This window comes from Colletes gigas, unplaced genomic scaffold (assembly GCF_013123115.1).
Source record: "Colletes gigas isolate AHSC1104 unplaced genomic scaffold, ASM1312311v1 Colletes_gigas_Sc00002, whole genome shotgun sequence".
NCBI classification, from domain to species: Eukaryota; Metazoa; Arthropoda; class Insecta; order Hymenoptera; family Colletidae; genus Colletes; species Colletes gigas.
In genome coordinates, this window is record NW_025106631.1 from 6,108,037 (window position 1) to 6,180,125 (window position 72,089).

General features: G+C 39.0%; 1 protein-coding gene across 2 annotated transcripts; it reads left to right on the forward strand.

Moving 5' to 3' along the window:
* Nucleotides 1-4,050: 4,050 nt before the first annotated feature.
* LOC122404422 lies at nucleotides 4,051-57,557 on the forward strand. 2 transcript variants are annotated; one of them, XM_043408362.1, is made up of 6 exons: nucleotides 4,051-4,481; nucleotides 20,805-20,846; nucleotides 44,329-44,567; nucleotides 52,719-52,859; nucleotides 53,246-53,383; nucleotides 54,146-57,557. In XM_043408362.1, the coding sequence occupies exons 3-6, from the start codon at nucleotides 44,385-44,387 to the stop codon at nucleotides 54,359-54,361; spliced, it is 678 nt and encodes a 225-aa protein (XP_043264297.1). In that variant the 5' UTR covers nucleotides 4,051-4,481; nucleotides 20,805-20,846; nucleotides 44,329-44,384; the 3' UTR covers nucleotides 54,362-57,557. The 2 variants fall into 2 exon arrangements, with proteins under 2 accessions (XP_043264297.1, XP_043264296.1); XM_043408361.1 differs by lacking the exons at nucleotides 4,051-4,481; nucleotides 20,805-20,846 and adding an exon at nucleotides 36,293-36,635.
* The last annotated feature ends 14,532 nt before the right edge of the window (nucleotides 57,558-72,089 follow it).

Consider the following 72,089-nt stretch of genomic DNA (forward strand, 5'->3'; position numbering starts at 1 on the left):
AATATAAAGACGAAAATAATAGACTAAAATCTATAAATACTTTAAAAATGAATGTTAAGAAAAAATGCAATAGTTTTCAAGACACGTCAAGTGTATTTTATAATTTAGTGTAACACTTGATTTACACTAATTGCACATTGATTGCAGATATTTTCGTTGAAACTCGTCGTGTAAACAATTGCATTAAAATACGATTTTTCTTTTAATTAAGATACATCACCAAATTCAATATAAACTGCTAATAAATAAAATTTGTTCAGTTTTTCAACTAGGGTTTCGTAACAGTTCAGTTCCATTCGAATAGCATTTTGCGCGCCAAAAGTATCGGACAATGCGAATGGACGATCGATTTCACCGTAAGAATTTCTTCTGTTCTCGATTCGTGCTATTTTAACTGAAAAAATATGCAATAAACAGTTCGATATTGGCTTAATGGGGCCTTCTACCTCTCGCACCCCGAATCCATTCTATTCTCTCTGCTCTTTGTTACCCACCAGACGGTCCGCCATCTTGCTGAGATGTTATAATAATGGCTACCTGGTGTACATTTCCCGTAACCTCGCCACTGGAAAAGTATGGACTGCGCTTCGAAGGTTGCTCTTCGTATTCTCGTTCAGAAGTCGCGTTAACTATCATTGGCTTAGGTCGAGTCGAGCGTGTAACGGATCACTATAAGCAATCGACAGGCAAACGAACGGTTCTTCGTTTACGAAAGCGTCCTCGTGGATGTTCCTCGAGTTCGTTGATATTAATCGAGCTATTATAACGCGAACAGGGGCTTAGATATTTTAGAAAGGAGGATAGTATAGAGTCCCCGGTGGTTAGGACAATTTCAAATCCGCCTTACCAGCATCCTGGTCCAGGTACTGATCTCTTGGAGGCTAATGGGGCGTGGCGCAAGGAGATGCAAGTTCTGCCATTGGCTCGTACCTGTTAAACCATCTACTGACACGGGTATTCTCTCTACTGCACCGATGCAGTGATTTTATCGGTCGCCTTACGACCGGATTCAAACACCGAATGAAGCTGCTCGCGGAATTGACAGACAGTGGCTCTCAAAACTCCTGCAATAATTGCCAACGCGAATTAAAAATTAGACAAACACCGTTGGAAATTACCAAAGTCATCGAATCGAAGGCTCATTCAACGTCTAAGTAGATTATCACCAATATTACAGGCACAGTTCTTTTTGTTAAAAATGGTCCTATAATTTTGTCAGAAAATATTTGTTTAATTTCTTTAACACAACGTTAATTATTATTTTCGTGCAACAATATTCGAAACAAAACTTATTGTCAATTGATGCATAAGAACTCATTATGTTAATTCTCGTTTCAATTATAAATTTTTAAATAATATAGGTGTAGTTAGAAACGCTATAAAATGACAAACATGTCACTCGACTATTTAATATTTCTGCCTTTTACACTAATATTTGAACAAATAACGAATTCATCCCTATGGAAAACAGTAGGGAACATTTCATTCGCGACGAATAACAATTTTAGATTCATTCATAAATTTCTATTTACGTTTCGTTTGTAAAAATATCCGTAATTTAGAATTCACGCGAGAAAGAGCGAAGTTTAGAATGAATGTAAAATGTTTATTCGTGAATAAAATTTGCCCAACCCTGGAAAACAGACAGACAACGTGTTAAAAGGGACTCGTTCCGAGTAGCCAGCGCGATAATTAAATCGTGGAAGAGCGAAGCCCGGTTCCGCGTAAGTTGCCGTCGATTCCTGTAGATCATGAAAATTCATAGGGGTCGCCTTCATGGAAAAACTTACAACCGAAGAACACGAATTATAATGATTAAATATTGGTAATGGATGATAAATAAACATATATCTTTTTAGGAACAAAGTTTTGTGACGTAGATTACGCATATTTCCGTAGATGCGCAAGCACAAAATAATTAAATGAAAACTTGTAAATTTAGCATTGCAATTTAAATTTATAAATAGAAATTTGCGCAAGGCAATTATGCATATTAGTATTCAAATTAGAGATCACGGTTTTTAACGTATATTTAAGACACACATTTTCTTCGTGTGATTATTTATATACAATATTATATTCGATTAAGAAACGATTTTTATGGAAAGAATTTTAGAAGAAAGAGATGTGATTCTAAGACGAAAAGAACAAAATAAGGAAAAAGTACTAAAAATGGAAAAGACATATTGACTTTTCATTCATGTTAAATTCTGCTATTTCGTCCGATCTATTGATAGATAGTGACTAGTCAGTCGTTTAATTTTAGATATAGGAAGCAAATTCCAGAGTATTCAAACTTAGATTAGGGTCGATCGTGGGTATTGGCGTGCTTATTTTATTTTCTAACTATCCTGTTTCATGAGTAATCTTACACTATAAACTTTATAGTATAAAATCTATCGAAGATTGTTGAATGAGTTATTATAGTGAATAAATTTAGATTACTGTAAAGATGTATTTCATATTCTGTATCTATTATTTATACATATTTTTCTATGAAATATAAAAATAAAACAGTGATTGAAACTAATATGTATATAGGTATACAGTTTAATGTTTCTTTATTCAATGATTAAAAATCATATGATTATATTTTTATAACATATCAAAGGAACAGTAAACTACATGCTTCTATGTGATTTTCGATAGTTCAGCACGATTTTCAGGATAAAGAAAAAATTCGACCAAATCGTTAAGTATAGAAATGACAGCCCCATAAATTTTCTTCGTTCGAATAGAATGTAATTCCACAGTGTTTTGGACGCTGAATAATTGGATTGTACAAGAAAATAATCGTTTACATCACTCGATGGTTTTTCCTTAGTAAATGTTTTGTGTATAGTTAGTAAATACAAGTGACTCGATGCTCGTTACGTAAGTTCCGCCTATATTCCAAGTTGCAATTAATACAGAGATAACGACAAGTCCCCTACCTGCGGTGCGTGTGACGTAGTTCATAGTGAGTATAACACATGCATATTGCATTGTCGCAAGAATTATATGTTATATGCAACAGACACAACTTAATATACATATTATGAAAACAAACAAATTACGTCGTCTAAGAACTTTACTGTTTCTGAATGGAAATATTTAATAAAATACTTGGTAAAATAATTCCATTCATTGATAAAATTTATGCAATATATTTCGGCATAGTTTATGCAAAATCGAAACCGTGAGCTTGAGTAGAAATGTTTGAGTACAACAAGAATGAACGCAGATAAATACAGACATACTGATGACCTAGTAATTTGTCTGTGTAATTGTTTTTCATTAAAAAACAAGTCGAAAATGTGGAACAAAATTATTTCGTAACATCTACCATTATCGAGAAAAATAATTTTGAAAATCTGTAGGATATGGCGCATGCGACCCATCATGAGTCTCCAAGCAGAGCTCTGTATATTGTAACGTGATAATATTTTAGGCAATTAGTTTAATAAAATTAATCTTAGAAAGTGTCGTGCTCGATTTAAGGAACCATTCTAATCAATTGCAGCTTATATTAAAATTCGTTAGAAATATTAAATATAAGACAGTAATCTTATAAAATTAATTCTATAAAAAAATTGATCAAAATGGTATTTTTGGTATTTTTCTCGATAACGAGAGATCGTAAAAGAATGTTTATTCTGCCAAATTGAAAGCTTCCAGACGCTCGTATACGTCACAGGCGTGAGCGTTAAGGGGGCTAGCTCGGGTAACTGTAATTCGTAAGGGTCGTAGTGCGAGCGAAAAAAGGAAATGTTAGATAATGGAGGGGGAAAGAGACGGTTAGAAGAAATTGTGTTGCTTTTCGACGAGAAAGGCGCACGCCTTGGTTACATATAGGAGCGATATACATACGCCCGCGCACTAATTTCAATGCAAATAAAGGTCGCCCACGAGAGAGCGCAGACGCCCCACTCTCACACGGTTCTGAACACGGTCGTAACCATATATCTACATACCAGCGCGGAGGAGGCACTTATGTATACGTTGGTACCAATACCGACGTCAAGCTAGACCGATACACGCGACGACCGCCTTGTTCTCCGCGATCTCTCACGACGGCAGTTCGTCCCTAGCATCGTCCACAACTTGGCCACGCGTCGATCTTTCCAAAATTTCCCGGGAAACGTGACCAGTGACGTCGCGGTTACGTCACGCGGGCCAGAACAGTCGGCGCGTTCATCGGAATCGTTCGCGAGTCGTTCGCGAGGTGCGTGAAAAGCAAAGTCGCCGACCATTTAACCGGCTAGTGTGTCGTTCGCGCTTCTGGCACCGTTATACCGTCCTTGAAAAGATACCAGCCTCGCAAGAAGCATCGTGACGCCGCCCGAGAAGCCGCAGTACGCGCGCAATCGTTGAGATTCCACCGAGTTCGATCGGATCGATTCGAAATTTTCGAGGAACGTCGTCGATCGCACGCCGATACGTCGTTCACGAAGCCCGTCGAACCTAGCTGGACGAAATATAGCCGACTCTAAAGGGATTAGGTATGTTGTCATTCAAGTTAAACTATACACAAGAGACTTCCTTTCCTTGCTCATCTTCTAGTGCGCAGTAAATACTCGGTAGCTTGACTACGAAACGCATGTAAACACGATTTGGTGTTCGTCTTATCGTTTCGATCCATTAAAGATTATTTTGTTACCGTCATGGTCCGTGATAGTATAATTTTGATCGTTGATCAATTTAGTCGATTAGGTACACTGCCTCTTGACAATAAATTGAAAGTAATCGTCGGTGAAATAAATTTATTGCGTATTTTGTTTGCAGACAACTCGTATCGAAAGAATTCTGTGTTTTGTCGAATTTTAGATTCGTAACAGTCTTTCAATGAATCGGAAATTTTGTAGGATTATTGGATTAATATCTTTATCTTTTCGTCGTTTATTTTGGAATATATATGTAGGATTATGTTCTCAATGGATTAGATACAAAATATTTTAAGCAATGCCCAAGATTTGGAAGTTATTCGAGAGAGGTGGTCGTTTTGATAAGGCAATTATGGAGTTTTTTTACTGCTCAACTACTTAAAAAAAGGCGATAGTTTACAATGTCAAACTCACGTTAAGTTGATGATATATTTGTCCAGTTGTATTTGACAAACCATACGTTTCATTCAACGTTGCAGTTTATGTTTTATTATCACCAATAATATAACTTGCAGCTAAATGAATTGAATGATTATAGACAATGAAGTACAATTTCTAATCGTTATTGGAACTAAAAAAATTTTAGTCGAGAAAATAATTATTACCTTACGATATTTCTTAATTGTAATTATAACAGATAGTATCGTTTATGAGGAACAGTTTACTTTGGAGCCAAAGCTTCGCAGGCGTTATTCTCGTACGAGTTTAGAAACTCTTTTACCGAAACTAATCGAACACGCAACAGATATTAATAGTTCGGTTCGTGGCCATTAAAATTTCTGAACTTGAAAAATAATCGTTGCAGCTGCGTAATCATTATTCGTACGCTGGACAACGCAGCCACATCGGTATGAAGATATTATGTAAGGGAAAGTCCTTGACAGCCGACCGCAAATAACCTCTACTTCCCTCTTCGATCGTTTCGTTATAGTATATGTATATCGCGAAATCGAAGCTATCAGAACCAGCATCGGTATAGTACGGTTTACCTTGGCTAACCATCTCACTTACCAGGAAACGAGTTATCGATCCGAGGATAATAATTGTGCCATAATTTTGTGCAGACAGGTATCACGAACGATTTCCGTAATAGCGCGTAGGAAGAAAGTTCGTGGAATTCGGAACGTTTAAAATATGTAGGTGTATAACGGAAATTTTATCGTTGCGTATCCCAACGACATCGTGAACTTACTACGAGAACTTTGACCGTGTTTATTGTTTAGAATTTCAGAATTATACGAGCTGAAGCATCTTAAATATTTCACTTATTTTCAACGATAGAAGAAAACATTGTTTGGCTAGAGGGGACACATATTACGATTAACAATTTTTCTAAAGGTCATGTTTCTCGAAATTTTAAGGTCATCGGTGTTTTCTTTTAAATGCAGCAATATATTTATTATTAGATAAAATTTAGCTAGATTAAAACTAGCGCATACGTGTATTTATTTTATTTCAGAATATGTTGAAAACAATTAATTTTTATAAATTCGTTTACTATGTTTAAAAATTTATAGACACAAACACCATTTATTTTGGGTATTTTCCAAAATATAGTAGGTATACATTTACATTGAACGCATGTAAATTAAAACGTGGGTGTTGTAGTTCAAGGTCACTCGAACGTCAGCGTATTATGTAAGTTTGATTTTGTCTTCTTATCAGCTGCAATAGTAATAAAAATTCGTCATTTGTTAATTGTTTATTATAATATTTGCCTCCTCTTTTCAGCTTCATTTTAAATTCGACAAAATACAGAATTCTTCAGAAGTGAGATATAAAAAAGAAATTTTGTCTGCTGGTATATTTTTATAATAAGGAGATTATAATAATATATATTTTAATAATTTTAATAATAGGCGTAGAGCAATGTTTCCCAACGTGGTGCAATTTTAAAAGATTATATTGCATTCATTTTTTTTCATTTGAAATGTCTATTCATACCATACGTTTTCAAAACTCGATACACTATGTAGAGGGGAGAAGGTATAATGAGAAAAAACATTAGAGAACACTGGCGGTTCAAGAAAGTCGATTAGAAACTGCAAGCTAGGAATTTATAGTGCCAGTTTTTATATTAGACGTGCTATAGTCATGATCCTCGTGATGATGTCAAGTAAATATTGGTATCATGAACGAACCATTTGCTATGGTAATAAAAATGACCTGAATTCCAACAGTAAACGAGATACTACAATTAAGGCTAGAATTTAATACTCGGTCTCTACATCGCTCCGTTCACGCATCACGATTTTATGTACTTCTAACTCAATTCTAAAATTATATAATAATATTAATTACTGCATCTTCAATCATTATGTACATATCCAGACGTACGAGTATTCTTTTCCATATTCCGTTTGAAATATTTTAACGTTCTTGTTGATATATTGCAAAAACACTGTAGATTCTCGTTCTTTGGACAATCTCATGTTTATTTGCATTTAGAAAATTAAAATTTTTGGCAAAACTATCGAGTACGACTTCAAATATATTTATACGCTTGTTTAATAATCAAATTACTTAATTAATAATAAATTCGTAAACTTTTTGCTAATTGGTATTTGCAGACCTATGAATTTCCATTGAAAAAAGTCAAGTCGAGCTATGTGGAATAATATCAAGATTCAAAGTTGATGTATCATTGAAAATCAATCTAGCGATAAGTAAGAAAGTAACTGAAGATAATAACATTTTTAACGAGACTATTAAAAATGATCCACGTCACATTACACGAGTGGCCATAAAAATGGATACGAGCCACTTGACGATACTATGTGGTAATAATACTTGGCAAAAGTTGGCAGGCTAGACGACTTAGATAAATGTGTTTTCGAGAATGGAAATAATTTCACAGCTCCAAAGTAAAATCTATTTTTCAAATAAATCGTCTTGCGGGGAATTCTTTCGTTCTTTCGTTTCAAATATTTCAAAGTTTAATTCATCTTACGCATCTCATACGCAATAATTCCTCTTTACGATATTCTTGTAAGAAAACTAGAATGTTTAGATTTTAAAAATAGAATTCGACGTCGAACCAAACACATTTTACAGTTTTGATTATACGTTGTACATTGTTCGATACTAAAAAAATTTCCCCGTTTGATATTAGAGGAAGTTTATTAGTCTGGTTTTTTTTCCTCTCCCGGTCGCTATTCTAAGTTATCAAATGCCACGCATCGGTAATGCATGATTTAGAACTTGTTAATCACGTCTACGGAAATGAAGAATCATTCTGCTTCCATTGACTCATTTAAAAACAGTGAAAGCTATTAAAATTCCACGCCTATCATTTGTGAAGTTTTTATAATTCAGTTTTAATATGCCAAAGTTTGAATTGCTAAATCAAGCTTATTTCCAAAATATTTGGAAATTACCAAATAGATAGAAAAATATTATTATCAGCAATATAAAGTTTCTGAACGATCTAAATATCCATAACAAAACATTTCATTTTAATAATTCGAAACATGAAATAAAATACTTTCTCTTTATTTGTAAATACACGTTTGAAATAGCTATTTTATTTTCAAAAGTACATGTGCGATCTAAAATAAAGTATTTATTTGCTATTTACTGATTAAAATATTATTTTATTCAACTCTTTAAATAACCAACTTTTGTTCTTGGATAGAAGTTTGTTTCATTTTAATTATTCTACTTGAAAAAAGATTTTTATGACGAGGAAAACGACATTTTAAGATCATAACGTATACACTAGAAACATCGTTTCACGAAAAATGATGTTATTTACATGTTACGATCGTCATCGGGCCTTACATAATCAAACTCGCGTTCGTAAGAGAATTTATATCCAGACGAAAAGATGATAAAAATCAGGTATTCCCCGAATAATTACAGTCGTACCAACGTGCATAGTTTCTTGAAACTGGTAACTTCGATACGTTATTTTCCAATGCATTTAATCTGTCCATTAGAAATAAAGCTTTTAATTTATAATCATTATATATTAAATAAAGATATATTAATATTCCAAATTACCTTCATTCAAAATGCATAATAACAATGTTTTTCAAGCAGAAATCTAAGAAGCATTGCTGTGTACGATTTTAAGTGATACTGGCTGTATAAAAGCGTACCAACGTGTGTTTACGTAAAAGCTTACTGCACATGGTATACCCAGAGATGATAAATGAATTAACACCGAGTCGACGGAAACAGAAAACAATTTCCGCGGATCAATATAAAGTAGTGTGTGCACGTAATAGGAAAAGTTCAGAAATATTGGAAGTAGGTTTTCCGCGTATCATATTACTCTTGCATGCCAAATCCCTTTGAATACTAACTTTGGCACAACCTATTCAATAGTTTTACACAACACTCTTTCGTGCAAATTTTGGGTTACGATGTTTCAAGGCATTTTGCACTTAAGAATTTCGTTACATTGTTATCACAAACTTTTACTCTATATTTTAATAATATCGTTCCACGGAACCACTAATTAGATACATCACTAACCAATTAATTTTTAAATACAATGGTCAACACGTGGAAGTTTTGAGTTCGTCATAAATTGTAATCAATTATGAAACACAAAGATTCGCGTGAAAGATGTTTAATAATTTTATGACTGTATTGGTAAGCGACATTCTTTACACTGCAAGCTGCATGTGCATCGACCCGATAACAGGACACTCATACATCAAAGAGTTATTTATTCAAGAGCGTTACATAACTTAACAGTCGCAACAAAGATACTAAAATAATAGTAAAATAGTATTAATTTTACGTATCACAAAACCGTGTACGTAATACTCATATTACGTTCTTTTTTATATCTTTATCAGAAAATTTGCATAATAAGCACCCTAAAATTTTTGAAAGCCACGAAAGAGTTCTAAAAAATATAATTAATTGAAGAAATCGATACGACTTTTAACTTCGACGAGAAAAAAGAAAAATATATGAACATGCGGAATGTACTTATACGTAGCATAAGTCGAGATATGCGCGCGGACAGATAATGTGGAATTTTTTCCACGGTCGATAGAGAAGAATCAGTCAATCGGTAAAGAAGTTCACTATAGCACAAATCACATACTCTATCACATATGCTAATGTGCGTACCTTCTGGCATAGTATTTAACTCACTATTTCTACGTAGGCGTACGAACGAGTTAATCGTGTCTTCTACAGATGTCTCCATGCATGCGATTAATTATTATATTTTCTATCGTGTCGTGTATAGTAGAATTTGTTTATATTAGAATTGTTATTTTTTTATATATATTTTAAAACCATAATCTAAAATTTTATATTTATGTAATTAAAATTTTGATTTAATTTACGTGGTTCAATATTTTTTAATTTAAACTTTTTATACATTCATTGACGAAATACACAAAATAAAATGATCGGTCTCGCATGGATTTGTTTGATATTTATTTCATGCTATTTGATAATAAATTAATTATTTTTATTAAATATTATTCAGAAATCCTCATTACGGAAAATTCATTTTAATTGTCCATAATCGTTGGAAAATATTTTCTTTCGAATTTATTCGAATAATTCAATTTGACGTTGTACGGTGTAGTTTATTTCATCATTACCAATATTACAATTCTTTCTTTAAATTATTGATAATCAAATAAAATTACGGATAATAAAATAGAAAAGTGGAGTAAAGATTAGTTTAGTGCACCTGTTATGAATGACTGATATAAATTTCCTTCGTTTAAATAGGAAAATTTGTTTAATTTGATTGTAAAAATTAGAGTCCCTGGCATAAACTCAAAGTTGATAAATTTGATAAAATCGATTACTTTCGTAACTCTGTAAGCGTGAGTAAGAAAAATGCATCGATGGTCAAGGCAAATTAAATTATTTCAAATGTCTATTCGTCCTTTGTTTCGCCACAGTCGCACAATGAAACTCGCGTACCGCAGGATACCGAGGTAACAGGATAACAGTATACCGAAAGATACTGAGAGTTTCACGACGAAATTCAAGAATTCGTATTTTGTTCACGGAGATGTAATGTGAGAAATAAAAGAGGACATTAAAGAAACTAACCGTCGCCTAAACTTGCGCGACAAGTTTCGTTCACACGACACTGACAACCTCTGGTAAAGTTCAATCTGAAATTAAACACGCTTAATTTAAAACGTTTGAAATTTTTGTCGAGATTCTTAACACTTCATTGACTCAGTTTCTAATAAAGCCAGTCGTATGTTTCGATAGCGCTGTAGTTTGTAGTCTTTGGAATCATAGAACTATTATGGCAGATTGTGATGCGTGGAAAAATGTAAATACTGTTTGAAGTAAACTGTTCATCGGAGAAGGAAATGATCTCTGTAATGCACAGTTAATCGTTGTTGCCATTACTTAATCAAATTGGCGATGACTTCAACCAAACATTTCTAGACTGTCGGAGAAGATTTTCCACTTTATTTGTTTCCGGATATGCTTCAGTCTTGCTTAAACACGATGGCTAACATGTTTCTTTAAATATATGTTAACTTTCAGTGAATTTTATGTATCCATTATTATCATATTTATTTCTTCCATTTTAATGATTTTATTATTGTTTACTAGTATTCAATCATAACTCTTACACAATATCGGTAATTAAATGTTTCTGATTAGTAAGTAACCATTATGAAGGATTAAACTTCTTCTTTGGTTACAGTAATCATTATCCATGACCGGAATTTTATTTTAGGTATTCATAATCATTATCGACGTTGAGTTATCCAAATATTGATTGAGCTACCTGAAATTTTCAGGTGTATCGAGTATCCGTCCGAATTTTTCCGAGTCAATTACAGTAGTTTGGGAACTAAGAAAAACATAGTACAATGATATGTGTAATTCGATTAAAAAAAAAATAGATATGTTTAGAATAGTTTTTCGCTATATTTGGTGTGACGTTTGATGCAGTATGTAGAAGTATGATACCGTTCGATGTAACACACACATGTCCATATTATTCTGATGAACCAAGAGAAAGATAAAATAACAATATGTGTAATACAATTTCGAAAAAAATACCCAACGACGGTACGCATAATGACATTGTTTTTCGGTTGGTTTGCGGCGACGTTTGACCCAGTATGCAGAAGCATGATGCCGTTTGCATGGAGAGATTCGACCGCAAAGGGTTAAAACCAGCATCCACGGTTGACAGACCGCAACGCAACAATCGATACGCTGCCGCGAAGGAGGCAGGCGGGCATTATTCACTCGCGACACGAGTGCGGAGGCACAGTCTCGCACACGTGAGCGCGAACGCTCGTGTGTACTCGCGCAACTTGTGGTCAGTGACACACGAAGGAATCGTGCGTGCGAAAAGTTTAAGGCCACGGATCGAGCGTCTGTGTGTAGGCGTGTGTGGGCCGAGTACCGTGTGCCCCACCGTTCACACAGTCGGCGAGCGATCGCGTGTGTGTATACGCGACGCGTGGCCTGCGTTCGTGTGCCTTTCGGCTCCGTCTCTCTCTTGCCAATTGACAGCGGCGGAAACCGCTGACCTTGGCCTGCTGACCATGAGTGCCGGCTGCTTGATTCGTTATGTTAACGCGAGGAAGCTACGGTATTCATGCTTACTTTCCACCGTATCGCATCGATGCTCGTTGCAGGATCGACAAACGGTCTTCGACGAGGCATCGCCGACTCTCCCAGTCCTATTTCAAGTTGAGTCATACCGGTAAATGTCGATTGCACTTTCACAACCCTTATAGAAAATGAAATATCGAAATACTGGCGTGTGAAAGTACCGGTACTTTACCTACATTTAACAATCGGTTTTTCGGATTTATTTTTGCTTGAACACCTTGACTGCCATGACAGTTTTCCATATCTACAATAAGAGTGTCCGCAACGTTTGTTGAAATTTTAGCGTGGAAAGCAGAAGTATTTTGTAGTTCAAATAGCGTCTGCAATGACACTAATATTATGTTTGAAGCGCCGGTCATCAGTGACCACCATGGCAGTCAACGTGCTAAGTCGAGGCTGAATACCAGTACTATTTTCTTATTAAGTTGAAATTGCTGTTACAAACAAAACGCCTTTTAACAAACGAAGATTGACTGCTTTTATTTACTTTTTTGCTATGTTCATTCGTGCAACAATAATGGCGCTCGCTTAAAATATTTTTCCGATGAGGATAAAGTAGTTGCACCATTCGCGAAGGCCAATGTTACCAATGAGTTGTAGATACCGAGTATCATGACGTTTAGAAACGAGACTTTGACATCATCAAAATTTCCACTAGAGCCGCTGAGAGCATAGAATAAATAGATTCGATCATGAATTCTACGAGCCGCGTCTCACGTTGATCAGAATCGAGTTACCGTAATTTCCTATAGATCTTCCATTCATAAATACTCCACTTCTAGAATGAAATTCTTTCCACGTTACGTATACGCGGCAAACTAATTGAAACAACTTACAATTACGAGTCGTCAATTACGGATCCATTTTGACCTGAAACTGAATTTCACTATTTCGCATTCGAATACAAGGTTTCTAATTTAACTTTTGTACCATTGGAAAGCTACATGATTTTCTTTTAATGAATCATCGATAGACAATTTTTAAGAAATAATTACGACGAATTTAATAAACTAGATAATTTTGTCTCGTGCAATTCTTACTTTCTATTTTGACTAAAAGATTACACATTTTATGTTGAATAAATTAGCCACAGATAATTTAAAATAAATGATTATAAGCTTCATAAACCAGGTAATTTTAGTGCAAGTCATTCGCTATGCTGGAAAAAAGTCTGTCAGAACCTGTGAATTTGGAAATCAATGATTCATATTGACCTTACTACGTTGCACTTTCACTCATTCGCAACTGTCTTCACTTTCTCGCTGAAAGGCGTGTTACAATGATTCCTTACAAGCTTATGAGAAGGATTTCATTTGACGTCACGATCACTTTTTTCTGCGAACGGTGAAATTCTGTACTAGGAACGAATCAGAAATCTGGTAAATCTGTGAACACTGAACATCCTAGTTTCCGTCGGATGATCCAGATACAAATACTGGTCATTCATGTTACGTTTGGCAGAAATAAACGGAATCAAAAAAAATCTTTTTGTAAATTATGATAATATATTTGTAATAGACATATATTAAATCTCGAGGCAGATTGTATGCAACTTTCCTCTTGAAAATTCAAGTTGTACAAAATAAAAGACGCGTAGACATTATGTAGTTATACATTACTTGACGAGGCAGAGTTTTTGGAACTTTTTGATTTTTCTCTCGAGTATCCAAGTTGTAAAAAATAGAAACTATGTAAAAATTCTGAAAAATTTTATTTTTTTACGAAGCAATCTCGAATCAATGATTGTATTTTTGCAGAAGCTGTACATCAGTGTTGATACAATCCTCAATTTTGTACTGCCTCACTGAATCGCGAATTTTACCCTCTGTAGCTTAATGGTACTAATTTATGGAATGACCAAAATCGTTATAGAGTTACCGAACATGAGCAACGCCAGTTTTTAAACGTTCTGAATTTTGTTTTAGCTGTGTCATGATTAGCTGCGATGCGTCACTCGCGCTCGACGCGCGCCTATCCTGAATACCGAATAAATCACGTCGCGTTTCGTGTGATCTTTCGCGGTGTTCGAAGGAGGATCTAGAAATCGATCAACTGGGCGAACGTTTGGAATTACCGGCGCGCTTCGTTGTGCAATCCATTTGACGTCACTGGGTCGTTACACTTGCTCGCGACTGATTCATACACCTTGCGCGCTATTCTAGTCTCTATGCTATCTTCCTTCGTTGCAGCCACACCTGGACGAAATGTTTTTTCCAATAATAATTTTCAAATAACCATTTCGAATAATGGTAATTGGCACTTTGAAAATAACTTATCTCAAACGTCAATTTCAATTGGTAAATTGAAACGTTGCTTATTTGAGAAAATTACATTTATTTTTTTCTTCTCAAAAGAAATTTCTTTTCTAAATATTATAATAATTTCAAATTATGGTACATAAAAAATAGCGTATTTCAATTGGTCTTAGGTTCATCGTTTTAATTTATAAAGGCTTGAATGAACATACATCATTCATTAAATATGAAATTCATAGTTATGTACGAGTATGATATGAAAACAATGTAATCGAAGGTAATTCATATAATAATTTTTCATGCAATCATAGCAAAACAAATTTGTAATATTGCAAGGAAGATTAAACAAATGAAAGGACAGCATTAATTCAAACAATTTAAAAAAAGTAAAGAAACGCTAGAAGACGAGTCATTTTCAAAGCATCTATTCGTCATCAGGGATGAAAAATTATGCGAATAAACACCTAACGTGTGGAAAGTTTTACCATATCTTCCCTGTAGTTCGAATCTCTCTTTCTACGACTATCACTTGCTTTTGTCTGCGATAAATTTTATAACAAATAAGCATTTAAGAAACAATTAATTTTTTGTAAAAAATAACTCAAGACTTTAACATTACTGAAACATACAAATTCATAGAACGTCGTAAAAACATTGCAGCATTAAATGACGATTCTTTAAAATTATGATTGTTTAAAATTTGTAGTATAAATGAAAATTTTCCTGCACCTAATAATAACAAATACGACGACAATGGCAATCGAACAACGTTTTAAGTCGTGACGGTACTCGAATACGTCATACGCTTTGCACGTAAGTTTCCTTTATCACGGATACGTAATTTTCCGGTATGTTGTTGTGTTTAATATCGTACAAAGTGCAGGTGCCAAGAATCTTCCGTCGATCTCAAGCGTAACTAAGCGTTTGCTATGGTAAATCCCCGATCTCGAGCTTGGCTCACACGCGCGCAGAGGCACGAGTGTTGAATAATATGTTGAATAAATTATTACGTTCGCGGCTTCCGTGACGTAGCGCACGTTATCTTCCATCACTGACCTCCTTTCCGATGTGACGAGGAGGAACCGCTACGTCCTATACTACAGTAAAAACTCCATTTATTGGAACGCAATATTCCTCAATGGCCGATTTAACGAGCCTCTGGGCTCCTAGGTTGTGTAATAAGTCCGTTTCGTAGCTACGTTATTATAAACTTTTACTGCATAACCAGACGATCAACACATCGACTGCCGAGTTCATAAAATTTCCGCGTTGTATTTTAATTTTAGACGATCGAGAAACACTTCGTTTAACATACGTTGCAGTATTTACTTTTGTATCGTCGTTGAAATTCATGAATTCTATCTAGATTTATTTTCTTTAATATCTAAACTTGGGAATTTATTTATTTAGTTCTTCAGTGATGAGTCTTATAACTCATATCTAGAAAAGAAGTTGTTTTAAGAAGAAAAAAAATAAATGTAATTTTCTCAAATAAGCAACATTTCAATTTACCAATTGAAATTGACCAAACGATGAACCTAAGTGGAATTAAAATACGCTATATTAAAATATCCATTTACCAATATCTATTAAAATCTATCACATCGTTAAGTACACTAAAATGCATTTAGGATAAATTTTAATATCATCACATTAATCAAATTGGTATAGCACTGAAAATATTAATCTGCATTCATCTAACCTTTTAAAAATCATACATTAAACAATGTGAGTAGATATACCCTCCATCGTCGTGCGTAGATTATATAATGTCGTTGATAAGCCATAATCGCTTCATTTATGGCATAATCATATGCGGTATATTCTATTTAAGGGGAAGATGATCTGGTTACTGAGAAACTCTCTAGTTGGTTTCTCGGAGTCTCATAATGACTCAGCAATCGCGTTGGGGTTTACCTATGATCTTCTTCGGACCATGAAATTATTATCCGCAGGAAATCGTTTGGATCGGTTATGAGCTATTTTCACACTTACTTAATCGCATTTGCATGAATGCAAACAAATTTTGTTTTCGTACCTGTGACGTAGGTACTTGTTACGCAGGGATCCCATGACATTGTTCAATTTATAAAAGACAGAGTCGATTAAACATATTAATTTGTTTAATCTACATTCAGATATAACGATTGCCTGTAATTGCTGTTATCGCTTCTAATTATAATTTTCGCACGTAGGAAAACAATACGACATGGAAATCCACGAGCTACGTTAAAACGGATTATTTGGTTTCGCTGAAAATTATTTTCATTCTAAACGAATAATAACTCAGGTCGCGTGACTGGTCAAAGAAATACGAAATATCATAAAATTGAAACAAAAGTTTAAAAAGTCTGATCGAGAAAATGAAATTACGAACACCGTTTCAAAGAGTTTACGTTTACACGTTAGGATCGTCTTCAGGCCTAATATAACCAAACCGGAGTTCGTAATAGAAGTTATTTTCGGCGGAAAAAAATGGTACGGGTATGCTAATTCGTCGCACTAGCCAGTAATATTGGAGTCATCGTCACGCGTCCTCTGACCGGTACGAAACGGTCCGGTATTAGCCAGGACGTTAAAAATGGCGGCGCCGACGGAGTGTGAGAATAGGTCGCAATCGTAGACGTCCTTCCAGAGGTAAAGACAGGTTCGAGAAGGGAAATACGACGAGCGTCGTTAACGATTCTTTAGTCGTAGACAACAGACAACGGGAAAAATCCTTGTATTTTTTATTTCACCTTCGACTGAGTGACTGGTCACCCAGAAATTACTGCACCTTTATGCCGACTGTGTTGTAACGCCTCGACGATAAGATGCAACCTCGATCGGGAATTGCAGCCGAGTTTCCTCGAAAGCGAATACCAACTATCTGAATCGAGCTCCAGCCTTACTACGACAAAATAACACACTCAAATTTTCCTGTTTATGAAAACTATAATTCCTCGATAGCAGCGTAAACAGTGGCTGTTTACGTATATTATCGAAAAAGAAACTCTGTTTATATAGGATGGGTCAACGTTTGGTTCTATGGATCAAAAAAAGACGACTGTCAAGCATAACGAAATTACGTGGGAGGCTTCCTTTCAGAGAAAATTGAATTTAAATATATGGTAGTTTGCACTTCTGTTCAGTTTCTCTTAACACTCAATCTTGAGGGTGCTTTAATTTAAGATATCTCTGGAATTATTACACAATTTTGCACAAAAAATTGGAACTAAAACTGGCATAAATAGATGACGTTACTTTTTTCTAGCGAATGTGCAAGCTTCTTCTATTTATAGAAAGGAGTTTCGGAACAGATAGTTGGTAGAAATCTTTGGTATTTCCGGTGGTGCTCCTTCTCGCGTGGGTCTTCGGTGTTTTATTGCGTGTGTACGTTATGACGAAATTTTGGGGTTAGTTTTTAAAGAGTAGTCGTTGCCAACGGGATAGTGAATCCCGTCGTTGAATCATCGGAGATCGATTCCTGGAATGCTCCATTCATCTTGGAGCAATGTCTCGGACGCGGAAACCGAAGGTCTTGCTGAATCGACGAACCCACTCGCGGAAGAAATGCTTTTCTGGCCTCATTCTCACCGTGTGTTGGCTGGATTCCATACACGGTTGCGATTCGAGGTCGCATCATTCTTAATAAGCACTCAACGAATTACCCGCCACGCTAGTTTTCCATGTCCAAACATTTCAAGTCCGCTACGTTTGCCCAAATTATAGCCAGAAGCGTAGAAATATTTGACAGTTCGATGGAACATTTGTCATTTTACAGTATTCCTAATTAAAGCATTATTTACAATTTTACGAGTATTAGGGTTGCTACGAATTGTGGGTTTCAACTTCCGGTCACCAGTGACTACCAAACAACGTGCAAGCTATTAGGTTGTGTAATAAACATTTGCGTTTTTTATGAGAATATTTAATAACATTAAATACCAAGAACTTTATATAGATCAATTAACGATGTACATACGTATTATTTTGTCCTACAATTTTCTGTTATTTTTGGGGTAATTTGAATATTTCCTTATAATAAAAACCATCAGTTTATTTAGTACAAAATCTAAATAGGAGTAGATTTATTTTTTTCAAAAATTCAGATCAGAATTGAAAGTTACGAAGGATAGAATTTAAAAAATTGTAACGGAACCCTTCACGATTCATACACCGGATCTTGTCATCATGCTCTGAATCATTGTAAGCAAATTCCGCAGACGTGAAGAGTATCCACGCGTTGGACCACGTTTAGTCATCATCGACTCTCTTTTTGGAGTATTGCGCAAGATCAGGTCCCGTTACAAACGTTTCGTGTCCTGAACAATCTTGCCTCGGTGTAACCGTGTGACGCCAATTTCTTTCTTCTTGTGCAACAGAATTCTTTCACCACGATCACCGATTTCATGAGATCAAATAGGGGACATTTCGGTGTGAGAAACTAATTTTAAATTAAAACATCGATATAGATTAAGCTCTTACTGAGTTCGGATTTCTCAGATTGAAAATTTTAGATTAAAATTTGATAGAAGAAAAAGTGTTCGAGGTATATGTTTCAGAAAAGAAAAGGATAACTGTAACGTTGTAGAAAGCTTTTATTCGATGCTTGAAATAAAATTTGCAACAATCGAAAATGGCAAAGAGGTATAAACCTGCTTTTTAACTCGTCAGTTTCTCATTGTTTGATTCGTGTCTGTTACTAATGTTTCCCCTAAACACGTAACTCAGCACCCTTCTTAGCAACCGAAACAGGGATACCATGAAATCGGGGGACCGAGGTGTCAAGATAAGATTATGACAGATTATCGGGGAAGAGGATGTGGCACCTGTTGCGTCCGTTTCCTCGTAATCGCCCTGTATTTCAGCAGAACGTACTGGCAGATTGCATTGTGCCTGGGACAGAATCACGGCTGCATTCGTAAATTATGTATCGTTTGCATTATCGTGACATTCTACACGGAGAAAAAGACCAGTTCTCAGAGTAATTTATTAGCTATTATAATTCCAAAAACTTATTTATTAAATACCGGTATACGTTATTATATCGTTATAAGAAATGACGAAACAAGTAATTTTTAGTGGCGGATAAAGTTTGAAGGTGCATATTCCAAAGCCGCCGCGACTTCCGGCGTGTCGGTCAGCGTTATATCGTTGATTCAATCGATACTACTATAGTCGCGCTGAATGAGCGCAGGCATGAATGGGCGAACGATGTCCGAAGGCACGTGTTGTTGACGGTGGCGCAATCGCGTAGGGCCAGTTGTCAATCTTATCGGGACGAACGGCCATCCGAGCGTGCGAAGGCAAAGAAAGGACAGAAGCAACGAAAGACGGGAGGAAGATGGAAAAATGAAGGAACACGTGGGGTGATCCGGAGGAGAGAATGTGTGGCGCGATGCCACCGTGACTCCGCGCACAGGTGCACCCTGTGAGAGGGTAATGCGATATCGTGCGATCTTCCGACCTCCACTGGAGATCCGCCATTGTGACCCTGAAGGGCGCAGCTAACGTACGCGATGAATCATCCGGAGGAAATGATATGTAAGTACTTACGTACAGACGATCCAAGACCGACAAGTGTAAGCCAAAGGCCTCTCGAACACCGCGTCATCGTGAGAGCGTTCGAGAACTACGGTTATCCGAAAAATTTAGCGGAAATACACCCACCCTCGTCGTGAAATATAAGTTGGGAATGTTCGATGAAACACCTTTGCTCGTGGAAAAATATTACAGGTCAGAAGAACGGTAATACATGTATACGCTCAGGAGAAATCATGTACAGATGACGAGAGAAGAAACGAAGATGAAGAAAATAAAGAAAGTGACGGAGGGATAGCCACGCAAACAAATTGAAAATGAAACCCATGGACCAAATTCATTATAAGCGTAGACTAGAACGCAAAACATACTCACTAATAATTCAGAATTGTTACTTCAAGATTTACCATCCTAGAATAAGAACACTAAAGCGAAAATGGTTCATAAATCTACTATCGATACCTGAGGGCCATTACACTAGAAGAATGATTGATGGATGACTCCTCAAAGATATAGTCCGTCATTCGATTTAATTATAAAGATCAGTTTAGGTGATTCAGAAAAACTCTTTTACCACAGTAGTAAATCTGTCTAAACGAGGATCTTAGAAACCACAGAATACGTACATATACCAGGGATATTCCGAGAGTTAGCATGTGCCAGATATTATCTAAAGCTTAGAAATATCTCTATATGTTACGAAGAAAATTTTAACACGTCATTACACAGAAAACAATAAATAAATATTAAGTAACAGTTTTCCTTGCGAAGAGACTTATTAATTTCTATTTTCTTTTTGTTATAGGAACACCCTAAAGGTTTCTACAAGGGCTTATCAAAAGTTAAGGTACGAAATAATATCACGTATGTTTACTAAATATATTCTCAAGTAATAGAAAATATATCTACTCGATATGACACCTAATGAAATAACAAAGTTTGAAAAAACAAATATCATAGAATTTGCAATTAAAATTTTTAGACAAGTATTTGAAACAAATTAAAATAGAGACCTGATTAAAAAGTACACCAATAGAAATAATAGAAGTTGTCTTTACACGAGGTACAAGTATAAATATATTAATTTTTTAGTTGTACAGTAACATCGTTTTAATGTTTGAAATTAACAGAGCTTCTTTATCCTCCTACGCCCCTTCCAAGTGATTTCATCCTAGACGAACGCTTTGCGATACTGTTATCCGCGTAATTTTATATTTTAAGACTTCGGTATTCCTCGTTCGAGGAAGTCCCCTCGTAGTGACGTAGATAACGTAATTTCTGTGTGGAAATAATCGTCACAGCCCGGATGCTTACGTATGACCAACTTCTCAAGACGATACTTAAAGATTTTATTCTCGGAAGAAACTTAAAAAATAAGAACGTTGTCCAGACGGCTGTGTCGCCAATTTCACTTCCGTTCGCGTCTAAAAACTCGTCGCCATATTTTGCGCGTGAATAATACGTAATACATTTACAAATTCATTAGCTGAGATTCGAATTTATTGCATATTATGAAACGGTTTCAATTTATGTTACGTAAAACTAGGGTACTGATAGTAATGTTTTTATGGCATTATACTACCCAACATACATAGAAGAAAATCGGTGTATGCATACTCATGCTATTCAGAAAATATTTAAATATTGTGTGTTATGAAACATAATAAAATTAAAATATTTGTCGTTTCCAAGGATTTTCTAAGTCGATGGTAATTTTAAAATTCTATTTGTTTCAACCTTTTTGTCTTGTACATACAGTACGCTGTGGGAATATTTTCAGCTTCAGTATACGGATAGAGATATCGACGTGCGATAAAATTGATTTACGAGATTGGTATCTATCGAATTAACTAAGAAAACACTGCTTCGCAATGGTATTGTTGGAAAATCCTGGCGAAATATTTTCGTAGCGCTTGCATGTTTCTAATCTCGTAATTCGCTCGCAGCAAACTCGTACTTGTAACCGATCAGCGAGAAATGTTAAATATTCGAGACCTGTTGGTAGGAGTTCCCGTATGTGTCATTGCGCTTCTGTGATTTTTATTTCAGGTTAAACTTTGTACCGTCAACGTGCCGCTTTGAACGAACAATATAACTATGTACACTTCGATGTACGATCGCGAATGATTCGTTGAAACGAACCCGGGGCTTTCCAGACTTTTATGGGTCGAGAGTCGCTTTCGAAAACGGTAATTTTTCGCGACCTAGGCGTTCAATAATTTATATTTTAAAAGAGGGGGGGAAGGATTGAATCTAAAATATGGTTTTACTATTTTTTGACTTAACACTTTGCCAACTGGGATAAATACCATCCAACATGTTGGTTATTTCTACTTTGAAGTGTTCTTTAACAAATTTCTTTTCGCGCTGTCTATTCGTTTACTGAAACGTCTTTAAACTCACGAGGCAAAAAGGTACGCATTTTGATATCTTGCTCAGCATCCTCATCTTTGTCTTGAAAAATGGGAAATCTAGTAGTAAGAAAGTAGTCGATCGAAACTTTCTATCGAATATTGACACACTGTGCTCCATAAATAATAGTAGAAAAGTGCCTTTGCCTGATTTTTTACCAAATGTTATAGCGTCTTAGTCCCAGGATCTGCGCGACAGTCGCGTTTCGAATGTCCGCGTCTTCTGTATGACGATTCACGAGTGAAGGTGTAATTGCGCAAAACGGAGCAACGTTAATTTCTTGATTTCGCGAGCATACCACGTGGATGAGCGGTTGAAAAGGGTGCGGTAGATAGATCGCGATCGGACGAACATGCTTCGGTGACAGAACGGCCGCTAATTATGCAAGCCAAGCCTGCGGGATGACCTAACGTACTCAGTCGACGTTGCGGCCGTCTCGCAAACGCTTTCCTTGCGCTTTATTTCTTGCACAGCTTCTTGATCACGCGCTAAAAATAATAGCAGACAAGCCCGACCAGACGAGCCGAAGGCGAGCGTGAATCAAACGCCGAAGGAAGTAGCGTTGCTCATTTACAATTCAACGACTACGCCTGGCGATCCTGACCGCGGATGCACTTTATTTTCGGCTGAAACACTACTTGAGATCCGTAAAAATAACCGTACATCGGTTTCGTTAAATCGCCGGTACGTGAAACTTAACAGAACAGACTTTGAACGGAACGACGAAGGAAATTGTCAAAAAAAATTCGCGTAAATGAGCATTTAAAATCATTTAAAAACAGTTTGAAACCAATGTTTAAAATTGAAAAGAAAATGCTAAATATATCAGAAGTATATCTGAACGACGAGGGTTGATTGCTAATTAAGGTCTCCAGAAACACCATTTTGCAAGTAACAGAGATATACACTGAAAACGTATTCTATTAAATCAGTTAGATAATTGTTGAAACTGCCTTTGATTCTAAACGCATATTACAATGCTTGATTGGCAGTAAGGATCTCATTAACAGAATTAATAACATTGAGATGTGATAATATAATATCTCAGACTAAAGCGATTAATGATGATGATTTACATTTGACTATCGTTCGTTATTTCAAAGTGCCACTTATTCTAAAATGTCGCGCGTCACAGATCGCTAATGGAGCATTTTAATATTTATGGAAAGCGCATTTTTGCTTAAGCGTTACTTGTTCTATTTTTATTTATACGTACAGCCATCTGTGAAATCATTCGATTCGTTTTTACAATTGCTTACGGAAATCTATAAAACATCTCGAGTATCATAGTATCTCGAGACACGTCTGAAGTTTAATTTTGAAGCCTGGATGATTTGGTCGGAACCACTGACCGATGAAGAGCGAGTGAACGTACTTGGAGGAACTTCCGGTTTCGCGAATGGACCGCCTAAAATTGACTCGTAGCGGTTTGAAACGAGCGCGCCGCGTGGCGAGCAACCCTGAACTGGTAACATTGACGAATCGTGTTTACATACAGAAATCACTTGATGGTTCGCTGATTCTATAATAGTACGGTTCTTCGAAGTCCTTCTAGAATTCTTATATCCCGTGACATAATATCGTCAGATCCATCAGTCTTGGAAACAACTCATCTTCGTCGCGGCAGCGATAAATAACACCCAGAGTCGATTCTACAAGGTCTGACCAAAAAATTTTTATCGGACCTTATTAATCCTTTTCATTCAATAATTATTCCAACGTTACATTCTACCAATTTTAATTTGTAATGAAAATTTCTGAGGATAAAGAAATATACGAGGATGCTGTGTTTATAAAATGCTGAATTAAAAAATTTCATTATTACACTTTGAAAGATTTCACACAAAACGTACGAAATTTTATACAGTAAAGGAATTATTCATATACAAACGTGCACACATGTTATTTACTTACAACAGTTCAATGATCTCATAAATAATAATTAAAGAAAAAAATTGATCACAAACCAATACAAGTATCTGAACTTACAAAATCGATAAAATGCACTAAATTTGAAGTACATAATCAATAACATCAGCATCATCATCAGTTTTAAAAGAACTGTATTCTAAAAAATTCAAAAAAATATAATATAATATAATATATATTACGGTATTTGTTTTCAATTTGCAGATCTCGTATTCAGTTGTCAGGTTCTCGCTGGTTTGCCTACACGTTTAGACAGTGTGTATTCCAGAATTAAAGAGTTAGTAATCATGAGTCAGGACAGAAATATGACGCCAGAACGATAAAGCTAAGTGCAGCATCTTAAAACACAAGGACTGAGGCATCGAAATATTTACAAACAATCGTCCTTATTATTAATTAATATTCAGAAAACTGCAGAAGGAAAGTGTAACGAATAACGCTTATTTGGTGAATACGATGTGTGTGCATTAAGGTGCTCTATAAACGGTTAATTTAACACAATATACTTGGAAACGCTTTAATTTTTCTTTGTTAATAGGGTACGATTTTATCTGTGGAATGTCTATCCTAGTAATTTTATTTCTTTCAATATTTAAAAAGATTCAGTTATTTTTATATCACTGTACAACGAATATGAATATATTTGTACCACACAACTCGATCGAATCGATCAAATTCGTTTTTCCAAATAGTCCCCAAGTTTTTTTACAAGTCGAAACATTGTCTGATACGTAACTTTGCTATTAAATCTGGGTTAGGAAAACATTTCATCTTAGTTGTAAGACATCGTAGCAGGCCTATACATATTTACATATTTGTTGTGGTATATTTGAGAATGCTTGGCAATGTGTTTAGGTAAACACAGAGCATTCAGCAAATGTATCCATGTGCCGATCCTGTTGTATGGCAATATTATGGGGTAGTGAGGGGGTCAATAGTCGAGGATACCGATTTTCCAACTAGCACGGCTCAGCTGATCGGCTCGTGCCGCGAGAAAAGACGCCGGCAGTGCGTGTTCGAATGTGCGATCGTGCAAACGACATTCACGGTCGGATAATGTACGTCGAGTGAAATGCTCGAACGTGATTGCGACGTGAATGTTCCATGGCGCGGGACTCGTTGCCTGAGGATCTACGCTGCAAAGTATCGAGGAATGCCGTCTGTGAGTCTTACAAAACGGTGATGATTCCTCGTCGAACGAGCTATCGGAAGGTTATCTTTCGAATAATTTTGTGACAAAGTGGAACGTATCGATGCACGATGATTTACGGCGAAAAAAGGAACGGGGACTCCATTTACGAGGATCGTGCGGCTACTCTGCCGGTCCCGATCGAAAAAATTAATTACTATTCGATCTACGGTCCTCCTTTTGTGTTCTTCGGAAACTAAAATTGACGGGGCTCTTAAAAAAAATTAATTATTAATTTTGTACCCGATGGGATTTCGAAGTTCTGGAGGCAAGGTAGCTTTTCACGATTGTTTTGGGGAAATGTATTCCGGGAGTTGGTGCAAATTAAATAGTGGGTTAGAAAACAGTACACTTTCTTTTTTAACGCGCTGAATAAATAAGTTTTAATTCTTGTTACTTTTTGAATCATTATATTAAAAATATTATAAAGTAACAAGTATGTGACTGAAGTATCGAATAGATTAAAAACAGAGAATAAATTTGGATACGTAACAGGTGTCTTATTACGAATGAATATAATACACTATTTTTAATAGATCAGTTGCAGATGTGAGTAGTGAGTAGGTTAGTGCGTTATTGTAAATTCAAATTCATTTGTTATGTTATAATTTGAAAAAGTTTTAAGGATGCCCCTAAACAAAGAACTATCGCGAAAATCAAAGTGTTGACGCGTAATGATGTATGAAGGATCTACCGTGAGCTTTCCGAGATTTTAATTGTTAGCAAATTTGAATTGACGTAAACATATTACGACGTACTATATTACCTTGTAGAAACTGTGACAATGAATGATCATATCGATAACTCAGTCGTCGATAAAGTCTGACTATGATATCTGTTATAAATTTTGAGTAACACCTTTAATGTCTTCATTTGCTTCGAATTTAGACGAATTCATAGTTTTTTATTACCGCGAGAACCAACAATATTTTAGGCATTAAGAATTATACCAAAGACGATTTGTACACACATTTTATATATAAAACATTCACTGATATTCTTTCAAGTATTTACTTTAACAATATATAATTCAAATGTTAAAATATAGTCAAAGAATTTTTTTATTTGCTGTTACATTGCAATATAGCAAATCAGTATTCTGCAGAGAAATTTGTACTATACAATAAATAATAAGGAAAGATTTCAGAGATTTATTAAAGCTTTTAGAAAACAAAAATATAATTACATTTTATTTATGAATTGACTCGTATAAAATAGACACTGATTCTTTTGATTTTCTATAAAAGTACGATAGACTAATAAGTAAAAGATAATCCTTAAATCCATATGCAAATTTTATGCACTATTTTAACTGGAGAATTACGTCGAGGAAACGTTGACAAGAAAACGACACGATTCTACTCACTTCCGTCGACCTGTCACTGTTACTCTTTTGTTTATTCTCTTTCGCGTTGTCGTATTTCCATTGATATGCGTGCGCGAGCCAGTCTTGCCAATTTATCGTTCTTTTAATTCTCATTGATCGCTGCATCCACAAAAATTTACCTTCTTCTCGCGCAAATTAATCCTCGAGTTCTTTGATACCACGCAACAATCCGTATGGAAAATATTCGTACGCCGCAGAAAACGTTCGCTGACACGAACGCGCCAATAAATGAACGCTGAATTCACGGCTCAGAAAATTTTTTAGCCATCGCCGCCTCGATGCTGACCTCTCTTGCACGCTCCGGTAAGCTTAATTATTTAATTTTAATTTACCAGTCAGGGGCTGATCGTCCCACTAATTGGACAGTTAGGGAAAAATAAAATGTGTCCCCTAAAAATTAACTAACACGATCCTATTTACTATTCGTTCATGCGAATAAGTACAATTTGAGTGACATTTCTTGAACCAATTTATTACTCACTGTGTGATCTGATAAACTTAAATTTTTACATAATAAAAATGTGCAAAAAATTTTGCTAAAACGTGTGATGGGTTAAATATATTACTATAGATTCTACTAGAGTCACTGCTCCAATAAAATGATGTATCCCTTAGAAATATTCATTTTCTCAGACAAATATAAAATAGAAAATTTTTTTATGGTGGGGGACATTTACAAATTCAGCCAATATTTAAAATGAGAATAGAATGAAATAGATTTCTGTATTAAATAAGGCGATGATAAATCTAACGCAGTTTCTTACGTAAGACTCGATCGTAACTGTAATCATTATCCAGAGACTACCGAAGAACGTTTAAAATTAGAATTATTGATTTCTGTACTATTTCAGATCTTTATATTACATATAGCAAATGACACAATTAGTCTAACTGGCTATTAGGTTTGCAGCGGATGTAGGACAAGCCAATAATTAATTAAAAAAATAGAATCACATAATAGGGCTGTATCAGAGCGCGATGAAACGGCGCGTAAACTCTCGGTCGAGCAAGCCAGCGTTCTAAAAATTGCCAAGTGTCGGGAATCGTTTTGGAACCGTTTCATCTCGGCGTCCGACTCGCGCTATCTGTTTCTTTAGCTTTTATGTGCTCCGTATACCTCGGGTATTGAATATTGCGCCAGGCAACGAGAGTGGTTCTGGGTGGTCCTTGTGCGACCGAAATGTTAAGCAGAAAGGGCAAAACGGACAGCAAGATGGTCACAGAAAGAGTGAGATAAAGAAAGAGAGAAAACCCTGAGGTCCCTATTGGGTTCTTGGCGTGCCTTTCGTACTCTTGGAATGTGGCCGATGTCTCTATCCGCTTCTTGCAACCGTCGCGATCGCGGGGACCACACGAATCGATAATTGCCTGTTTCGAAAAATTGCTCCCGCCTTTTCCACTTGGACCAGTTAAACGTCGTTTTTCTGACCAATGTGCCGGTACGCGTCTCGAATTCGCTCGCGTAATACCGAGCCGCGAAATCCCGACCGGTTGCAGAATCGAAACCCTTGCACGCGGCGTCCAACATCACGATACTCTGAACCACAAGGTCCAACGAACTCCGCGTCAAACATCGGGTCACGCGGTACAATTAAACTACGGGGCAAAATAATCAATACGTCTTTCTACTTCAATCTGGAGAAAATAAATATTGACACGGGAATATCCTTCGTCTAAGAAAAGAAACAATTCTAATTTTATTTTTGGTTCTCGTTCGAAAATTAATGCACGTAAAAATTAAAAACGAGTCGTAGACTAGTCTCAATTATCGAGACTCTGGTACAAGTTTATTTTAAAAGTTCGTATAGATAAAGTAAAAAATATATATGCGAAAGGATGCATTTTTCAGATGTTAGAAAGAGTGTACCCAATATGTGATATAAATTATTTATTTATTATATTATTTATTATATGGGTAAAAACCTATTATATTTTTATAGTCGTGGTAGGAAACAGTGTTTATAGATAAACAATATATAGTATCATAATATAGAAATAGAACAAAATAGAATTGATATTGAGATTTTTTAGGAGATTTTAATTAATTAATTATACAACGTATTTTCGGTACAACTGTTTTTTATAGATTTGAATTTAATAATATTTTGATATTCTCATTTATAATTCTCGTGACCTATTATTTTGTTTTAGTTACGTTAACGACGTAAAATTAAATGTATTATATTTACGTTATTTTGATTTCGCCGTGATTATTTTACTTTGCCCGTTTCTCCGAAATTCATTTCTGGGCCTCGCCTAATTCTTAGTTAAAGAATGTATATACTTGCTCATAAACTCATTGTGTGCAACAATGTAGCTCCAACCACCAAACTTATTGCATGTATTGTTTACCCCATTACTGAGGACCGCGTCGTAATTGGGGTTAGTGGTGTTCTCTCTCTCTTCCATTCAGAACGGTTGATTAGGGGAAATTTCGTTCGATTGACCGTCTTACGCAGAAATGCGGATTAGTGAAAAGTGGGAAAAATCAGACGCACGGGTCTCGAACGGAAGTTACACTTTATTACGTTAACACGGAGCATTCGTTTATGGCACTGGTCGTAATTATTGTCGAATATGTTTACGAACATTGAAATACTTCGACTGAGACAGACTTACTTTGGACCAAGTTTGAATCTAAAATATAATTTAAAGAAAGAAACGAATCGTCAACGTACGTTTCCTAGGTTACATTTCATAGTTTGATAAATGACGATCAGAGTCAATAGGTTGTGAAACAATGTAACCAAAGGATTATCCGTACAAACATAATGATTGAAAATTGTATCATTCTTGAGCATTTAGTTTCAAATATTACCCTTAGATTGTTGTTTGTTTTGTTTTAAACAAAATAAAATGAAACATGGACGTTTGCTTTAACAATTGCTTAAAATTAATTACTGCTTTCTGATTCCTAATTATTTTCAACTGTGTCATTTTGTACTAAATCTTCATATTAAATTGTAGTTTGTTTCTTTGGAATTGATGTACTAGTTTCTAAAATTTTAAAATGTTGAAGTGACATTCGAAATAATAGTCGATGGCCAGAATGGTCAAAGTTGTGACTATTCTTTCTCGTTTTCATCGAAACGATTATGAGATACGAGGGCAGGCATTACATGCTGCTGCGTGACTGCGCGTGTAATAGCGTAATTCGAAGTTAGGCTAATTTGCATAACTAACATGCCCCATGCGTCAATCTCGCAAAAGTCGTGCAAGATGAATTCGTCACGCACCAGTTGCGTACCCTGGCGCTCTCTTAGTTTTCGCCAGAAAACATGAGGATTTCCTGGGAAACAAATAACTACTTTGACTCACTAATTAGTTCGTATCGTTGTACACTCGTTTTAGGTTTTTTTTTTCCTATTGGCAGGGCGCCACGAGAACGTCGCACGTTTTCTACGTAAAATCGTCTAGTCACCACTTAACCCCAGCGTCCTGCATTCGAACCAAAAGGAACATCTTGTGCATAAATAGTGAACAACCTGATATCATGACGGATGACGCACAAAGTATGCGCGAAACTGACGTTTCGCGTCTACGATGACAGATTTAACGAAATAACGTTACGCAATTACCAATTACAGCGTAGTCATACGCGATTGTTCGTCGTTTGCTCGAATTTACGTTTACTCGAATATCATCTTCTTACTTCGAATCTTTTCATTTCGCATCCACGAAGAGAAAGGGAAATCGATCAATTAATTAACACGTTAAACGAACATTAATACTCGGAAATTTTTTAATAAATGATTACGGTTAATTTTTTCCTTGTACAAAGATATAATGAAAAATATAAAAATGTAAATTTTCGTTAGGGAACGAGTTATTTAACGTGCATGCTTTATCATTACGAGTTTCTGAACACAAGTAATCAAAATTCACTCACTAAAACTAGATTATATTGTAAATAAATGCATAATTTAGAATACACATAAATATATTAATTCTTATTTTTTTAAATAAATTTTTCCTATTGTCAGAGTTCCATGTACAGAATTATAGCATTTCCTTATAGAACGTATTTGTGTACAAATGCAATTATATTATTTATTAAATAGTTTTGATTGGATCCACAAATTTTCGTAATCTATGTAAAGAGAAACCATCTTATTACGGTCCGATAGTTTAACCTAACGCCGATCATGACAAAAATAAAGTACGGATCAGAATTCATCCACGTTTGTCGGCTGTCAAAGTCGCGTGAGAGGTCCTGTCGTCGATATAAAAAGCCACGTGACTTCGATTAAATCGCGAGCACCAGTTAAAAAAAAAAAAACAATTTTCTTTATTCTCTTCGAAAGATAGTCACGTATTTGACAATAAAATTGCGACAAAATGTTTGCATTCGAGATTGTCGTGGCTTGCTTACGTGACAAGTTTCGGATACTGTTGCCTCCCTATCAATTGCCTGTAAAAATGGCAAGGAAAGAATTAACAAAGAAAGTTAACAAAGTCAACCAAAGTCATGATCGGTGGAATTGTGTAAATTTTCATGGAGTATCGAAAACAGTTTCAATGGCACGCGTATTTCCCTAAAAGTTGAATCACATAATCCCATAAGAATGGAGCGAGTGTAGGCCGAATGCAACGATTGTGTAGCGTCGGGACAAGTTAGGTTTCTAAACAATGCATTCTAAGTAGACCCTGCTGGTGTTTACCCTTTTATGACTCCTTTCCGTCGCGGTCAATCTGTGGTCAAAGCTATCGGATCAACTTGTCAGGGATTCTCCGTTTCCTGAAAAGAGTAGCCACCACGGGTTTCTCGAGGTAATCAGATCAGACAATATTGTTAATACGTTAACCCTTGCCGGCTAAATAGATTTTCGAAACGGAATAACCAAACCGTTTACGACTTTAGCGGATCAGATGCAAAACAAATTTACCTGCTTTCAGAGTTAATTTCAGCATACTTGTTCGTTCGAAATAATTGGATTTCGTTGCTAATATTCTTTTATAAAATGAATATGATAAATCGAGAGAAATTATTATTACGAATTTCGTTGCACTATATCTTATATCCTTTATTTATTTTTGCATAGTCCAATTTGCATTACGAAGCTCTAACGCAAACTATTTCTACGTGTCGAGGTTCGCGTACGCAGTCGTACTCTATGGCATTTCTCGAATGTTGTGCACTTGACCCCGAAAATTAAACGTGACGTGGTCAGCGTACGTTTCTGCTTTCGTAGGTACGAATCATTTCGCAACTATTGGTGAGTCCAGTGTAATCGTTGCGAAAATCGCTACGTCACTCCGTTAACCAGCCTATACCGTAAACCGATACTAGCGAAAGTAGAAGGAAGACTCGGAAACAGTTGACCCTGATTCGAAATGTATCCCTTCTACTTTCAAGATCGATTCTGTTATCCTCTTAAAATCCATCCGAACGTTGGATCATTCTTATGACGTCACAACGGATAATTAAACACCGACACTCATAACCCATGGCATCAAAACCCACAAACCGTTATTACGATGTCCCACTCATAACGCGGTTTCCAAATACCGTGCAATAGAAAACGTTTAGTCACGTTCAAGTTCTCCTTTTTTTTTATCGATTCTCTACCGACTTGTGTCATTCTCGTTTCAAACTGGATTTAGAACCGGAAAAATCGGCTCCAAAACAATCTTAAGTTAATCTCGAGGAGCAAAGAAATTTCGATAACATGCTCGTCGAGTTTCCGTAGAAGCTAATTAAAGTCGCGCAGGTCTGGGTTACAGGTCTCGTTGGATTGATTATCTACCTCCCACTACATTATTCGAAAGTATAAAAATAATTCAATTAAAACGAACCCTCGCTTTCTCGACGAGTCGCAGTAAGATATTTTAAGTAAGATTTTGCTCTTTAAAATGTCTCCAAAGCCAATACTGAATTCGTAATTAAATAATGGAGTAAAAAGTTGAACATATTGTAAGACTGCATACCTCTATTTTTCTACAAAAATATAATAAATAGTTCTAAGCCAACCCCAAAGCATTCAGAGACTTGCACGTGGAAAACCAATTTCGATAAGTACATCATTGCATTCTACAACTCTTGCCTAGTATTTTGACGTTCTAATCGATCACATGTATTTTCCTGAATAACTAAATATGTTTTTGAAACTAAAATCTCAATTTCTGATCGTGCAAGGTATACTGAAGGCTGCTAATGGTTTGTAAAATCTTGTTTGGCTTCTGATTTTTTGTAGACAGTAAAAACATGTTAAGTATGCGGGTTTACCCTACTTTCCTCTACGTCAAACGTTACTCATCGTTTAATATAAAAACGACGATCTCAGTTTCGGATGTTTTGGAGTTGGCCATTTCGTGCTCAAAAGAAATGATGAAAACAATCATATAAATATTTCATCGTGCGGATTTTTAAAAAGTACCATTTTTTGGAGCAAGTACTCCACAAGATGAAAGATTTTTTTAACGAAGATAATTTCTTCGTTTTCTAATGCAAAAGAAAAGTTTCGACGGAAACGTTTCCCCAACGGGAAAATTCGTTTGTTTCGTTTCGGAAGTGCGAACGCTTGTCACTATGGAATAACTTCCAAATCACGTTCCTTTGGTATACCGGGGGTTTCACGCTGAAGATACGTCAGAGGTACGTAAGAGAGCCAGTGAAAGGAAACGTCACCACTGATTTCAGGTGGGAGGAACGAGAAGACACGGGGTAAGTTTCAGGTGGGGATCGCGGGTACCGAAGTAGGGACATCAGAAACACGAGAGGAGTATGCGGACGGTCGAACACGAAAATAATTGATCTCGAGCAAGATACAGAAAAGAGGAAGAAATAGAAACGACAAGTGCATCGAGACCCCTATCGCATACACGAGTGAAATAAATAATGCATTTCTCAAATAGAAAATTTATAATTCGAATATATTAGTTGTCGAGAGGCTATTTCAATTCCAGCGTCGTCTTCATCGCCAGAACCGTAGTCTGAAGAATAATTTAATCTACGTTGTTTCGCGAACAGCGAGACGTTGCAATTATTGCTATTATCGTCATCTCCTCTATTATTAGCGTCGTTCGTCGTTCTCGTGTCTACGGAAACGTTGGCTCGCGTATGCAGGGACGAGCGTAGAGGCTAGGAAAGTCGCGATCCGCCATCGGCGCTTATTAATTACAGCGTTCGAGATGTTCGAGCCTCTTTGTTGATGCTGCGCAGAAGAGTCTCATTTCACGGTGACGTGCCGAGAATAACGATCTGTGTCGCGCCTTTGTTAACGACAATAATTAACAAAGTTGCGCGTATGACAGCGCTAATGACGTATACGGTCACCTGTCCCGGGATGCGCCCACGGAAAGCTTGCTCCTCGGATCCGATTCATTTATAAAAACACATTAACGCACCGCTGATTCTCACGGAGGAAGCGAACCGGCTAACGACGTGTCTTCCGCCGTGTGCACGGAAAAAGAGCTCGCGTGCCAACGACGGAACGTTCGTGCAGCTGCGAGGACCGAGCCTTCGGACGACATACCACCGAGAGGTCTCCTCGGGACACATATTGCGCGTCGTCGACGCAAGTCCGTGCAAATCTTGGAGACATTTGTCCGCGGGATTCGTAAAAGAATGCGTTTTACGCGACGACGAGGACGTTTGAAAAATGTGACTAATTTGTCGCGTCGGTGACGCGGTTCGCGATTGCGTGAAACAGTTTTGACGTAATCGCGAACGAAAAGATTTGGAAAAAGGAGAAGATGGAAAAGCACGGAGAGCATCCGTTGGATGGAACAGGAGAGGATGTTGGATAATCTGTGGCAGTTGGTATCGCGGTGCACCTGTGGGTGCAAGGTTGAACGAGCCGTGGAGCGTGCCAGTGTAGCATCGAGTTTCCAGCAGGCTGATCGTGAGACGAAGTCGAGATCGTCTCGTTTAGATGCCCGGCTTCTACTACGTCCGATAGGTGGGGATAAAGCGAAGGAAGGTGTTTAGTGGGGATGGTCGGTCGCGGGGAGTTATGAATGAGTCGTGGAGTCCTGACCCACGAGTAGCGCGTGGTGGGGGTTGCGACAGTGGCAAGCATGAAATAAAGAGGAGGGCAGCCGATGGGTGCCGGTGGCGGCAGTGGAGGAGGCAGAGGAGTAGAAGGAAAGGACTACGGGGGTGGGGGAGAAAGAAGAATAGAAGAGAAGCAAAGAGTAATGTGGCGCGAAGGAGAGGGAGAAAGAGCGAGAAAGCGAGCGATCAAGGAAGGGTAAAGATGGTGGGGGTACTTAGGATTGACCGAAAGCGGGGTGCGGGCCACGTGCTTCGGTGCCTTTACAATCGTATATAGGCACCGGTCACCGACTGGCCACTACCATACACTGATAGTCATATACTCGGGGCGCACGAGATAAAAAAGGGAAAGAACGCCGGCCAAGGAAGAAGAAGGAAAAGAGGAAGGAAAGAAAGAAGAAAGAGAATACAATAGATAGAGAGGGAACGGACAAGAGAAACGACCTACCGACAACCAAGGCAGACAGAAGTCCACCTTCCACTTCCATTCCCTTACGCAGGTTCACTCCTACTATAACGACGAACGAACAGCCTGCCTCTGCTCGCTCGCCTGCCTATAGCTGGCTTCTCCTTCTCTGTTTCTATACCGACCTACCTACCTACCTTCTCTACGCCGTGGTTAACTCGACAGAGGCGAGAGGTGATACACTCGATACATTCGGCCAAACGAGGGCGACGAAGACCTCAGTCACCTCCTGACATTCGGTATGGTACAACCTTACCCCACCGTTGCGCGAGTAAGAAGGTGCTGCCAAGAGGAGGGCTGAGAATACCAAAAACTCGGGACCAACGGGGGACAACCCGGTGAAAGGGATAACAGACGGAACGAGAAGCGACAGGGAAAACTCACCGAGAGCAAGATAAACGAACGAAAACCAGCAATCGCGCCGAGACCACCCTTAACGGTGCGCCAAGCTGATTCTTTTTCCTTTCTTCTCGCACCCCCCGCCATATTCTTAAACACCTACCGCCCCCCACCTTTTCCACTCTCTGAGACAGCTCTCGCAACCCCCTTCCCCCTCGTATAAGAATCAGTGCATCGCATGTGTTCGAACCAGTGCCAAACGAGTTGTGAATCTGTGCGTACAGTTTTTCAATTGTGATCGCTACCGATACCTAAAGTGACCGGTGAATCGTTCTACGATCGAACAGAGTCGGTTCGTACCGTGTTCTTCCTGACTCGTTGTACATGTTTTTTTCTTTTTTTCTTTTTTTTTTCATTTTAATTATTATCCATCATTCGTAAATACGATCGACGACAGGGTTAAACGAAACCGGCTCGCACCGTCTATATATTAGGCACGCCTCGCTTGCTCCTTGGCTGCCACGCGCCATCGTGAGTGCCTGCGTGCGACGAGAGTGATCAAGTGCTATGCGAACATGACAGCTGCGGAGGATACAGGGATCACTTACGATCGACAAATGACAATGGAGGCGATTCTAACTCGTGACCAAAGGACCACGTCGCACCGAGTCCTCGACTACCGTGCCTCGTCAAACGGCGCGACAACGATGACAGCGACCGCCAAAACAACATCGACGAACCGATGTAAAAGCATAGTCGCGGATCCCCGATATACAGGAGTGATCGCCCCCGCAATAAACAAGGATGGTCACGCACAGAGACACTCGCGATGTGATTCGTACTTCGTACCTGCTTTTTACCACGATCGAGGGATACGATCGAGACACAGCGCATCCATCACCGCGACCACGTGGCTGAGTAAGTCGAACTACTGACTTCGATACACGATTGCCAAGGCAACGTGCGCGATTACCGCCGCCTCTCTCTATTCCTCTCCTCGTACGATCAATGTCTCTATCGAATAACCTCTCACAATCTGACAATTTATCGCGATCGTTACATTCTTCGTCGTTGAAACGCGATTCGGTCGAAAGAAAGCGACACTTGTCTGTTTGGACGTATGTTTCACACGGTCCTCAGATTTAACGAGAATAGGTATTTGACGTTGTTAATTTTACGAAATATTTGGACGTTGATGGGAGAACAAATTTGATAGTGGTTCTGTAAATTTTGAAGGTACGTGTCTAGGAACAGCGCTAAACTGTTTGTTAATATGTTGACTAGTTTGGTGATCACTGGTGACCGGCGCAGAGTGAACCATTTGCATATCAAACTAGGTAAAAATCGTATTATCTTTAATTTTCAATTTAATCCATCTAGCAAGCATACGCTTGGAAATTTGAAATTTTATAGACATGTGTTCTAGGTGACAATACATCGTAGAAAAATTAAACGTGTATTATTATGCAGTGCAATACTTTTACATGTATTTACCTCTGTAACTTCTCCAGTAACAGCCAATATTTGTTCTAAAATAAAGACTTTCCAACGAAAGCAAAAAGATAACTGATAAACTAATTTAACATAATTCAAATACGTGTCTGGTCTTAATTCCATCATCTACCATTGAATTAAAAAAAAAAAACTAATTTCGAAGATGGCTAATTTAAACACGTATAACTACTCAGATTAATAACCTACGTGTTCGATTAAATACCACATTAAATTCTTTCAAACTGCCAACGTGTCTTTAAAGCATTTGCAACAAATGAACCTCGACATTTATAATTTCTCGAATAACGTCACTGACATTAGGAATACTCCAAAATATCAAGCACACTATCGAATACTTCTATTTAGAATTCAGAAAGTGAAAATTGAAGTAACAGTCAACGGCGTTAAATATTCCTACAAGATTACGTTTCCTGTGTAAAAGTAATACCTGTCGCGTTTGACCCACCATAATTTATCATTTCGCGTTTGTTTATGAAAACGTATCTTATGTTATACTTTGTCGTTTTATCTTCACTTCATACTCGTTGTCAAAACAAAAATTGCATCCTCTTTCCGGTTGCAATAGCTTCTCCGAATTGATTCAAGAACCGTATCAAGATACTCTTTGTCGTTCCCACGTACGAGATATTTTTTGGAAGATTTTTGCAACTCTTTTACAGAGATACTCTACCGTAAATATTTTAAAGGTTCGATTCTATCTTTTTACATTTTCTTGTTACTATTTTTTTAGTACACAAAACTATATTTTTTCAACTGCTTCTCATTACTTAAATATATACAATATATCATTACTCATATGTACAAATCTTGTGCAAAAGGAATTGTTAATATCGTTATAACTTTGAAAGTTCCGATCGTCCGAATTAACAATGACACCGTAGGTTTGCTTGTGTCGAATTGTAGTTTACCGGTTAGGTCCTGTATCAAGAACTTAAGTCATTGTGTAATAAGTTATAGTTACTAGAAAAACGTATATCATTATAGGTGTCATTCATTATCATTTTACGTATCTCTGTCTTCAATGTGCAACACATATCTGTGCATCTGACGCTGACTCACGTAAAATTCTTACGTAATGAATGTCCTCATCTTTCCCCGGCTATATTTTCTTCTGCATTCTCGGTACTTTTACTTTTCTCTTATCTCCGTTATTATATTTATTAGAAAAACTGCCAAGTCGTAGTTCGAGCCCCACTCTACCTCTGATTCTTTATTTCTGTTCTCGTGGGCTCCTTTCGTAGAAAACTTTTTCCATTTTTATATCAATCACTGGTTACAGCGAGGCTGGGGAATAACGCAAAACTTGGTACGATGTACGTTAGCCGTTCTTAACATCCATACGTCACAAAATTTTCAATTATGGTCGAGTATCGCTACAACGAAAGATAGTCCACGCGTTGCTCCGAAACTTGAACGTTGGCAGGTGCTTTGCAAACGTGACAATATTTTTTCGTTGATGCATTGTCTCCTCGTGCGATTCCCTTTCGCGGTTTGACGTCGCTTTCGAGCAAGACGACGAGCAAACATTAGTCATCCTCCATGTAACGGTCCTTATCGAATCTCCTTCGTCCGTGCGTTGAAAAGCAATCCCTCCGCGGGTCCGCGCGTCTTTTCCGATCAAACGTGGAATAAATGCGCGCGATAAGGCGGCGTATTTGCGAAATCGCTGAAAAATGTGACACCGTTTCCAACGGTGTGGCGCGCGCACACAAAACACACCCACCTGTTGAACATTCGCGAGCCTACAGGTAGTTCTGCCCGAAGCATCGACCCCGACCAAGGAACGGGTAAACATCGTATGGTATTTAACCCTCGTCTAACGGGTCCCCTTTGACCCGTGCAAGCTGTTCGTCTCAGTGCCACGAAGTTTAAAATAATAATCGAGCTTTTAATATTTACCATACTAACAAATAACAAATTTAGAAAATGCAGAAATTCGGTACCTCATACCAGAGTACAGAATAAAATTCAGATGAGAGGGTTAAAATTGTATTTATTTATGTAGACTGGTGAAAACCCATTATATTTGTATATTGGATATTGTTAGGTGATCGAATCGGTCGATATAGTTTGAGATTCATTGGAGATTATGCCGCTGTTTGTTGTGGTTTGTAGGATAGGGTTGAGAGAAGGCCAAGAGGGCTAACGATCATTTTATTTATTTTTGTAGTCTGGGAAAAAGCTATTATATTTGTGTAATAACTCAATTTCGTCTGGTGGTTGAATCGATCGATATAGTTTTGAGATTGGTCGTCGGAGTGTGTTATGGTTTGTACTATGGGGTTGTGAGAAGGCCAGCGATCGGATCGAAGCATATTCGCGCGGTCGCGAGTTCCCCGTGGCTCGTATTCGAAACCGCGGCAGCATTAAAGAGCAACGTACTGTGACAATCAGCGACAATGCAGAGTACACGGTCGAGAAGGAGGTAAAATGGACACAAAACGGCGTATAATAAATCGACGAACGTATATACGTGTACCGCAACCTACCGCAACGCGCTCCGGTCAGAGCATGGACACGATCTGACAGATAAGGGGGTGGCGGGACGGGCGTAATGGGGTATAATTGTCGCGAGCAATGCGAGGACAGTGCGTCATTACCGCATTTTTCACCATCTTCTTGCCGGCCAACGGTAGAGATGCGCTTTGCACCGGTGTTCACAGGCTTTGCACGCCTTACTTTTTTCCACGTAGCCGCGGGTTCTCAGGAATTTCGTTGGAACGCCGTCGCCGAGCGTCGTCGTTGAGGTAGGCCCTAGCTGTACCGTCGACACCGTCCAGGCCACACGGGGCGAAAGTACAAAAGACGCGAGTACCGACCGTTAGGTGACCGCCTACGAAATATCAACGGATTAATCCTGGCCAACGCGATACGAAAGAGTCCGGGTGAAAAGATTCACCGGGTATATACTCGAACGGTTTTGGATCTCCGTGGTTCCCACAGAACGAATTCTGACCAGACCTTTTCAAAACCGTGAGACAATGTTGATCCTGCGCTTTTTTAACACTTTGACTGCACATCCATTGTATGGACTTTTCGGTATTAGGAACCGGGGGAAATTAATTCTCAAGTTGAGACGAGGAAAATAAATTTGGATAGGATTTGTGAATTTTAGCGGGGTTGCAAAAATGAGTGAAACTGATTTTAGGTTGTGTAGTTTGCAATGGTCTGAAATCAAAATTGTACTGCCAGTGGACATGTTAATGTGTAGTTTAGGGGTTGGGTACTCTATTTGACTCTATTTGGGATTTTATCGCCCTTCAACACCCTACCTTATGCAATTAAAAATACTCTTTTTTTATCAATTCATAATTTCCCACCAATGATGCTGTAGTACTCAGAAACGTCAGAGCACTTTTCTAAAGGAATTCTGTGAGACGTATCGTTGCTTTTAATTACGAAAATTGTTCGATTTTGGAAATTTCTAAATTGTTAACGATCATAGAAAAATTGTACATTCCCCAAGGGTTGGACCTTTTAGAAATTTATTTCTAAACGACAAAAACACATTCAGGAATTTTTTCGATAAAGACAAAAATATGTATGAATAATATATACAAACTTTTTTTAAATTTTTCTTAAAAAAGAATACAACGGTCGATAGTAAATAAAACTTGTACGGTTGAATCAGTTTTCTCAAACAGAATTTCAACAAATATTATATTAAAATACGAAAAACTCTTACATTAGTCGATAAGCATTCTTCACACGTATCTCTATTTTTATCGAAAAATTTTGATCAAAAGGGGAAGTTTTGTTCCTCGGAAATAAATTCAGCCGAAAATAATGCATATTTCTAACATATCCCGATAACTTGAGGCTTTAAGCGGGAATAGATTAGTTAACAATTGCTCGATGCTCGTTTCCATACGAGTAACGAATCTCTTTTCGTATATCTTGTCAGCGAATTCTCGATACAACCGAGATAAGAGAATAGTTTCTACACAAGGCAAATCCGTTGATGCATTCCGGTTGGCAAGGTTGCAAGTTACAAGCCGCAGGTGGCTCTTTGGATTTCTTACACTGTAAGAATGCGAACTTGCTCGAAAGCGCACCTATCATCGTAATTCCCTCCTCGGACAAATTTGGCCAGCCGCGGCGGACATATCGTATGGCAATTAAATTCTAGTGGTACAAAAACGTGGCGCGATTAAAGAAACTGGCGAAAGTACACGATGCGTATACGAACGACAAGTAAGGAAATATAATCGTGGACGCCGAGATCGTTTACCAGGACCGCAACTTCTGGTACGATAAAAATACCTGCCGCATTATTGAATAGCTATTTTCACAAAACTACACTGTTTTTTGCCCATCCCGTTGGAAAGTCAAATACTAAAGGCATCCTTACAACCAGCTAGTTAAATCTCAATCGCCTGTTTTCCTATTTCGTTTCGTTCACTGCCACAACAAATCCCTCGAATTGACCACGAAAAGACCACCACTCTGTCTCTATACAAGCTGTTCACAGACTTATTTTTATGAACTCGTCAAAATTCAGGACGATATTATTTAGATTCGATCTCGATCGAAGAAGTTTCTGAAATTTTACATTACATTCAGCTTCTGACATAAAAATATGAACTTTGTGTATAATTGTACCAAAAATATTTAACAAAAAAGAAGAGCTAAATCCCTTGAGTTATCCATGAGACCACAATTTTGTTTCTAGACAAGCTGTTCACAGATTTATTTCTATAAACTCGTTAAAATTCAAGACTCCTATTTAGATTCATCTCGATCGAAAAAGTTTCTGAAATTTTACATTACATTTAGTTCCTGATGGGTACAAAAATATGTATTTGCTGTATAATTGTATTATACAAAAAAGAAACTGAATATTTGAAACTTGTTGACCAGAATGTGCCCCCTCGTACGAGGCACTAAAAATTAATCAACGTGCCGGGAAAGTCACGTGCGCGGATGGGAGAAAATTCACACTGCTTCGGAGGATATTTATCGGTGTCGGTAGGAACGTGTGATCTATCTATCCGTGGTCGAAATTCCATCGCAATCTGCACGGTGGAAGAGGAGGCGCGTGCCCCGTTGCTTATCATCGAATATTGCTGTCCGCCGAATTACTAAGAATCAACGCGTTGCCCTCGCGAGACGAGAACGAGCGAGGTTCAAGCAATTACCGGGTAGTCGCAAGAAAAGATACCACCGTTAGACGGTGCGCGCGTCGACACGGTTTTCATGGTACTTTGGGGCGCAAACTTCCCCGCGGCAAATTACTCTCTCACCAAGACGCGAAACGCACTTAAGAGCCGCTCATTAATATGCGTTAAGTGTCCGAGATGTCTCCCTGCCCTCTCCCTCCCGCCCTTCTTTTCGCTGTATCTTTCTCTCTCTCTTTCTTTGTCCGCTTATTTTTCTCCATGCGACTCGGGAACGCGTCCGTCGTGCACGTTGCGTCACGTGTTGCTGCACATTAAAATTAAATTTGTTGGCGCCCGTATACGATCGCGCAACATATCTACATATTCCATTCTTCGATACGATCGTTATATCGAGCAACGTTTTTCCCCTTCACAGTATTTCTGCTAAACGCGTCGAGAAACGTCTCCCGAAATTTTAATTTGAAATTATTTTTCCTCGGTCGATTTATCGACTTTAAGTATTCTTTTTTTTTAAGAATGATTTATCTTCAAACGTAAAGGTATCAGAAATAGTTTAATTGACTTGTGGTAATATTTTACATGGTGGCTCGAAGATAAATATCCCCGTCAATTCTTCGTCATTTAATTGTTTCTTTAACGAAAAACTACCCTTTCATCGAAGAAGAAGAAATTTTTGTTATATAGTTAATTTGCTCCTTAATTAAATTAATGATACTAAAAAAGGCTTTGAAAGATGTATGTTTACTATACGGTGGGGCACATGGAAAACAATATAAAACGTACATTAATCATTCTTGGCCATTTTTTTTAGAACTTTCGTTAATTGTAATTAAAAACCATTTCTGTGTTCTCTGGTCTAACTAGTCAATACATATTTCATTTAACTAAAATTCCAAAACTTATAAAGACTCAAGACATTAAAATGATCCATTATTGCTAGCGATCACAAATTATTCGAATTATGCATTGGGTTGCTTTCGAGTTGGTTCCTTAAAGCTACTGTATTTCGAAAATCGAAGCTTCGTTTTGGTATGATGGCAGAACTATTCGAATATTCTCTCTGGTACCAAGTTTGCGCGAGTATCGGGGCGTTTGGAAAGATTGGTCGTCGCATCGACGGAGTTGTTCGAACGTCGAAACATCGTTGTTTGGGTTATCGGCTCGGCTACCACGTTAGAAATCAAAGACAGAATATTCGCTCGGAGCGAACGCACAGGACAGCATCGTCTCGGGGAGAAAGACGGCAGTGTTTAAACGGAGAAAGAGAAAACTTGTACGCGGTGGAGTGCGGTGGTTATACATCCTCCAAATGCGTACGCGACTGCTGATGGTTTGTCGTCGTAGCGGTGCACGTGATCCCAGGCCCCTCATCAAGGGTCGTAACTCGTGAAATAATGCGACGACGAATTCACGTGGATGTAATTCGACGAACGGTGATCCCGAAACTGCCGGATGATCATAAGACGGCCTCGATCGAAATCTACCATTTAGGCGCTTACTATCGACGAAGAGAGTACCTCCGAGGGTGGGGCGAGGACGGGGAAGGTAGAAGCAACAAGCCGGAAGCTCCCAGAATGATTTATCTCGAGGGTACCTTTTCTGAGACTCTCACGTCAAATCGTTGATTGCTACCGACCAGCTGGTTCTTATCTTCAAAATACACGGACGATTCCGTTAATAACGTACCGCGGTAGTTAGCCATGAATTGGTAATTGGAAACGAGCCGAATTGTCAGACACGCGAGCAACACCGTGGAAATTAACGAAACTACGTCCACTACGAAACTTTATCGAATCCCTTTGATAACTTTTCGCACGCCTTCCTTTACATCAATCTTGCGATCTTACTGCACCTTGTCCAAGGAAACGAAACAGCAGTTTTTGTTTGCTTTTACTTTGCTGTCTCGTCTCGTTGGACAAAGTGTAGGCGAGCGTGATATAATGTCAGATGTTTGAACGATCGACTGTGTCTTTTAGGGCTAGGCAGTCTTCTGGTGACTCTGCTCGTGATCTCGGTGCAGGGCGCTCCGACGATGACCCTCGAGAGTAGACGACTGAGCTCGCCCCCGAAGTGGGTGAATCCCTGTGGCCTTTCCGCCGAAGACTTCACCGGTGATCCGGACGTGGTGCAGCTGTCGGACTCTCAGCTTCTCCACCAGGTCGTCGTACAGGCGAAAACGGCGCTGATGCACGCGGAGCTTTTTCGCGACGATTACGTGAGTACACACCGCAGCTATGCGCGTCTTTCTTTCCGCCGACGACGTTTCTTTTCGTCATCCTTCCGTCAGAAACAACGTTTCCAAGAATCTGTGTTTCCCGCCGCACTGACACAGTCCGCTCGCGCGCCGATATCGATGATCGGAGACGGAGATTAAGTTCATCAATGGTTCAATAATTACTGACGTGACTTCTGGCCGGGGGCCAGACGGGGAAAGGGGACATCGAGCGGAAGGCAGTTATGGCAGTACTTCCGGTCGTACGGACGTTGATCGTTGAGTCCTGTAAGCCTTCGAAAGAGATCTCGGACTTACAAATCGTCTGTTGTACCCAATCGAAGACACGCGTTTCAATCCAGCGTTATATTGCGTGGAAATCTTCGTAATTTCGACAAGAAAAATACTTGTCGACCGAACGATACTAGAACACGTCGTGGGTGCAACGAAACCAACTTTTTGAAATTAACTTGTTTAACTATAATTTTTTAGTTGCTGGTTGTTTAATTTTGTTGCCTGGAAACTTGTTCTTTTTGTGATTTTTTAATCGTCAGACCATTGCGTTTAGTATCGTTTCTATTCAGCAGGTATTCTATCGTAAACCTTTGGAAGTGTTGATTTCTTTTTCCTTTTTTTTGGAAAATACACGTACGAAATTCGTACGAATTATAAAAATATTCCATTCGATTCTCACTTGTGTTTTTAAATTTTTTTAATTGAATTAATTATTTTCACCGAAATAATTTAAAGAGAAAATAGTGTGACTCGATTATCTTTGCCCACAGTTTCAACAAAGTATTTTTGGAATACAATTATCGTAAATAATTTCGTTCTCGTGCGATCGATCGTCAAACATTTGAATATTACTTTTGATACGGACTGGATTGGAAAGTGGCCACAACAAAATTACCCCCGTTTCTCTTATTTCGACTATTACGCGTAATATTTATCGCCCGTAATTGCATACATCGGAAATGTAAAACAGTGTAAATGGCAGAAACGAGCTTCCTCGATGCCCGTTAAGAAGAAACTTGTTGAATTTCGTTCCGATGAAACGAATGCAGTTTATCGTTGCCGTTTCTGACGTTCGCGGTCCAGGCAGATATCCGCTCTCTTGCTCTACCTTTTCTAGATATTATGAAATGTGTAAGCGATCTCAGAAAATAAAAAAAAGGTAAAAGAAAAAAAGAAGAAAAATAGATCCGTACGACCGGCGCACGAGATGCTTCGTTTCGAAAGAATCTTCCCAGCCGATCGTGCCTTATTATCTCTAACCAAGGACAATAAATCACGGTCCGGGTTCGGCCTGTTGCTCAAGGTTCCTCTTCTGAAACGATCCGAAAAAAGAGACGTGGAAACCGCAGGATCGAAGGTACGGTTACACACGCGAATCTTTACTCTCGTTTTTTAGGATAGATTAAGCTTGTCCCCCTAGTTATGCATCGTGCACACGTGTCGACATGATTTCGGCTCTATAACAGAACGTCCTTATGTGCCCGCCAAATTCTTGGACCCACCTGACTCATCCATCGCGACCGCTCTACGCGCTTCCTGTTTCTCTATTACTTCGGGACTTGTTTAGGATCCTCGTGTGCGCTGTACAGTTTGGATTACATCGTTGCCTCGAGCTCCCATCGAAGCAGGATCGAATAACATACTTCAGAAATTATCATGCGTCGTTGTTACCGCGTTGACAGTCGGATTGCGGACGGTTGCTTCTAACCCAAGCTTCCTAAACGCCACAGAACTTTAGATTTCTATTTTTATATTGAAATATAAACGTACGATTTATCCAGAAAATAATAGCATCAGAAAAAGTATTCGGTACTCTTTTTATTGTATATTTTCGCGATCCGTGCACAAAGTATTTCTAAACGTTCGTCATAGTTTTTACTATTGTATATTCAGTGTCATTATGCAATACTGCAAACGGGTTTTTAAAGACGGAGTAGCTTGTTGATTCTTTCGTAAAATATGTTCAATGTCTCGATCAATAGTGTCCTGAATAATCCATGAATCGCTCGATTATGAAGACCGAGTATGAGTCTAAAGTGATCCACTTTGTCAAACTCCGAGCTAAATTATTTTCACGTAGATGTACAAATTCGAAGTAGAAAACTTCGTTGTAGAAACTTATTTATTTCTGTCACTGTCTTATTTTTAATATGTGACTGTTAGTTTTTCTATAACACAATAATTGTAAATTAAATTAGTGTCCTAATATATTTCTATTTCTCAAAGAAGAAGTAAACAAAAACATTGAATCTTGGAATGGAAAAATTGTTGTTGAAACGTCACGGTTAGGAGGAACATGTTCTGCAATGATAGAGTCGAAATATTTTTGCAAGCTTCTGAAGGCAATGTAGGCGGTTTAGAAATAAAAATATGAGTTGTACGTAAGTAAATGGCCGCCACTGTATGAACGAGAGAATTAGCATTCAACGGGTGCGACCGCAGAGGGTATTTGTGTGTCTCTGTACGTATAGGGCCCGTTCCACCCTGTGGGCCCCACCGAAGTCACCGTGGAAACGGTCCGCGTTACATCATCGCTCGACGATACTCGATACCGATATTTTCTAAGTAAGCGCATAATCTGATATTGTTTGGTTCCCTAACAGTCCGCCCCCCTACCCCTCTCTTCTTCTTTCTCCGTTCTTCTTTCCCTTCTTGGGAAAACGAACACGGTACACCGTACGGCGCAAGCCACGCTATCTAAAAACAGTCGAAGCATTTCACGGTACGGAATCGTTTCCGTCCTCTCCGACGTCCACCTTTCTCGGACACGGAGACTCTTCGCCAGAGAGTTCTAAGGACGTCCCTGCTGAGATTAACTCTAGTAGGCGTCGCACTGTCTGGTAGTTCAGTGACGTCACCTTCCAGGTCTTGTTATCGTTTTAACGTCGGCAGACACTCTGCCAGAGAAAAAGTAGATTAGAGCTCGGTACCGAGAAGCAACCAAGTTTCGTGTGACTGATTTCCTCTCGCGTGCACGTGGCCAGCGATACAATTTCGATCCGCGAACCCTTTGTTCGTAGAGCGAGTCTATTTGTAACGGTAACTTCGATACGTCTTCGATCGTCTACACCATTTTATTCCATTTATTCTACTGTGAAATGCGTATTTTTGGGCCCTCGATGATTGTTTGGTAGGAAACTTTGTTTCTCGGTATTTCACAGAGACGTTTACCGATGTTTAACACTTATGCAGAAATTTTTCGAGAGTCGAATATTAGTAATCGTTTACAATAATTTAGTAAAACTCGAGTATCGTCGTTTAATCGTCGTCGAGCGGATGTTTTGATTTTCGCGCGAAACGTAATCGACGACGGAACACGCGAAAGGTGGAACTCAAATTTTTTTTAAACGCGCGACGAATTGTGTGACGCGTCCTTGCGAGATGCCCGCAGGCAACCGTGTACATGTGAATTATATCCGATATACTGTTCTTCGTAGATAGGAAGTTCGACGTCTACGAGTTGCATATATGCGCATCGGTACGTGAAGGAATCGGATATAATATCGGAAGCGGAGGATTCCAATAAATCAGAATCGGAAGCTGCCCCTCCCGCCAAGGATGGGGCATCTATACACCACACCGGTACTCCGCCTGCATACTAAAACGCAGACCGGATACACAACCCGCCAGTGCATTTACTCGCCTCGATACGTTCAGTACGCACTACGACACGTATTTTCTGCTACTCGGCTGGCTGGATGTCAGTCCGTACTGTTTCATTCAAGGCTGACATATTTTTCAAATACGCATGCTCGCGACCGATTACGCTCGCCGGAAACCACTCTTCGCCGATCGGGGACGTCCAAACGTCGACGAATCCGTTTTTCCACCCAAACGTTTAACATTCGTATCCATTATTGAGGTAAATCTACGTAGAAATACACCAAAAATAACGTTCAGATGCTTGTAAACAAGCAAATACAATGTTGTTTCACAGAGAAACGTAATAAAACGCGGCTGAACGATTAAATAATTGTCAGGTTTGGGCATTGGTTGAGTCGTTTAATATACGTGGAGACTTGCAAGGAAATGTTTTGGAGCTAAAAAAACATGGAGTCGTGAGACCCGGAGGTGGTCGTCGGTGGAACGTGTTCGCGTGATCGTCGCAACGACCGATTAGAAATAAAGCCACCGGTGGTTCGTTCTAATCCGTTATGACTCAGATTATGGATCCGTTTCTAGGATCCCCGCGTGAAATTACGGAACTCGCGGCGACGAAATAGTACCGGAAGTAGTCGCGGCGGTTACGACGGGGCCATAAAACTGGTGGATTTTGCAAAGGTGGGCGAGAAAACGATCATCGGGATGAAAAATCTGTTGAAATCGAAGATTTTTTTTATTCGTAACCGAGCGTTTCTTTTGTGTCTCGTTGAGCGCGGCACCGTGGACTTGGAAGCAGCGAGCCATTCAATCGGTTCGAGGCCGTCGCACCGAAATTTTATAACTTCTAATAAGCGGTGGAGCGGTGAAGCCGCGCTAGAAGAAAGACTGAGAGACTAATTGATTTTGACGGGTCCTCGAGAGTACCGCAGAGACCATACCTACTCTTGCCAGCCTACTTCCTGTCAGTTTTCAGCCCGATTTTACGATTATTCGTGCTCCGGTGTGGCCGAAGAGACTTTTACGAGGCACAAAAGACCCGCGTCTCAGATTTGTTCGCCGCCAGTGGTTGTTAGCGACAATTCCTTTCATTCTTCGCTTTTTCTTCTCCCGTTCCTATGCGTTGTCTCGCTGAAATCTCCCCGTGATTGCCACGAAACGAGCAGCAATACGAAAAATTCCGGATATTCGCGACCTATTTGTTTCGACATCGATGAAAACAGTATCTTCCATGCTCTCACAATCGGTCGATCGGCTATGTACACCAGCGATGCCTGAGTGTATACACTATTACAATTTATAATGCAAATAATAGGAATCAAACAAAATAAATAAATAAATAAAAACTGTATCTCTAAAATGAGGAAAAATTAATTTGTAGTGAAACTGTAATAGAACTTTGTAATTTTAGTTGGACTATCGGATTCAGTCTTTCAATTTCTACGCAAAAGTATTAAGGCACTTGTATCCTAATTGGAATAGTTCAAGAGTTATACCACACAAGAGTTAATGACTACAACAGTTGACACGAAATTTTCATTCGAAAAACAAATAGAGATGCTTCGAATTTGTGGCTGAAAGATATCCAAATATCTGAGAAACAATAAGTTTTAGAACAAGTGTATTTTAATTATTACATTTTTCTCTATACTTATTATTACTTCCCATAGATAAAAGACACATAGTTTTATTTTGTAGCTATCCTACGTACGAGTGTCAAAAGTCAAGTTTCCTGTTTTGCTGCAGGTTGTTCAGAAATTGTGGATAGCCAGCTCTCCATCGGCATCGAAACGATCCATAAAACGCGAGGCTGGAATTCGAGTAGTTCCTTCGGACATTTTGTTATTTTTCTTCATTCCGAGGGAACCGAGAAGATACGAAGATCGGTCGTGGAATAAACGCACGGAGATCGGTTTTAACGTATTTATTAGGGAACCGTTCGCGTAAAATAACCATAAAATAATTTAATTGCCTATTCGATTCCGTGCTCATGAAGTAGCGCGTATCCGAGGATCCCCTAATAGACGACGTTATCCGTGTCGGTGGTAATAACAGCCCGTGACGCAATCAATGACTGGTTTTAATCACCGCGTTCAATGTTTCCGATACAAAGTGTCTATTTTGAAAGGTGTCGATATCTTCCTGGAGGGTTTCATAATTATTTGGGCGTGGAAAGGGATCGATTACTGATAGAAGAAACCGGGTAGCTTCGGAGCACGAGGCCCAATACCGAGAATTTATTCAATAAAGCTCTTTCATTTGACTCTAGTTTCATTCATTAGATTTATTAGTTTTCAGAACGCAATTTTTCGAACTTACGCCACCTTGCACGTTTATTTATTTTATTTACGATCGATATTGAGTTCTATTATTTCGTGCAACTGCGTAAAATGAAGACAATTGCACGAAGAAGTAAATAATAATTCATCGAAGAGAAAGTGAGCTTTTTTTCTAGGGAATCATTTAATTAGAGTTCGTTGTACATTCTGACGTTGTCAAAAGGTTTCAACTAAATAATATCGTGCCCAAGTATTTCGATCGTGAAAATCGTTAGACGCTTTCCAAGTTCTTTTATAGAAAATAAACGTTTACAGAAGGAAACGAGACGACGTTGAAGCATTGTTTTAAACACATATCGATTGACCTGCCTCGCATAAGCACATTTATCATTAAACGTGCCTTCGACCTCGCGTCTTGGACCAGCTGGCGCGCACAGCGATAACGCGACTATCCAAACCCTTATCTGCCCAGGAATGGAAATAATCATCGTGTGATACTGCTCTCACGGCCCGCAAACCGCGATAATCTCTTTAGCAACCAAACAACATTCCTCGGATGTTTCTATGAGTGAACGTGATGGTAGAGTGGGTCGAAATAAATGCAAGAATACGATGCAGATCAACGTGAACCGATGAAAACTTCCTGTAACTCTAAAGTCAATATTTATTTCGTTCGATAAATACCAACTTTCTGAAACGGTAGCTAAATTCGTGAAACTTTTTACGAGATCAACGCTTTGTTTTTAGGCGATTTAAAAATTAAAAATTTGTACAATAGGAGACAGACAGAACATTTTTGTCTTCATTTTCTGATTTTCATTAAAATAATGTATTCGTTATAAGATAAAGTACTCGATACAGTAAAATTGATTTCCAGAGTGAATTTGCAGCATTTTCACTATTATTCCTTGCAGAATTTTATGCGTGTTCCATTGCAGAAAGTGTAAAACGTTGCAAAAGGGAGGTTTCGATCTCGAAACGTATTACGAGACCAGGCATTGAAGTCTCCAACTTGAAATTTTTCCAACCAACACCGAATCGGTTCTAACAATAAAACTGGCAGTCGAAATAACCCATCTCTAATCAAACTTGTAAAAAATTTATACGACTTGTGTAATGTCATCGTACGTAAAAATAAACCGAGCTCCAGATTATCGTTCGTAGTTTTGATTTCGTTTCGATTGAAAGTTGTATACGGCTCCTGTTGGAAGTATCGTTAGCTTTTGGCGGAGGGTCCAGGTTCGACGAGGAACCATCTTGGTATTCTCAAAAAGTCAGCAAGGTAGCTCGTGTCAGGCGCGTGCTGCTCGCATTGGATTCGCAATACCGGACTGAGCTTACTCATCCGTCAGCGCGTTCGTCCACGTTCCCATCGTACCAGGAACGAGGGATATCGTTAGCCTGATCGCGTACGAGGCGCTACTGCCTACTTAATCAGTGACTAAACCCGCTAACCTGTTATTGAACCATACTGCTCCCCTAATGAAGGAGCTGTGCAAATTTTTGCATACGAACGTTCGCGAGTTCGGTACGATCTGTTTCACCGAGTTTCAAAATAAAGACATTTAATGTTTCATGGCCGATCATTGGTACCCTCCGATGTGTGAATATAGGTTATTTGCGCTTAACGAGTCAACTTGGAAACAAGTATTCTTGCCCAGTAAATCGACTTCCTCGCCTTCTCTTTCTCTACGTTCGTGCTTCCCTTTGGGATAAATTGTTGGTTCCGTTTGTGAGACTGTTTTCACTAAACACGCATCAGGGCTCTGCGCGATTCTTCTTCATTTCTTGCTATTACAATCGCGAGAAAATAGTAAATTTCAAGTTCAAAACATTCAAACATACAGGGTAAAAGATTCAATTAAAATCATCTGAACAAGTAAACTCTGGTAATATTGCATTTTTTTTCTTTTTATTTCTTTATCAAAATTATGGGTTTCTCTTCTTTTTCAAGAATTATTATTACAGTCAATAATTTAAGAAGAATGCTTTGGAAGCCATTATTGCTACCCCTAAACTGTGTTTGACCAAATTACTAAACCCTTGATCAAAAATGCCTACGTAGGGAAGTTATAATATAATGATAGTATTCTTGGAAATATCTATACTGTTGTAACAATGCAATATTTGTTAAAATTGTGAATACTATTGTGCTGTAGGAACGATGACGAAAAATTGAAACGCCGTGTATTTTCTCGATCTTATTTGCGGTTTATCGTTCTTCTAATCGAACATGCGATTTTCTTTCTTGATTTTACAGGCCAGGCGGATCTTCAACATCGACTACGCCGACTTGCATTCAACGTTTATAGACCATCATTACGATTGGCTACCCGGGTGGAGGGAAATTCCCAAGAATCTCGGAGAACAGTTGAATCAGGAATATTTAGACAAGTTGGAGGTACAGACGAATATTCGTTTATTTCTTTTCTCCCCTTTCACACTGTTGACACTTTTCTATCAGCTAACATCCACTTTAAACAAGTGAACAAAATTAAAAATTTAATTTCGAATATATTTTCTAATTTTATTCATTATTCTATTATAATTCCTTAATCGTTTAATCGTTATTCATGTATTTATCGTGTTTCGTTGTTATATGCGTGAAGACTGTTAATTACTAGGGAATAAGAAGAACAAATGTCTGTCAATGTTTCACGGTTTGATCAAAGGAATCTATAAATCTAAATAAATCTCGTTAAAAGCAATTTCCTCCGCGCGTGGTACAATTTAATTATAAATTATTTTTGCAAGAAGCGTTAAACGTTGAATTCTATTTATTCGCAGCTCGACAAGGCCCTCATTGACGCGTACGAATACATGCAAAAGTATGCGGTGGGTTTGGAACAGATAGTTTGGGACCAAGAGGATCTCCAACTCGCATTTCGCAAGCAGTTTAAGGACACAGAATACAAACTGCGAACGGTGAGTGAACGATTGTCGTCAAAAACTTAAATTTCTAAATAATCTAAGCTACGATACGTCTCGTTTTCTCGATAAAAAGTAGTACCGAAGTACCAGGTACAATCAGCTCGAATTATAGCACCTTTCATTGTCGCGAACGTTACAAAAAAATTTTACAGTTATTTGCACAACACTTTCGCGACTAAACGTTCTAGTCGCTAGATATGAAAAAACATTATGGGTTTATCGATCAACCGATCGTTGCTTTGTACAGTAAATTTCCATTCGATTTCCCTGATTTCACGATTCTGCTAATAACTTTTACACGAAGCAACGGTTTGACTAAGGTTTAAGTAATTTAGAATAGTATTTTAATTTACCTTCACACTATAAAATTAAAAAAACAGGTAAAAAATAAAGTTAGTTTTTCTTGTGATTTAATTGGAAGCAGAAATTACAGCATAGGGACAATCATCTTTGTTGAATATTAATTAGATAAGTCTTGGCTATTGCAATATCTTCGCTGTACTCCAAATCGTCTCAAACTTATCACGAAATCTTAGATGTTAACACGTAAATAAATACATTGATTGATTCTCTTTAAAGTTTTCTTGCACCGATAATATATAAAATTGTAGTTACACTATAACAATTGCTCCTGTTATTAAATATTTCAAATTACAAAGAGTATTCCATATGTTTTTTCCTCTACCATTATCACCGAGAAGAAATTGCAAATGGCCGACAGAACGAGGACGTAACGTGGTGAATTTTGTTTTGCAGGTTCTCTGCGAGCTGCAAGTGGCATTAGTGGAGCGGCAGCTGTCGTCGCGACCGGACGTCACCCGCGACATCATGAACGCCGATTTCCGAACGACGATGTCATCATCCGAGACGTACCGAAACCTACGCGACTGGTTGATCTTTCGGGACTACATGAACGGTCTCGAGTACGTGGTGCAGGTATTCGAGCACCTGCGCCGCGGTCTTCAGTCCTGAGGATGGCAAGGCGGAAGCCGAAGAAGGGCTACCAGACGACGACTCGCTCATCTTAGGAAACCGGAACAACCCAGCGTGGACGGGCAGTTTTCTTGAGATTACCGAGGAAGCGGGTACAATGGAAGAAGCCTAGACGTGCTCTGCCAAGCAGGTCAATGGCTACCATCGGTCCCGGTTCCAGTGTGTGTGTGTCTCTGCGACGATCACCGACCTATCTATCGACAGATCTACTCTCGATAGATATTTCGTGTCGTCGGTTCGCAAAAGTGCGCGCGTACGTCTGCGTCAAGTTAGCTACCGTAACTTTGAAACAGGATCGACGGGAACCGTCGACGAGCCTCGTCGATGATCGGCCGATGCTCGACGATCAGGATTCCGCGATACGACCGGAGAGAGAGAAAGACGGGAAGCTGAGTCGTTCGATAAACAGCCTGTTGGCTTTCGCCGCCGAGTTCACGATCGTGCAAAGACATTCGTCTTGTATACACGCTAGTTGCCGGTACGTGTTTTGTACCGCGTTGAACGCGTAACCATAAACGTGCAAGAAGATGGATATAGAAATCGACAGATCGCGAAATACCAGTTCTGGACCGATATCCTTCTTCGATTTGCCGAACAAAGAAGCCGTGTGCGAGCCCTCTCCCACGTTTACAACCTCCCTTGTCCGTCATTGTTGCTACCATCGATAGATTTTTACGATTCCCGGTTTTATTTACCCAACCTATTGCATTTTATTCGACGAAACGATATCCTCTTTTTACGATTTGGATCACCTTTTTTTTTTAACGTGAATTTTTAAACGTATATTTGTTCGAAGGAAGGAAAAATCGCGAGAGCGTTCGCACACGAGAAGGGAGAAGAGAAATGGATTCCGATGGGAATCCGACTAAACGAGCTTGTGCACCGCAGCGGTATTATATCCTAAGTACACAAGAAAATACAGTATTCGTGCTTTAAGTTAGACTATTCGCGTCGAGCGAGAAGAAAGTAAAGAAAAAATTCTGTGCGTAACTATATCGCGTGGTGACACGCGAGCAAGGATCTTCACGACGGTATCTTTTGTAACGTCGACGCGCTCGTCGCCAAGGAAACACGTTTCCCGACGAGCGACACGCGCCCTCCACCCCTCTTAATCCTATATAATAATTTATTAACTAACTGTAATATTATATTTGTATTTATTCAGATTATTTATTTTATTTTTGTAGAGATTTTACATGTCCGATTAACTGTATTTAAAGTGTCTAGTTGAGCTTAAAATTACCTAGAGCGTAAGAGAGAAATAGAAGGATATATATTTTAATTATTATTAATATCGTTAGTAGAATTTTTTTTTTTTTCATAATATCGTAGCGGAAGATGAAGGAAACGCATCGACGCGGCCGACGCCATTTTACGTTACGCGCCGCGCTGCTGCTGCTACTCTCTTCACTCGACGTACCTTTGGACTCGGCATGAAAATGTAAATTCGATAAGGAAATAATAGTTCAACATCCACCCCACCCCCACCCCCCTTTACCCCACCCCCGTACTTTTTATACGTTGCAATTTCTTGCAAGGAGAAATAGCGTATCTCAACTAGTTTTAAATCGATTTTTATCCGACATTGGTTCAACTTGGGCGCTTTAGAAAAAAATCTTTTTTCCTATCTTTATTATTTCTTTTTTTCTTTTAGCACCGAAGTCGATACTTTCCTGTTTCTTCTAGCCATTTTATACCCGAGACGCTGCTATAGTAGCTCGAGCGTATAATTTTATTTGCCGAGGAAAACCTTTGCTTTTCGAACTGTAAGGTTTTATCCATTTTACGGAAACGATTGTTCTTTTTCTTCTTTTTTTTTTTTACCGCTACAACGTTTTTCGAATTTTATCCTTACTCTTAGAGATATTGCGCGACTAGAAGGGTGCGTCGTACGAAGCTTCGCGGCGCTATTCGATCGAGGGTAATCGACTTCGCAGGTCCCTTTCGTACTTACAATTTGCTACCGAAACTTATAACACGAGCATCACGTCGGCTCGTAGAAAGTATGGTGTCGTTTTTTATTTAATTCTCGCGTCTATCGGGCGGCCTATAAGCTTATCGTGCGCGTCGAGCGCACGCACACGTTCATTATACGAAACACACTTTCATTTCCATATCATCGTGTCTGTGATATGCATCGTCGAAAGTCCCTCACGCGAATAATTATCATTGTTGAGAATCGAACTGCCTGATTCCCCTGCGAGGGAGAAGGAAAAGGGAGATAAAAGGGGAGAGTAGGAGAGGAAGAACATATTCGCGCGTGTATGTGTGTATGAGCGAGTGTGCGCGCGTGTGTGAGAGAGAGAGGCCTATCTGTGTGACAATGTCGATCTCGTAAATCGATCTCGAATACGCATTTCATTTTATCATGTTATTTTATACATTTTATTTTAATAGACAGTCTTCTGTCCTTTAAACGCACCGATCATTTTTTAGTATGTTTTTTTTTTTTTTGTTTTAAATAAGGAAGACTGCCATTTAGTTCGATTGTTTAAATCATCGTAGAATACAGATATATTTAAAAAATTGAGTATATCGTTGAGAACGTGTTAGGTTTATGCGCGGTTAGGAAGGACTTCGACAATTCAACTATTTCGATCGCAAGCAGCAGCGCAGTTCGAGCGTCGATCAGCTTAAATAATCCTATCGATAACTGATGCGGGTTTATTTTATTTTTCTTTTTCGTTTTTTCCCCCCCACTGAAAGGAGTTTTCTTTGTCCAGTGATTTCTTAAAAAAAATTTATTTTCGTATGGAATCAGCGTAAGCCGACTTTTGGCGATCTCTCTGTCCCTTGTTATTAGGAATCGTATATCTGTGTAAAGATACGTAGAACGTACCAGGCATATGACGAATACGGCTATTCGCGTTCTACTCGAACGGTTTCGTTCGCTTTGAAATGCCGAACGAACGATCCGGCGAATCGGTATCGTTGACCCTCCGACTATACGAGAAAAAAATCGACTTCAGTGACAGAGCCGGGCGCACATTCTACGCGATCGATACACGCAATGTACGGAAAATTTTTGTGTAAAATAATTACTGATTGCTTGGTATATGTTGTACATAAACGAATTTGATGATATAGAAGCTGCAAAATATAATTATATATGTGAATATGTAATATGTACACAGGCCCCTCCCCCAAAACGTCCGCTCTGTTGTATCATATTAAACCAAAGACAGTTCAACATGAAATATATTGCGGTTTATTTGACTTCGGTGACACTTTCCAATCCCTTTAAAAATTTTTCCTCGATTAACGACCCATAAAATACGATGTACTTTCGTGGTTAAATCGGTTGTCGTCTGATTAGTTCAAAGTAAAATTTACGTTCGTAATTTTCAAGAGTTGCTTTATAGAATTCTCAAAACTTAAATTTTTTTAAATTTTTCCACATAAATGACTATGAAATAATATATATTTCGTACGATATTAATTGTCCACTTATAATCATATAATTACATTCCTAATTTTCAAGAGTTACTTTATAGAATTCTAAAAACTTAAATTTTTAAAAATTCTTATAATATTTTTTCATATAGATGATTACTTCGAACGTCAAAACTGCGACTATAACGATATTAATCGCTATGTATTTTAAATTATTCAACTTGAGAAGAAGCATAGACAACTTTCATAATTTATAAATTTATATGATTGATGAGGCCTACTGTCAACGAATGTTTAATCGGAATTACGTGATTTAGATTCGTATCAGTTCTATGCGAAATTAAGTGGTAAGTGTGGAAACTTTAAAATAGAATAACGAAACAGATTATTGTATCTGAGAAGTGTCATTTAACTAAAGGAATTAGTATAGTAATTGAGCATTGAGTTTGACAAGAAGAATAATTATTTTTACGGGAAACTATGTATGAATTCTATTGAATTTTATATTTGTATCCAGATAAAAATTTTGAATAACAAATAAAACACAAACCGCCGTTTATTCGTAACTCGTCGCATAAATATTTCAATTGTAAAACGACATATTTCCCGATTAACTAATGGAATTGTAATCATTCGATTGAATAAACGACACAGATTCCTGTATATTGACTTTATCGATTATCTATCGTTCGAATGGAATTTTCATCTCTGATTTATTTCTATACGAGTCAGCTTGATCTGCAACCGAATTAATTGATGCAATTCTCACGAGAAAATATATTTAATAGTTTCTTATCGGTATTTAACATGGATGTGTTACTCTAAATCAATATACAGAGCAATATTCCATTTCTTTCAACGGTGAGAGCACATATTTGTCATTTTAATTGAGATTTTACTTGAACTTTAGAACCTTAATTCCGTGCCAAAATCATTTACATTATACATGGAATATCATAAGAAAGAAATGGAACAAAATTTGGTCCACAACTAGCAGAACAAGAGCTCATAACACAATACAATACCTCTATTAAGAAACGAATAGAATAGATCATAGTGGCTAGATTCAGACAAAAACACATCAAAATTTCCCATGATTACTTTATTAAGAGAACCGACCAACCTCCACAGTTGGACAAATTTTATTCACGAATAACGAGTAAAATATTTAGATTCATTCTTAAACTAGCATTTACACTAACCTAATATAGACCACCATGATACATGATTGTAAACAAATAAAAAAGTAGAAACTAATCAAATGTTTCGATCTAATATTAGACATTTTCAAAGTGTAAAATATCATTGATAACACTGTAAAATTGTGTAGAACTTGAAAAATGATTCGTCGTAATAACTGTCATCCAAACTAATCTATTCCTCAAATTTAATTTCCTTGTTCTAGATGAGAAGTCTTACACGGAAGAAATTTGTCATAATAAAATTTGAAAGGTGAGTATATCTAGGTAAAAAATTCCAAGAAAATGAGAACAAGATCGAATTGGATCAAATTGAATATTACAAATATCTCGATTCGTTTTTTTATGGTAGGAAGAATCGATCGTTATTAAATCCCGTTGATAATTTTCAGGCTGGAGCAAGAACGACTTGTCGTTTCCCATGATCAATGGCCGAGGCGTCCTGTCTTCGGTGCTGCCTACGTCGTCGATGTTTGAGAGGAAACGCGTAAGTACATGATCATCATCCCGGGCACGGCTCTGTCCCAAGCCGCCGTGTTTGTCCACGCTGTTAGCTCGTTGTCATCGCTCTCCCAACTTACCTTCTCATAAGGATTTCTACTTCACTCGTGCTGACCGTCTGTTTGACGATCCGTGCCCGTCTTCCCTTCTGTGTCCTCGCCCAGGTGGTTTCTCGAGCGCCGCCAAGGTGTCAATGTTTTGCCTAGCCATTAAGATCGTTAGTCCTCGTTCCTGCATCGCCAAGTGTATTTGGTGAAGAACGATCCGGACATCGAATTCTATCGTAATTATAACAGACAAAGCCCCTTGTTTAGCGTTTATTTATAGACCAAAGGCATCTAACATGCAACACCACCTTTCGAAAATCTCTCGAAAACAAAGTAACTTGCCTTTATCAAATTCGTATGGTTGGGGGCGTTGGAATTATAGCGCGAAAATATTGAGCTCCAAATGAAACTACTTGTTCGAGTTACCTATTATAGAGCACCAAAATGGGGACCTAGAAACTATCCCTTCTACTATTTAACTATAAAAAATCGTATTGTATACAAGAAAATTGTAATTCACTTTGGAGATCTCTGAGCAGTCGAAACGCTCGTCCCCGGTATTCTTTCGCGATCGACAAACCGATGAGCGAGAATGTACGTAAACAGGTGAGATCGATCGCCGATTCTCAGGTATGGGTTTGTTTTGAAATATTGTCAGCGATATAAATATTCATGCGTCCCGTTATACAACGATCGGGAGAAGGCGGAGTATTTAAGGCTGGTTAACAAGGCGAGGAGCGAAATCCGAACAGTGAAATCCGAAAGGTCCGCGCGGCGCATGCATACCGTCGGGGCCCAGGAGAGTCCCGAAAAAGGATGACGCGTCGGTGTCTTCGCCGATGATGCAGGTAGGGATCGACGATCGGATCTCATGCGGCGAGGTATGAATGAGTCGTGAGAAGAGGCCAAAAAAATTGGTCGGTACCATGAATGGCTGGGAAAACTGCGACGTTCCCGCGGAGAATGTACCGTCTCTCTCCCTCCTTGGCTGGTTCTGGCTCGGTGTTGTTCGTTTTGGCCGATCCTCGATGACGGCGAAGTGCCGACGATTCTTTTGCACTTCGTTTCGAGCAAGTCCTGGGAGCGGTAGGGAATCGTCTAGCCTCCGTTGCCGCGGGCAAATACTTCGGCTCCTTTCAGCTCGAAAAAAATAGGAGGCCTCGTTGTAATTAGGACAGTGCGCCCGCATGGCCTGTTGGATGGAGACTCCACCACCTCCTCTCCATTCTCCTTCATCACTCGCTATCTCGTCCTTCCTGCCTTTCTCCATCTTCCATTCTCCTTCTCTCTCGCCATCGTGTCTCTTTCTTTTCTGACTCTCTTCTTCTTTCCTCCCGTCTTCTGTCGTCCTTGAATATCCGAAGGCATCCTGCCGCTACATTCCTAGTGACCCTCGAGACAACTTTCAATAACGTTGAGACAAAAGACTTCCAAAGTTGAGTGGTCCCCGTGCCCGGAGCGCCCGTGAAACCCTTTGCGCGCGGAGACACGACCACTGCGCGTATTCCCGATTCACCGACCAGGTGTAAACAGTCCTTGCCCGCCATTCATTAGCCCTATTTAACCCGCAGCTGAACCATTTTTGCTCATTGGATATATAATAATATTTATAAGTCCTGGTGACGACAAATCTGCATGAACGATTTTATTGTAACACAAATTATCTTACGATCGAATCGAGTCTAATCGTTGCTGAACACAAAATGTCCGCCCGTGACAGTCACTGGTAAGGGATTAAAAATAAAAAATAACACCTTGCCAACCCGTTTACTTTTCATTTCTCATCCTCATTTTTGAGGTCATTCGATTCGTCTCGGTGTCTGTTAATTGATGAAAGAAACAATTATAGAATTATATATAAAAAAGAGTCGATGGTGACCTCGAGAATCCTTTGAAATCGTATCTATGATAAAAAAAAATTGTTTCGTCCACTAGTTATAAAATTAATTGAGTTGGTCAAATGTTTATGCATACCATACTATGATTAATTTTAAAACATATTTTTCCAAATTACTATTGCTACATTTACGTTAAATATATTACCGAGGAAATACACGTGATCCTGAGGTACAAATAGAAATATTTAAATTGCACATGGATTTTTCGAAACGAAATATAAAAAATAGCAAGTATCGTTGTTTGGTTTCCATGATAGGTGCAAGTTAGTATGACGTTAGTATTGACTGTGAGGAAAATGAAGACGGAATAAGGTTACTCTAAATTACTGCTGATTGAGAGACTTTGCTATGCTAATAGCTTTCAGCCCTCGACCGCCTACCACAGATACCGTGTTCCAGAATAACCTTGATTTATTTCACGACTAATTTTATCCGATTAACTGGCGAAACATGCGTTACACTAATTGGTTACGGAACGTTTACATCGTTTATACGACGCTTCGTCGATCTTTCCTCTAAAGACTCGTTCGATTTATATCTCAATTATTTGATGTTTCTAGCGCGTAAATTGCTTACGACGTATAAAACCTCGTCGATAAATAAAATAAATTGTCTGAGATGCAACAGATTTTATATATTGTTACATATCGCACGACAATTAAAGTATTCAGAGTTATTAGAGTAAGTAGAGTTATTACTCGATACTTTTGACTTCATAAAAGAATAATTTAAATATGGATTGGAAGCTATGACTTTTATTCATACTTAAATAATTTGGACGTGTTTTTTTCAATTTTAATCACCAGTTTTACGTGAGGGTATCTATGAATTCTGTAGAATTTTATATTTCCATCTAGATCAAAATTTCGAGTAACAAATAAAACACCAAACCGCCGTTCAGTCGTTGCTCGTTAAATAAATATTTCTCAACGAACTAATAAAATTGTAGTCGTTTGATCGAACAGGCAACACGAATTCCGAAATAACGATCGAAAGAGACAATGAATTCCGAGTTTTACAGTAGAATACCCCTTTGGGGGTACGAATATTGTTTGTTTTTTATTCGTGCGTCCTTGTGGCGTTCGTCAAATTCTGATGCAGCGCAGAAGTTTATTACCGACAAAGGACCGGGTATAAACGGTTCAAATGTTTTATGACACGATTCGAGATACGAACGCCATCTCAGGCATTAGGACGCGGTTTCTCTCGGTGAACGCGGAGATGGCTTCAGAGAAAAGAGGTGCCGTTCGTGGGAACCGTGAGACCGCTTCCGAGAAGCCGAACGCTACGTAGACATCGACCGGAAAAAAGAAAGCAGATAAAAGATTGGGACGAAGGAGGGACGATCGGGCATTATGGAAATTTCGGCTCTTTCGCAACATAGGCGTCGCCGTAGTGCGCGAACGATGATCACGCATCGGTGGTTCGGGGCATAATTTCGGCCAGCTGTTCCGGGCCAACGGGATGCATTTTGTCGCGAGATAACGCGCCGGGGACGATTTGGGCGCGTGGGTGGGACGGCCGATAACCGGTGAAACACACGAACACTTTTAACGACTAATTGCCGTAGATAGGAGCGGTTCGAGAAGCTGGGTGTGGAACTGCTATATATCGTTGATCGTCCTCGCGAAATGCTTGGGAACCGAAGTCATCTGACCGATGCATGCGTCATCGGTGGCTGTATCCATGTGAATTTCCATAACGATCTTGATCTCCGCGAATCGACTAGTGTCGCGAACAACGGCCTAGCACAACAGACCGATTAACGACCAACACGGCTATGGATCAAACCATTGCCACGCCACGATCTTTATCCTTGCTAAGGATAACACGATATGCTTAAGAAGAAATAAAAAATTTTTGATAATAATATTCAAGAAGTGCTGAGAAGTTATTGAGAAACCCAAAGTATTTTATTTCTGTTGTAATCAAATACATTTTAATGCACAGAGGACGAAATTTTAGTAAGAACAGTCTAAATTCAAATATTCTATTGTTACATTGCACCCTTCTACTTGTGTTTATTTGATGCATGTGGTTTTTAATTAAAGCTGGACAATTGCAATGATGCAATGTCAATAATGGCTTGGCTTGGCATATGTATATTAATTTCGACCAAATATTCGCAGTTTGCCAATCCAATAATTCCGCGCGACTAAAATCGTTGGTCCCGCGCGAAAGTTTTAGCAAAGGATCGAGGGTCGTGGACGCGTCGAATCGCACTTGTAGCTCGACAATTGCGCCTCGTGGTCGAATCGTAGCACGGTGGTTGCACCGTAGCCCATTTTTTTATCGTTAGGAATCAACGACGCGCGACGAGAAGAATTTTCTAATCGTTCGATCGTCGTCCTTGTTCGTATACACCCGATGGAACGACAGAAAGGGTGTTGCCGTTCGAAAAATGAGAATGCATTACCCCGACGCCTTCTCTCTGAGTTCCCCGGGAGATCGACGTTGGTGGTTCGGTGGATAGCACCGGCGTCGGGATCTGGACGCTATTACGAACGGAGCAGAGAGAAAAAGAGAGGCTGTCGGCGAGAAACGAGGAGGGACGGTTCCTCTCCTCGCTCTCGGCAGGCATTCCAAAACAAAAAGCCGCGATGCTGGTTCACCGGTGGACAATATGTAAATCAGTGGCTGGCCGTGGTCACGATGTCGCGACCTCGTCGTCCTGCTTCGGGCTACGTTCGTAAACCCTCACCACCGCCACCAAACTGACTACCTCGCCGCGACTACTTCCCATAAGGGCCTGAAAGATCTGTAACGATCCATAATGGCTTGCTGGTGCACGACAGGACTCGTTCCTGTTTCCCTTTCGGAAGGGCCTCGCCACGGCCACGGGGCTTTAATTATCTAAGAGTAATTGTTACAACGATCTGTTTTCGGCGACACCGAACCCACCGAATCGTGCTTTTCACCAAGAGAATACGAGATAATGGAGCGCAGGTTGTATGTGGGTCGCTCCCACGCTCGAAATATTGATACAATACGGTTTTCTGGGGGTATAAAACGTTGTAAAAACACAATTGCACTATTAAAACATTCTGAAAAATTCCATTTCATGTTTAATCGTTTAACAAACTAGTCAAATCGATGGAACAGACTTAAAAATAGATTCAAGAATAGACCTCTGTAGTTTTTTGACCTACCCATCATGTACCCTGTAGTAATTTGATCATACTCAAAGATTTCACACACTTTCTACGAATTTATTCGATTCGGGGGTAGTTGAGAAGCGATCGTTCGAATATATTTAATGTAAATGAAGCGTCTGGTCGGTTTGTCGCAAAGATATTGGCACGCTTTTCTTCGCTATTCTTTGGAACGAAACTGAGGATCCGTAGAGCCGTGAAGCGTCGATTGCGGAACCATCGGGCCAACCCTTAGCCAGGTGGGTGCGTAGAAGGCGCCCGGTGGTAAGAAGGGCCGTAAAACCGATCCCTCGCGGCAGATTAAGGTGTTGCAAAAGCGTGTAAGCAAACTACGACGTGCTGCGAATAATAAAACGGCAGGTTAAGGGTTCTCTGCTTGAACCTGTGTCCGGAGGGGGGCCTCTTTCCCAGGTATAACTGTGCACTGACTCGCTCGGTACTTTGCCGCCTTAAATCGAAAGACCTTGGTCTGTTTAGTTTCTCAGTTTTCACAACAATGCAGAAATACGAGGCGCCGTTTTTCGTTCAGAATCGTCCGGGCAAGGTGTCCCAAATAACGGAGAAACTTGAGGCAACCGTGGCTAACGCGGACATCGCCTCCAGAATAAGTCCTAAGGGGGTGGTCTAGGGTGATATACAGTGCTGGACACAAGTATAACAAACCAGCTTGCACAAAGGATTCAGAGGACGTGGAAAATAAAAAAACATAGTACAATTTTCTGGTTTTGGTGATACGCGATGTAGTATGATAGTCGCGAAGCACGCTTTGTTCGTGGTGCGCGTAAATTGCGAAGACGAGGAAAGTGCGAACAGGAAGCAGATAGAGAGGAGGAACGGGGGAGAATCGCGAAAGGTTAAAACGAAAAACGAGTGTGGGATAAAGACCTTTAGAAAAGGCTTGCCAAACCACAAAACCTACCGTGAATCGAGCATTTTAGAATCGATGTTGTCCAGTTTGCCGTTCTGGCTACCGCGCCTTTTCTCTTCATCGTCCCACTTGTTGCCGACCGCAGCCGGGCACGAGGCTCATGCTGATGCCTTGTTAACATCCGCGAAACGACCATCAAGAATCCCAAAGAGCTTGCCGCATTAGAACCGGCCTGGAGAAGGAAGCTGTTTCGGGTTGACTGCCTTCCATGTAGATTTGTCAGACACAATAATACGGTCCTGCCTTCGTATACTTAGTTACTATGTCTAAACGATGTTAAGAGGATTCCTATAAGATTATTAGCCGGCGATTTCGGGACCCGAGTAACGGCGACAGATAAAAAAAGAGGCTGTAAACGATTCAGGTATTTCAGTTGTTCGGGATGCGCGATCGGAACGCTGGAAACGATCCTATAAAAGACACTGCGAGACTCAGCGTCTGCAAACAATTGGGAAATTTACGATCACGTTAAATTGTTCGATACGAGTCTTCGTTTATCAAAAATTTTCTTCGATACGAACGATTCAGAAAAGTTCTGCTGAATTATTATCTGAATTACGAATGTCGCTCCAGTTGTACGAATATTCACTACGCATGAAAATATGAATTTTCGTTGACAAAGAAGCTGTAAAATCGCTAGAGAAATGTCTTCACTTTTTCGATAATACTTGGGATACCGAAAAGATTCAAAAGCGGTGAAACAGCAATTTCTCTTTCTAAAGTGCTCGAATCTGAAATAATAAACTGCAAAAATGGAGTGATAATAAGTGGAAAAAATAAAAGCAAAGAGAAAACCACATCGATCATAGAAAATACTGTTTTAGATACAGTCTTGAGATATTTATATTAGTGACACAAATTTGACAAAAATTAAAATGATAGATACTTGAAGAAATATATAATACAATGGAAATAACTGTTTATTCATTCTCTTAAAAAATATTACATGTATCTTACGTCGTTACGTGACCATGCTTTTTTCTGTTTCGTGAATCGTGTGCAAAGGATACATTTACGCAATTTTCGAACCAAGTACGAGCAGGTAACGCGACGGCATCGAAGTCTCCGTGACGTTGGACAATTTTCAACGACGGTTGCATCCGCGTAGATGCATTTTGTGTCGCACAGTTCATTAAATCACTCCCGGGGGACAAATCCCGCGCGCCGGAGACAGCTATTCGGGTTCTTCTGTTTGTGGTATTTTGCTAGGGGCACTGTGACCGGCGGGCGCAAAATATGCAGAGCCGAGGTGAGGAGAGATCTCGTCGGCGGGATGAAACGGGATCACCCGCACGTGGGAAAGTGCGAGGATTGACCGTGGGGGGTCCTGGTCCTGTTCTATCCTGTCCCGTCTTGTAACCTCTCTCGTTCTTTCTCCCCCACCATTTTCGCCCACTCTTTGCTTCCAGAACAGAGCTGTCCCCGCAATGCGGAATCGTATTTCTTTCGGCGGAGCTGTCCGAGGTAAAAGCCGGTCGGTAGGTAGCTCTAGAGTCCCTTCATAACGGCGTCTGGATGAACACTATGGGACCACGCGGAGCCCGCCATTTTGTCGCGCATGAACGGACACGATCGCCAAGAAAACGCTCCTACGACGCTTCAGACGGAATTTCACTCCTACGATTTACAACCGAATTGTTCCATACAAATTATCATAAAATTGAAAATCTTACCAGAAAATTAACCAATATTTATATTTTTTTCTCGACAAAGCTATTCATCTACTAACGAAAGAATACTGTGTTCTGTTCCTATAACTTTTTTACGGGGCTAACGAGATGACCATTCCATGATTTTTATTTTATCTTTGATTTCTGTTAAAAGTAAAATTGTGTGCGATCTATTTCCAGATATGGCACAGAATTATTGTACAAAATGTTTAAACAGTCCTCTTTGTTTAAAATAACACTGATTCGAAACAACCCCATATTATTATAGATTGTTCGCCATTGTTGGTGCAATACATTCAGAATTCAATGTTTCCTTGAAACATATTATACTTGAATGCAATGATTTCTATCACAAAAGAGGAAAGCAAAAAATTAACACTAGCATGAACAATATAATAAACTCGATTGAAAAGAATTTCGTTCCAATGAGTTATTGGTACACGCAAGTGGCTTATACGTTGGACGTGAACGGCTCGAATTGAAAACGCGTCGAAGGATTGAAATTTTGTTCAAGGTCTAGACGATTCCGGCCACTTTTATCCTTTTGGTTTCAGAAAGAACGTGTTTGTTATAACGCTAGTAGGCTGCCCTCTATTAATGCTCGGATATTTGTATCCAGGCATCTCCGATTACCATGCGCGGAGTCTGCTTTCGAATCACGAGCCCGGACCACCGGCGGTACACGCAGAAGGATTGCTTTAATTTTTCCGACACTTGTGTCAAATATATCACGAGCCCAACGATAATATATTAGCGACCCGAAATACGTATCCCTATCAGCTTCTGCTTCGATCTCCCCGCTGCGTTTTCGGAATTAGGATTTAGTTATCGTGCGAGGATTAGTGGCCCGCTATGTATTGAATTTCTTAAACGGAACGCCGCGTTTTCTTCGTAGAAAGAAAATAAGAACTTCGAAAAACGTCGCACACGGTCCATAAGATATTAATAGAAACTAGAGATTTAAGACGTTGGTCAAAAAAATTATTCGAGTTTCATACAGAATAAATTAGAACCGTTGGAATGTACAGATTTTTAATTGTAATTGATAAAATGTAACTTTTTTCTCGATCTGAAATGGTCCAGGAAAAAGATCTTCGTTCGAGCCTTTTCTTTTTATTTTCTTTTATTTTATTTTATATTTTGAAAAAGGATATCAATCTCTGAAAATTTCTGCAAAATCTGCGAAATAGGTAATAAATTCGAGAACTCCACGAATTTTTCGGTCAACCTAATATTTATATATGTATTTTATGTATGTGTATCGAACGCGTCATCGATTGCAGAGGTTGGGTGGCGAGAGAATCTCGTTTCTCGTTAGTCCCGTGAGAGGGTCGAATACTATCATGTTGGTTGAAGAGACGTTCAAAGATTCGAAGGTAACGATATCGAACGTGAGTCGCCAACGGCGATGCTGATGACCTGCACGAAGACTTGGTGTACGTTTCAGAGACATTCGCCAACTAGACCAAACATCAGACGTTTGTAATTCACGAACATCTAATACCCCGCGTTCTCAGATTAATACTTAACCCTTTAATTACTCGGCACCACGTTTTTTAAGCAACTGCGTGGGGTTTTATGTAACCTCAACATGATATGAAATTCATAAATACGAGATACTTTCAAACCAGTTACGCAAGAATTTTGCAATCAATTTTCTCTGTTAATTTTGATCGTTTCCCATGGTTTGAAACCTAATGAAATCGTACTCGTGTGAACCAAGGTTGCTCCGGTGAAATTGAATTTTTGTCCAGTATCTGGTCGTTTCGGAACGCTGTGGCTCGATGAACGTAAGTCCTGTTCATTCACGAATGCCCCACAATGGGCCTAACTAGCAGATTCCTATGGTTGGTCCCCATGGTGGAAGGTATACGATTATCGTAGAAAATCCCAGCCGACAAACACGATCGACCGCGTCTCATTTTACAGGGGTAGTTTCCTACGTTTACGCGTACCGACACTCATGTGGACACATTATAGATGCACCGGTAAAAAGGAAGACAACACGATGACAGGAAAAAGAGAGGAGCACAATCGAGCACGACAAGCTGGCGCCACTTTAGGCCCATCCGAGTCCTTTCTCCACCATCTCCATCCTCGTTCATCCTCCTTTTCCTCGTCTCGTCCTGTCTTTTTCACTCGTCTCTCACCCCAGGCCCTTCTATCTCGTACCAAAAAGGCCGACAATTCCTTTCGGATTTGGCAACATTCCTTCACACGCTAAATGCGCAACAATAGGCTTGTTTAAGCTATGATTTAGGGGTCGGTTCGACGCTTCGTCCATCGAGCATGGTCATCCCACTCTTGTGCCACTCTTCCCGGCTATCATTTATCTTCGATCCAGTGGGAAACTGAGGCACCTTCCTTTGTGCCGTGTTTTTCTTTTCGCTGCACGCCCTTTCTATCGTGGTTCCCTTTATCGTTCCATCTATCCTCGGTTTGCCTCCGATCGCGAACGCCTTAACCTCACCAATTCTACCCCGACGCCATAACAGGCACTTTAATTCGCTCGTACGAAAATTCCATCGAAGATAGAAATTATAAAGTTATCGAAACGGCTCCACTTTGCAATACCGTCCAATTTCTTCCAATTCCGTTAATTGGTTTTGTATTAAATAAATGCAACACGATTCCTCAATTATACTGTTTGTATAATAGAAATTTCCATCTTACTTTCAACGCTTTAATGACTCCCATAGTTTCAATTTGGTGGAAGGAATTTTATAAATATTAGCTCTACATAGTGCCATCATTAAAAGCAAATGTACAAACATCAATTTTAAATATCAAAGACAGTGTCTTCATGTATTTCTTTATCCTCAGAAACCTCACAAATTTAATTTCTTTGCAGACGATTCGTCGATCGATTTCGTACAAATAAATTGAAACAACTTTCTATGCAACGTTTTGTTAAAAATATTCTTAATCTTGAATTTAGACAGACGTTGATTGGATTTGATTGCACCGAGTGTGCAACGAAACGCATTTGTATTTGGTAATCGGTCGCTGCACCCTTGTTTTACGGTTCAGAATGTGTTAGACAAGCGTAATGGCGTGAAAATACTCGTGCTACTTCAGTAGTAGTAACAAGTGGGGTCACGGCTCCGCCCTCTTGGTTTCACGCTCTTCATACTTCGCCGATCTGCGAACATAATCTGCGAGCAAATCGGGATTTCACGGCCCGGCTGCTCCGGACGCTTCTCGCTCGAGAGATCTACGAAGGGACTCCGCCATTTCTGAACCTACCACCATGTTTCCGGTAAAATTTTTAAAACATGATCTACACGTCGAAGTTAGACAAAAATATCAAACGAAGTTTCGTTCAATACGCTATGTTACAAATTTACAAATGCTTAATGCGTGGAAATCAGATTTAATCTGTGTACAATTATTAAAATAATGATAATTGTTAGAGTTTAATGAATCTATCAATGTCTTGGAGGCTTCACAAATAAGCGACCATTTAAAGAAACTTCCATTTAATATAAACTTTTATTTGGTCGAGTATTTTTTGAGAGATTTAGAGCAGCGCTGATTTGACAAACATTGATCTAACTAATACTTTAAAACACCATTTTCAGAAAGATGTCCATGAACTACAACCCTAGTACCAAAAGAGGAAAAAAAGGAGGTTAAGAACCACCAAATTATAAACCTTTGGAAACACTATAGAATAGCTCTCTGATAAAAATCGGTTTTGCACGCAGGTCACTCGATAAGTAAATGATCCACCCACGGTAACTTCCTTTCCAAAAGAGTTACGTAGCTGTCATTTGTTGGCTATATAGATGCCATATTGTCGTGGACTTATAGCAAGTATTGACTGAATTGCATCGACCCATCATACATATGTTACGGTATATTAAACATAAATACGTTCAAGTTTGGGGTACACGGTGTTATAACATTCTCGCGGGGAATAATTTATTCCAGGCGATTCATAGAGAATCGGTTCCTGTGTATCGTCAAAATGCTCCGACTCGTCGATCTGTCGGTCATAAAAAATACAAACGACATGGGAAACTGAGGAGAAAGGTGGTCCTCGCCCACATTCTGCGGTTGCGACACATGAGCTGTTGTGTTAATTCGAGTGCAAACAATGGGAACATCCACCTTATATTCCAAACCTATCGCCGCGCGATTTTCATGCGTTTTGTCCAAAACGAGTAAACACACGGCTGGGGATCGTTTCAACGTGAATAGGAAGAACTTAAAAATGTCAAGGAGTTATATAAAGCAATTCGTGAAATTCCATTTTCTTCGATCCTGCATCTGTCAACGGAGCAAATAGCAAAACGTCAAAATTATTAGAGTAATTCCTTGAAATTAGTGTTGCAATCGTTGCTATCTCGTTTGAAGTTCAAGTTAACGAAAAGTTAGAATCTTTTAAATACTTTTAAAAAACTACTATGAAAATTTGTTTATGCTATACGATATTACCAACGAAAGAAGCTAATACTAAGAAATGTTGAAAAACTGAATATCGTTCGACGAGAGATTAATCTCTACATTTTCGAGGCCGATGGACGCTTAAAAAGCAACAGAAATTCGGTAGATGTAAGGCTCAAGTTCCAGTACAGTTTTACAGACGTTCCCGCCATGCGAAAAAATGGCCTAAACGTATCGCGTTCGTCTCGAAACGTGAAATTTCACAAATCAGAGCCCCGGCGTGACGGTCCGGGTAAACGTAAAGGAATTTTACTCGCGATTTCGCTAGCAAGCAGATCGTATGCCGAGGCACGTCTGGACCGCGCGCAGAACCGTTGAAAAGGGCCCCGAAGAGGCCCATACAACGTAGCAGACGATGTAATAACGCGCGTTGCGCGACGTCGCCGACATCGTGCCGGCAAATTGTATGCACGCTCTTGGTACATTGTTCGCGACGAAGCATTCGTGACGGTCACACACAGTCAGCCATG

Coding starts and splice junctions, on each gene's coding strand:
- LOC122404422 (XM_043408361.1), top strand. CDS start 36,293: ATGACAGCTGCGGAGGATACAGGGATCACTTACGATCGACAAATGACA. Junction 36,636..44,328: donor CACCGCGACCACGTGGCTGA/GTAAGTCGAACT, acceptor TGTGTCTTTTAG/GGCTAGGCAGTCTTCTGGTG. Junction 44,568..52,718: donor AGCTTTTTCGCGACGATTAC/GTGAGTACACAC, acceptor TTGATTTTACAG/GCCAGGCGGATCTTCAACAT.